The 71676-nt window shown below is 46.6% G+C and overlaps 1 protein-coding gene across 1 annotated transcript; it reads left to right on the top strand.

The window, feature by feature from the left end:
* The first annotated feature begins 15836 nt into the window (after nucleotides 1–15836).
* LZTS1 (leucine zipper tumor suppressor 1) lies at nucleotides 15837–67719 on the top strand. The gene is made up of 4 exons (XM_026006366.2): nucleotides 15837–16030; nucleotides 58338–58815; nucleotides 60096–60896; nucleotides 63276–67719. Exons 2-4 carry the CDS (start codon nucleotides 58471–58473, stop codon nucleotides 63945–63947), a joined length of 1818 nt encoding a protein of 605 aa, XP_025862151.1. The 5' UTR covers nucleotides 15837–16030; nucleotides 58338–58470; the 3' UTR covers nucleotides 63948–67719.
* The last annotated feature ends 3957 nt before the right edge of the window (nucleotides 67720–71676 follow it).

Genomic DNA, 71676 nt, shown 5'->3' with positions numbered 1-71676 from the left:
TAAATTCCCTCTGGGAATTTGATAATAAGGGATATTTATATTCAAATCTGAGACATTCCTGAATAGCTGACATTTTATTATTGAATTGTCTTTATACAGTTTGTAATTGGAAGATCTTAGTGAGTCATTTAATTTCATTGAAAAACCTGATATACTATGTTGGAAAACGTGGTTAGATATAATTTGGAATAGGAAAAGGAGTCAGTTTTCATCTGTGAGTACCAAGTAGTCTTGGCTTTATTTAACAAGGAGGCTGTTTTCACCCATTTCAGAGCCTTCAGGGATCAACTAAACTAACCTGAAGAGGTTCCCAGGAAGATCCTCAAAGAAGCCTTAGCTGGTCCCTGGGAAGTGGGGATTGAGAGGACACACAACTGCCCTGATTTAGTGCTGATCTCCAGACTCAAAGAGGGCCATATTCTTCGTTGACTCGACTTAACGGCTGAACATCTAGAGTTGTTGGGGAGAAATGCTTCATCCTCATTCTTGGTGTTTCTTTTAATGTGAAGGGTGGCATTCCTGATTTTCATGTCCCCACAGAAGGGTTTCTTTGTATATTAAGAATTACATTTGACCACTGACCCAATCCACATTCTCCAATCTGGTCTTCGTTAGTAATATAGGTGGTGTGTCAATTTTCAGCCACAGCTACTCTTTCTTTGTCTTATTGACAACTGGGTATGATGCAGAGTAGAAAAGAATGGTGTTATTCAAACCCTCAAAGAATATCATCTTCAAATTGCAAGGTAGTTTACAAAGCTTATTTCACATATCCATATATCACATGTGTGTGTGATATACAAAATATAATTTTATAAATATTATAAGGGAAAATACATTTTATATTTTATAATATATTTCCACATATTATGAAAAATAATTTCATAATGAAATGTATACAGTTGTCCCTTGAATAAAGCGGGTTTGAATTACCTGGGTCCACTTATACACAATTTTTTTTCAATAAGCATAGTAGAAAAATTTGGGGGGGATTTGCAACAATTTGAAAAAAACCTGCAGATAAACTGCATAACCTAGAAATACTGGAAAAAAATTAAAGTTAGGTATTATTGTAAGAATACAGTATATAATTAATATTGTATAACATACAAAATATATGTTATTTGACTGTTTATGTTATCAGTAAGACTTCTGGTCAACAGTTGTCTATTAGTAGTTAAGTTCTGGGGAGTCAAAGTTACACATGGATTTTCAACTGCACAGGGGTTGGCACCTCTAACTCTCATGTTGTTCAAGGTCAACTGTATATGAAATATACATAAGAATTATATATGAAATATAGGGACATCTGGATGGCTCAGTGGTTGAGTGCCTACTTCAGCTCAGGGCATGATCCCAGGGTCCCAGGATCGAGTCCCACATCGGGATCCCTGCATGGGGCCTGCTTTTCCCTCTGCCTATGTCTCTGCCTCTCTCTGTGTGTCTCTCATGAATAAATAAAAATAAATCTTAAAAAAAAGAATTATATGTGAAATATATACATATAAATATACTGTATTAACATATATATACACATACCATAGATATATACACACACACACAGTTTTGTCATTTGCCATTGTAAACATCTCGAATGTACATCTATTTGACTTTTGCCCTGATTAGCAATATTTGCAAAAATAAAAGGGGCCCTGATTCTCAAATTAAAAGCAGTGATTCTCAGACCAAGCATGCATGAAAACCACCTGTTAAAACATAAATTGGGGGGATCCCTGAGTGGCTCAGCTGTTGGGCACCTGCCTTCCGCCCAGGGCAAGATCCTGGAGACCCAGGATCGAATCCCACGTCGGGCTCCCTGTGTGGAGCCTGCTTCTCCCTCTGCCTGTGTCTTTGCCTCTCTCTCTCTTTCTCTATGTGTGTCTCTCATGAATAAATAAATAAAATCTTTAAAAATAAATAAATAAATTGGTGGCCTCCAGAGCAGAGTTTCTGATTCAGTAGGTGGGACCTCCTTCAATAGATGGCACTAGCCTAGGAATTTGCATTCCTAGGAAATTCTCACATGTTGAAGATAATAGGACACACAATAGGAGTATATTGATACTCCGCAGACACACTTATATTTGGATATTTTAATTTCATATCTGAAGGACTTTTCTTGCCCTATTGACCTTAACATATATCATAATGTATGTAATCACATTCAGATTTTATGAAGAACTTCATTCTTTCCTTGCTAGCACCTGGAAGAGTAATTGTATGCCACATTCAAAGTAGGCAGCCAATGAACACTTGGCCAACTACCATTTTTAATGGCAGTCTTCAAGTTTTGCAGAAACTATAAAGCTCTCCCAGAGTGTTGGAATAGCTAACCACAGGGATGAAAGTTGTACGTGTCTCCATCTCTTCAGAGAGCCAGCCTCTGAGTATCCCTTCCCAGTTGTCCATCAAAGGTTGGATTTAGTGACAAGAAGAGAAACCAAATGCCTGCCAGCTCTCCCATAAGTTCGGATGGTATCTTTGTTGATGCATAAGACATTCCTGTTATAACAGGCATCATTTAGATTAAAAATAATAAATCTCTTCTGGTTCAAGTGACAGGTGATTGGGGTCATGATTCTTGCTTTCAGCACACACGTGAAGAGGAAAAGTTAAATTGCTCATTTTGTAAAGGAGGTACCAGGTCTGAAATTGAGACATGAATGGATAAAACTCAGAAAACAGAAAACAAATATTTTAGAGAATTAATTCCTTGTATAGGTAAGGAAATAATTGTGAAGCACTCAGACACCTTTAGTGCCTTTAAGAAACTGTGCTCTGGGGTCTGCATATCTACATCCCTCTTCTGAGAGATTGCTTATGTGTAGCTAAGAGTGCTTGTTCCTACACAATGCCACAATCCTGCCTATAGATGATTAGGTCAGGGACAGAACCTGATCCAAATAACCGGGGGCATATGGACACTTGATTCTTGAGAGGGATGACTGCCTCAATCAGATCTTCTGGGTGTCCAAAAGCAGCAAATGTAGTTGACAAATAGGGTAGAAGTGGAAAGACAGAGAGAAAAGGCAACAGGAAGAAATCAAAAATAAGAAGAAACCACAGGCAGAAATAAGAAGGAAAAGAATAGAGAGTAGAATAGGAAGAAGAGGTAGGGGAGTGCGAATACTTATGTGGCAGATGGGTCCCCAGGGTTGTTCTCCGTCTGTGGCTGCTCTGGTCACCTCCTCTTCCCTCCTCTGAAAGCCCTTGCTGGGAGTCTGCAGAAGCTATTCTTATCCTTACAGTAAACTCTCATAAACGAGGATAACCTGAACAAGTTTCTAGCTCTTGCAAACATATCTTTGTTAATAGAAATAGGGACAAGAAGAGACTATTATAGATTATGATCCTGGACTCAAACTAGGAAGATGAAATGTAATACAAGTAAATTGTGAATTGCTTTGCTTCAATTTAAAAAATTAACCAGATCTGACTAGACAGTGGATCATATAGACTTGAAGAGACCTCAATTCAGTGCATCTGGTAAAAGCAAACTCAATCTTACCTTCTTTAACAGATGTTTAGTACATTCACACACACACACACACACACACACACACACACACACACAGAGAGAGAGGAGAATTGCTGCATTCTGCCTGGAATAAATTCTTGGATTAGTGTGGCTCTCCAGGGCTCTGCAGTTTATAGAGATCTTACCTAGACATGTGGGCACACAGCAACAAGCATGGCTAGCAGCAGCACAGGTTAGGTGTCCTTCTCAACATAGTTCCTAGACATCCATGTACCTCCTATAGCACCTTGCTACATCTTATTTTATTTGTTCAAGGACCATAGTTCCCATTGAACTTGAAGCTTTAGAGGACAAGAACATATCTGTCTTGTCCAATGCTCTGTCCCTAGTACCTAGCACAGTGATGAGAATGGTTGAAATACTTAAAGGGCACCTGGGTGGCTCAGTCAGTTCATAATCTCATGGCTCATGAGACCCATGTGTGGAGCTCCATGCTCTGTGGGGAGTCTACTTGAGATTCTTTCCCTCTGGCCCTCCCCCAACACCCTCTCTCCTTTAAGAAATAACTCTTTAAAAAAAAGAAATACTTGTAATATTTTTGAAATGTTTCTTGAATAAATCAGAAAATCACATCGTATGAGCAATGGTAAAGTAAAATGGGAACCTTAAATTTGGAAAGGAGGAAACTCCTTTCCATTAGATTGTGGACTCCTTACACTAGATTGTGGTTTTCAAATACCTGCAAGATTTTCATGTGGAAGAGGGAATAGGATTATTAAGGCCTCAAGTGAGCAGAATTAGCATGGTGTTGGTGATAAGAAAACCAGACTAGCAATCAGAGCCAGAGCTCACTCTCCAACTCATGGTAGACTTGTTGCTTACACTGGAGCCATCTTTCCATCATTTTTTCTTCTTCTTCTTTTTAAAGAAATATTTTTATTTACTTAGATAGAGAACATGAGTGGAGGGTGGGTAGAGGGCAGAGGGCAAAGGAGAGAATCTCAAGTAGACTCTGTGCTGAGCATGGAGTCCTATGTGAAGCTTGATCTCACAACCCTATGATCACTACCTGAGCTGAAATCAGGAGTGGGATGCTCAATCGACTGAGCCACCCAGGCATCCCTCATTTCATCATTTCTAAGCTCTATTCAAGTTTCAACATTTAATGAACCATTAAATGATAGGCAGAAATTCCGGGAGAGAGATTTTTATTTTAATTTCACCAAGTTCCCCCAACATTTACAGGTGTCAAAAATAGAATGGCTTATCAAAAATAGAATGATCTGTGAGCTTTCTGATAAAATAAATCAACAAGCAGATTTCATTAACTATGTACTTTGTGTGTTGTAGTTATGAGTCTTACGTTGGGTGAGAAGTTGGACAGGATAATTTTTATCCCCATCAAATTCTATGAAATTCTAATTACAGGGTGTTTTTCAGTTTTGATGTCAAGAATGTGAACCAAAGAAAGAAGTGGCTTCTGTTTTTATTCTGTGGTTTGTTAAGTATACAACTTAGTCTTGCCAAGCCTCAGTTTTCTCATCTGTTAAGTGGGGTTAATAATACCTGCTCTTCCTACTTTAACAGATTGGTAAAGATCAAATGAGATAATGTTTGCACTTCAAAAGTATAAAGTGCTCTACAAATATATTAAATCTCTTCTCTGGAGGAAGAAAAAGAAATCATGAAGGACCATGTCTTCTGATGTCCAGGCCAAGATTCTGTCGTTCTAAAGCAAGACTGTTTTTCCTCAAATCCCCCTAGACATCTTAGAGATAGTTTTCATCTCTCTCTCTCTCTCTCTCTCTCTCTCTCTCGTTCTCTCCCTCTCTCTCTCCCTGCCTGGGAATAATAGGGCTGCTAACTTGTTTTTTAGTTGTGGTGAGTTCACTTGCTACTTAAATGTCAAGTTCCACTTGACTAGAAGTTAATATATAATGTCTTCCCTTTCCTCATGAGTACAATTCTGTTAAATTATCTCTTTATGCTCACATTGATTTTTTTTTTTTGCTTTTCAGTTTTAAGTCCTAAAATAGCATATTCAACCCTACTGCTTTACTGCTTTCAAGGCAATAATGATGGTGCCTGGCATTGTGGGAGTTTAACGCAAATCATAGTTAAGTTGGCTGTGCTTCAAGATAACAAGAGCACTGCCAAATGGGCGTTTATCAAGGATGCCTGACAGCCCCAGGAGTCTAAATTACCTCACATTTGCAGCCTTTCCTTCACAATCCCCCATCACCTTCATGCAAGCCAAAGGGAAATACAAGATGGGTTTTATTATCCCCATTTTACTGAGAGGAAAAACGAAAATACAAAACAATTAAGTGCTTTTATAAAGTCATGTGGCTGATGCTAGACCTGAGCTTAAAAATTTGGCTTCCTATTGGTGCATTACTCTTACTACCAAGCCTTTAGAAACCATTAGACATTAGATGATCCTGCCTTTCCCTTGGGTTGATTGTACTTCCAATTCACTCTTATGGCATGGCATGAAGATCTTTCAACCATTGGCTGGTCTTGCTAGGAAAGGCTCTGACTTTTATCATGGCATGTTTCTAGACAACCTAAGAGAGGCCCAGGCTAAGAAAGGATCCTCAGGACAAGAGGAAATAACTAGGAGAGAAAACTTGTCCTTGTGAAATTTTAGTGTTTGGCCCTTAAAGTTTGTCAGAATTTTGAGGAACAAGTAAATACTAGAGGCTTAAAGACTACATTAGTGGGAGGGGCTGAATAAAAGGTATGCATCTGCCATATGTATACAGTGACGTGAGGTTTTTTTTTTTTAAGATTTTATTTATTTATTCATGAGAGACACACACACACATACACACACACACACACACAGAGAGGCAAAGACACAGGCAGAGGGAGAAGCAGGCTCCATGCAGGGAGCCCGATGTGGGACTCGATTCCGGGTCTCCAGGATCAGGCCCTGGGCCGAAGGTGGCACTAAACTGCTGAGCCACCCGGGCTGCCCAACATAAGGTTTAAAATAACTTTGATATTGTCACCTGATTTGGTTTTGGTGACAATCCAGTGAGATATATATGACAGATGTGCGTGGGGTGGGAGGGTGCTCTCTGCACCTCACAAATAATCAACTTAAATGACATCCATGATCATGTAGCTAGTAAACATTAGAGCTACCTATGAATTCTGATCTTCAGACAACACTAGAAGATTTTGTCTCACCTGTAAGTGAATCTCGAGTATTGATTTTCACTTACATGAATATATTTAGGAAAAGAAGTCTCTTTTGGTCTCCCAGAAATAATACTATAGAGGAAAGCACTGTCCACTCCCTCTGCATAAGGCTGACCTTACATTATTAAGGGTAAGTTCATTCACACCTTCCCTCGTCAAGACCAAGGAGGCCCCCTTTTCCCTAGACCTGGCTTTTTTATAAGAACCCCAAAGACAGAATGTGTTTTTAAACCAGCTAGAGATCTCCCCATGCCCAGAGGGAGAGGCACTTTCCCAGAAAACACTCTTGCACAAGAGCCCCTTCTTTTTTGTTACTCCCTCCCCCACCTACACCTCAATGGAGAGTTCCTCACCTTTCTCCCAACACTCCTTCATTACCAGAACAGCCGGCCAGCCAGCCTGCCAGCCTATACCTTCCGCCTTCTCACCAAGCATCCTCTTCCTCAACACAGATTAGGGCCAGGGGCTGGCCAGTAAAATCAGGTCTACGGGTGGGGGGAATCTAAGAAACTCTTTAAGAAGCTGTGAGCCAGCCGAGGTGTCCCCAGGAAGACCCTTCCCCCTCCCAGCACTGGGCTTTAGCCCTGCAGCAGTGGCAGCAGGGAACCTCACCACTGCAAGTTGAAACAGGACTCCCGCCTCCCCTCTCAGCTTTAAATAGGATTAATGAGAGAGAACATTCTAAACACTGCTCTGAGAGGTTCCAGAACAGGCTGCCGGCTACTTCCTCTCAAGCTGCCATTCTGGACAGGGTCCTCTGGCTGCCTCCCCCTTAACCTCCAGCTAGCTCTTTCGTTCTCAACTTTCCAGCTTTGCTGGGAACCTGACCTTGGAAACTCAAGGATAGATGAAGTCTTATTGCCCTCCCAAGTGCCTCCTCTATCCACTGATAGTGCTAGAAAGTTTACTCTTGCCTCATTCATTAGATTATATTCTTTGATAGAATTCAAAGATTTTTGGAAAGAGAGTGGGAAGTGGAGCTGGGAAGGAAGCAATAGAAAGCTGTTAGTGTCCGTGTTCCATTTTATACCAATTACAGTATCCCCCAAAACTTTAGTAAACGCATTTGAATCTGCTCTATATTTGTGTATGTGTGTGTCCCTCCCTGTGGAATTATATTGTCAATACCACTCACAAGTGCCAGAAACTGAGGATATGGGCAAAAGACTTGGCCAAGGTCACCTAGCTGGGTTTCTGATTGAGGGGGGGCAAAGAAAATAATAATTAAAGGGGTTTCCTGTATGACAGGTGCTGTGATAAGCATAGTGGCGTAGGCACTAGTACTAGAAAACATCCAGGAAACTGATGCTATTTGGCATTTTGCAATGATTATTTCATGAAGGCAAAACCCCTCAAAGTTTACCAAAAGCCTCTTCTGGATGGAATGCTCACCCGACTGCTGCAACAGTTCTTCTTTGTTGTTTCCAGTAAACTTAGTTAAAAAGAGTCAGAGAATGCTGAAATGAACCTCAGAGAATACCTGGGACAGCCATCCACCATTCCACTCCTCTGTCCCTTTCTCTAGCTCCTCTCTTTTTGGAGGCAATAAGATTGAAGCTTTCTCATGGTGACTAGAGTCAGTATGGGAATAAAGCAAAATATGTAGTCAACACGTAGACACTTTGACGCACAAAGTACAGAGAGTGAGGTTAACTCCAGAAGACCTCAGGGGAGAATGGCAATGCTTGTTGAGACATGTAGTGACCTGGAAGATTCAAATAGAAATTCAGGCAGGTCAGTAGGAGTCCAAGTCCAGGGTAACCTCTCACCCCAGAAGACCAGTTCTTGATCCTACCAATTCTTAGGGCATAGCATCGGCCTTTCTGTCTAGGATCCCTTTCACCCAGCAGCTTCCTGAGAAATGACTGAGTAAATGCATAAATTAAATTTCAGCACACAGGATCTCAAAAGCCTCTGATATTTTTTTTCTCCACCCTGGAGGAAAGGAAATGATCATGCCAGCATTCCCCATAGGGGAACTAAATGATTTCCCAGAAGTCATGGTCTCATATGTTCTATTTGTTTAAATGAGTTCAGGGCTACAAGTAAATGTGAGCTTGACAGGGTCCATTTGCCAAAGACCTCCTTCAGAACTGACAAAGGTCATGTCAACTTCTTCATCTGTATGCCATTCCTCAGCCCTGTGGAGAAATTAGCCCAAAGTCAATCAGTCTATTAGTTACCACCTATGTGCTCAGCAGCAGGCTGAATGTTATTAGAGATATAGAAAAATAAGAGGTGGTCCCTGCCATCATTTAGTCACTAAATATTTGTTGAGTGCCTATCATGTGCCAAGCATTGGGCTGAGCACTGAAACATGTACTAGGAAAATGAGATGCATTCACCTGAAAAAATAGAACACAAGTTACAAAGTGCACAAGGAATCAAAGAATAGCAGGATATGGATGCTCTATTTGATAGGACTTCAGTGGAGTGTGAAGGGGGGATTCAGGAGGACTAGGTCAGGGCTTAGGGAGATCCTTGAAAGACTTCTATTATGGTTTGAAGAAGACAAAGAGCTGAGAGGTGAATGTGGCCTTGGTGAAGGTGAAGAGGCAGTATAGAACTGAGGGAAGAAGGAGAAACTGAGGTGAATAAGCTATGGAGGTGCTGGAGACACTACAAAGCTATTTATCTCTTGTGCATACAGTGGTTCCTGGAAGGTTTCAATTCATTTGGGGCATCTCTAGCTTTGGGTAGACCTGAGAAGAGTCAATTCTAATAAGACAGCTTGGAACAGTAGAGAGAGAAAAGGCTTTGGATGAACCTGCATTCCAGTCCTTTATCCTCCCCTTACTAGTGGTGGATTTGGGGTACATTACTTAATCACGTTGAGCTGAGATTTCTTTATCTCCGCTCAGATAATGATTTCTATGGTTATTAAGTAAAATACTCTAGATAAAATGTCCAGCAAAGATGAGGTACGTAATAGGCAAGCAATGACTGTTTTTCTCCATGGCTTCCCTATTCACCCTTGAAGAAAAAGGTGAAATGTATGGGTATGTCCCACTATCCAACCAATCGGTCAAAGCCAGTGATGATAGTCTCCTTCAGTTTGCCAATGATTGTTAGATGATGCCTCTAGTCCTGTCTAGTGTCAACTGAGAGCCTTTCAGGAAAAGTTTCCTTGATCTTAAGAAAGAGATGCAGGAACAAAGGTCTTTTATTTCTTAGCCCATCCCTGGTTCTGGGTGTGACAACTCGACTGGCAGATCCAACCAAAGTCATGGAGCAAGCACCATGAGGGCAAAGCCCATAGTTCAAGAATGGCAGAAAGAGAGATGCAAAGGCTTGATCTGTGATGACATTATGAGGCCATGGTATGAACTAACCTGGAGGCTGATTTATTAATGTATTAATTCATGAGATTTTTGTTACCTATTGTTTAAGCCAATTTAATTCAGGTTTTTTGTTGTTGTTGTTGTTTCTTGTAAGTAGAAACATCCTCCTAATTCACAGTTTGATGCAAACTAGTTAAAACAACAGAAGAGATAGATTCCAGAACAGATGAAAGGCCAGGCCCATTCACAGCTAGGATGTTGAATTAGAAATAGCCTATTGTATGCTACTGAAAATGGTATTTGGGGTGGAGCAAGACATGTCAAATCACAATACTTCCTCCTTATTTCTCTGTAATCTAGTTCAACCCTGCATTTACATTGAAGAGTTTGCTAAACGGTTATCACATGACCCTTGTCAGCTGATGGCTGAACAAAGCCTATTCAGACTAGAAGCCAATGAGTGCCATTTGAGCCCTGGTTTTGTATTGCCAAGGTGGCTGCTTCACTGCTCTCTGCTCAGAGGAAGGCCGCCTGCCAGTGGTCTACACTAAACCACATTTAAGCACTGTATCAGTCTCAAGGTTTCTGAGGCAGTTAGAGGGTACATGCCTCAAAACCCTGGGGTGCCAACTCCAGTAAAGCTGGGCAAATTTCTCACCTCGCTCTTTGACTCAGTTTTCCTTTAAACGAAAGAGTGGAGTGGATATACTTCTTAAGGCAACTTGAGCATGTTAGTGTGAATGAGTAGTCATTGAATAGGAATTCTGATGTCAGCAAGTTCTCTCTAGAGCTCCTAAAGGTGTTTTGTTTCCTCTACAACTGCCCTCTCCTTTCCTGAATATAGATTAAGTACTCTAAACGAAGTTCCGGATGATAATCCTCCTGATGATAATGATTAACAATTCCTTGGAGTCAGTTAGTACTTTCTAGGAAAGAAAAACATTACTTGCATTTTATCCTATTTGTCTTCCTAGTGCTCAGAGAAGTCAAAGAAGAGATGTTCCTCCCAATGTAAAGAAGAGTTTAGTAAACTTCAGGGATAAGAGCTGCATTCAGGTAAGCAATGTAAATTCTGGTTATAAAAACTGCACATCCGGGGAAACTCCAGGAGAACTGTTTTTTTTTGTTGTTGTTGTTGTTTGTTTGATTGTTTTTGTTTTTGTTTATCCTGGAGGGAGACAGGACACTGGTGGGGCATTCTTTAAGGTCAAGAGGCATTAGGTTGACCTTCAGGAAAATCAGCCTTTTTATACTTTCCTAGGGTAGCTTGGAGACAGATGGAGTAGCAGTTAAGTGATCTATCCACTATATTTTCTTACCTGCTTTTGGAGATTACACAGCCTCAGGTTTTTTTTTTTTATTTTTTTTTAAATTTTTTAAATTTATTTATGATAGGCACACAGTGAGAGAGAGGCAGAGACACAGGCAGAGGGAGAAGCAGGCTCCATGCACCGGGAGCCCGACATGGGATTCGATCCCGGGTCTCCAGGATCGGGCCCTGGGCCAAAGGCAGGCGCCAAACTGCTGTGCCACCCAGGGATCCCTTTTATTTTTTTAAAAAAATTTTTTTTATTTATTTATACACAGCCTCAGTTAAATATAGTCAGCTTTTTTATTTTTTTAAGATTTTTAATTTTTTTAAAGTAATCTCCACACCCAACATGGGCTTGAATTCATAACCTTGAGATCAAGAGTCACATGTTTCACCAATGAGCCAGCCAGGCACGCCCCTATAGTCAAGTTTTATTATCATCTAACAAAAGTATCTGCATTTTTTTAGACTTGAAATAATGTTAAACAATTATTTGACATTTTTTACTTTTCTTACCATCTTCAACTTGATTAATTTTCTTCATCTTTGCATCATTGCCATAAGACAGGTAGAGCAAATGTTAATAGGCCCATTTTACAATGAGCAAATGGAGTCTCAGAAATATTGTGACAAGACCACAAATTTGAAGTGAGAAGAAATGTGAATCTTCTGTATTTGAGTTCATATCTCTCTCTAAAACATCATCTTTCTCTTCTCAATATAATTCTTTCAAATATTGTTTGAGTACTTTCTGTATATCAACTGTGCTGGGCGTTCAGTGTTGAACAAGAAAGATGTGGTCTCTGAGTAAGAAGCTTACAGAAAAGTTGAACACACAAACAAGAAGATGGGCAATTATTTACATTGTAATAGGTGAAAGCACACTGAGAAAGGCAGAGGCGCTTCTAATCCAGAGAAAGTGTTAACTGGTCCATGGGCCTAGTCCTATGTGGCCAATCTAAGGCCCTAGAGATGAAGGACAAAGTGATAAGCCAGAATGGTTAACTACTTGAATCTTTGTTGGTGAACAGATGAGGAAGGCAGGGAATTTTTTTACAAAAACATGCTTTTTGACCCAGCTTTCCAGACTCAGCTCAGGCAAAGGAAAGTCTGGCAGAGATTCCTATGGGATACCCAGGGCCCAGTCAGGGCAGCACTCCTTGAACAGACAAAGGAAGAGGAGCCACATTGAGAACCCCACCAGGGGTGTTAGGAGCAGACACACCCAGTCATTGCATTACCATACTCAACAGCTGAATCAGGGAGCTAATTATGGCTTTCTACTTCTGGAGTCCACATTCCTGAGGATTTCATGCACACACACGCACACACACACACACACACACACACACACCACGCTGTACCATGGCAGCTCTTCTCCCCTTATTCTGCTTCCTTACTTCCACCCCCACTTTCAATGCACCCCACTTTATCTCTGAAGCATCCCTTGCACAGGGTGCTTCTGTTGTTTCATACTCTATCTTGGTTCCACCCCTTGCATACACCCCAATGCATTGCCTGCATCCTTTGCCTAACTCAGTCATTATAAGAGAGCTACATGTCATGCTTTATATGCTACCTAGAATGCTTCTGACAGAGAACCGTAATATGTCAGTGCTGGATGCGGACCCTTAAAGAGTCTCACTCAAACTACCCACTTTGCAGATATAGAAACTGAGGCCTAGCCAGGGACATGGCTTATCCAAGAGCATTTAAGTAGTAGTGGTAGGGCCAAAATGAGGAACAGGTTTTCAGGATTAGTATTCTTCTCCGTCCATGGAATTCCACATCTAAAAACAGAAAAATGAGTTTGACTGAAATCAGAAGTCCACCTGATTATTTTTTTTAAGATTTTATTTGTTTATTCATGAGAGACATAGAGAGAGAGAGGCGGAGACATAAGCAGAAGGAGAAGCAAGCTCCCCACGAGGATCCTGATACGGGACTCAATCCCCGGATCCCAGGATCACGTCCTGAGCTGAAGGCAGATGCTCAACCACGGAGCCACCCAGCATCCCATAATCCTTTATTCTACCTTCCAAGATTCTACTTTTTTTTTTTTTAAAGTGCTGAGATGTTAGATTTATATTAATCCATTCTGCAAGTGTTTCTGAGACATTCCCACCTGTGAGGTACCACATCTGTCTCTGGAGATGTAGAGTCCAGTGTCTGACTGTAGATAGCTCATAGTCTAGGGAAAGACAGACCTGCAGTCACAGTCACCACGCAAGCAAGCATACATATGAATGGGACAAGAGACGTGGAGCTCTAGAAAAAGGAATTGTCATTTTGGCTGAGATGATCAAAGATGGTGTGAATAAGGAAAGCATTTTAGGTCTCAAATTTTGACAGGTAGAGAAAAGCCTTTGAAACTGAGGGACAAATATATGCAAAGGTGGAAAAGAAGAGGTGATCTTCAGAGAAGGCTGAAATGGCCTTTGGAGTTGATACAGAGAAGTTGTAATGTTCCTTGTAATAGCTACCATGTGTATGTACTTACCACATGCCAAGGATTCTTATTTAATCCTCATAGCGAACCTATAAAGTAGGGATTGCTTCATTTACAAGTGGTTATAGAATGACTATGATATACCAGCCAAGTTCTAGGTGCTGAGGGTACATCTGTGAACAGAACAGATCAGGTCCCTCAGCTATGAACCATAACTGAACAAGTCCTTGCCCTCAGGAAGTTTACATTCCAGGAATTGTTTCCCCATTTCATAAAGGGGAAAAATATATATAAATGACAATATCACCACCAAAAAAAAAAAACAAAAACCAACAAAAAACAAAAACCCTGAGATATAAGGAAGTTATGGCCTTGGCTCAGGGTCACACAGATGATAATTAGCAGAGCCTGTCTCTGCTCTGGAAGTCTGTTGTGTTTCCTTCCAGAAAGCTTAGAATTGAGAGTTGAAGTTTTCAGAGTCCAGATCTGGAAATGGTAAGGATATTTTACAAGATTGAGAGCAACAGGGTGGCTGAAACAACATGGTGTTGCTTCTGTTTGGGCTGTCTTCCCTCATTCCACTTTTTTTTTTTTTTAATTTTTATTTATTTATGATAGTCACAGAGAGAGAGAGAGAGAGAGGCAGAGACATAGGCAGAGGGAGAAGCAGGCTCTATGCGCCGGGAGCCCGATGTGGGATTCGATCCCGGGTCTCCAGGATCGCGCCCTGGGCCAAAGGCAGGCGCCAAACCGCTGTGCCACCCAGGGATCCCTCATTCTACTTTTAGTCAGAGATCAGCCACCTCAGTGTTCCCTCCTCCACTTGGCTGAGGCTGGCATTCCCTGGGTAGAGCCGTGCCCGGTTTTAGTGAATTAATTAACCTGGGTGAACCCAGGACCAGAGCCTCATGCCACACCCAGCACCCCATTTAACTGGCCTTTTGTCCTCCCAAAGCCTGTAAACTTGGTTTCCTTCCTAGCCCAACTGCTAGAAGTTAAAAATGAGGGTGGTGGAGACAATGATGGCATTAAAAAGGCACTGGGTGAGATTTATAGCTATCAACTTGGAACACGACTCAGCTTTCCTTTTTTTTTATACATAAACTTATTTTTTATTGGTGTTCAATTTGCCAACATATAGCATAACACCCAGTGCTCATCCCATCAAGTGCCCCCGTCAGTGCCCGTCCCCCAGTCACCCCCCCACCCCACCCCCGCCCTCCTCCCCTTCCCCCACCCCTAGTTCCTTTCCCAGAGTTAGGAGTCTCTCATGTTCTGTCTCCCTTTCTGATATTTCCCACTCATTCTTTCACCCGAAACCTAGTCCCCCCCCCCGAGGGAGCTGGAAAAGTTTGCCTTTGAAATGTCTTGGAACGCTTGGGTGGCTCAGCAGTTAAGCGTCTGCCTTGGGCCCAGGGCGTGATCCTGGAGACCCGGGGTCGAGTCCCAACATCGGGCTCCCTGCCTATGTCTCTGCCTCGCTTTCTCCGTGTTTCTCATGAATGAGTAAATAAAATTTTAAAAAAGAAAAAGCACAAGAAATGTCTTGGGAGTGGGGGTGCCAGTGTTCCGGGCTCCAGCACGTGAGGCAATGCCCATCCCTAGGCTGCTGGTCCCGTCTTTCACCTGGAAATCCAGACCTAGGGGCTGCAGGGATGGGGTTGGGGAAAGCAAACTGGTGAGTAAGAAGATGGGGCGGGGAGCAGGGGGGATGAAGGAAGAGAAGGATCCAGGGGAAAAGGAGAAAGCCAAGGGATGAACCTGGGAAACGCGAAGGAGGAAGGACGGAGCGCGCGTTCCTGGGAAGGCAGGGACAGGACCACGACGGGAAGAGTCGCAGGAGGGGGAGGGCCGGCGGGCAGGGAGAGAAGCTCAGGGCCGCCCGAGGTGGGAGCGGAGAGACGGGGCCCGGCGGCCGCCGACCCCAAGTGCGGGGCAGCCCCAGCTGTCAGCCGGGAACAAAGGCCGCCGAGCAGCAAGCGAGAGGCTGCGAGCCGCGCCCGGCCAATGAGCGGCGCCGGCGCTCGCCCCGCCCCGCCCCGCCCCGCCCCGCCCGCCCCGCCCCGCCCCGCCCGCCCCGCCCCGCCCCGCCCTCGGCTCCCGGACCCCGCGCGGAGGCCGGCGCGCCGGGAGCGGGCGGGCGGGCTGCGGACGCGCGCGGAGGCCGAAACTTTCTCCCGCCGCCCGGTCCGGCGAGCCGGCGCCGCGAGCCCGCAGCCCTGCGGAGACGGCCGGGACCTCACTGCAGCCCCCCGGCCCCCCCAGGAAGCGATGCCCGAGTCAGCCGGAGGCGCAGGGGGCAGGTAAGGTGCGCTGCACGCGGGTCCTCCTCCGCCGCGCCCCGGGCGCTCGGGCTCGGGGGCACCCGCGCTCCCCGCCGCGTCCCGGGCGTCCGGGCGTCCGTCGGTCTTTGTCTGTGTCGGCGTCCGTCTGGGTGTCTTTGTCTCTGCACGTAACTGTCAGGGTCTTTCTTTGCCCCCTTCGCCGGGGTGGGTGCTGCTGCTCGGGACCCAGCCTGGAGAAAGGGATGCTGCGCCCGTCCTCGCGGCTTTGTCTCCGTCTCCTGCACCCTGGCTGCATCTGCTTCCAGCCCCGAATCTGATCTTGCTGGACACGAAGTGTTGGGTGACACTGATGTCTGAGATGAGCAAAAGGGGAAGTGTGCGTGAGCCCAGAGGGTCCCTGGCCCCAGACGGAGGGTGTGACAGCTGGGGTCTGGACACTGCGCTTGGCCGTCTGAACCCTGGAGATGGGCCGTGTCCGTGCTCACGGGGTGGCAGGGACACTGGTGCAGTTAGAGGTTTGGGACGTCTCACTGAAGGAATGTGTCACGGGGGCTGAGTTGGATAGAGAGGGGCTCCTTGAACGTGGAAAGTGGCCCCCTGGAGTTGTGGGTCAACAAGGATCAGTCGTAGACTTGCCATTCAGCCAGATTAACACACACACACACAGCCCCACACCTACACACACACCACGTCCACTTCTTTCTCCCACCGGCCAAAGGCAGCCAGCCCCTGACTCCCTCCCCACCCCTACACACACACACACACACACACACACACACACACACACACTTCAACATGCTGAACTCCAGCTTTCAGAGCATAAAACTCAGCAGCAACAGGCATCAAAACACCACAGGCCAGGTGATCTTTCTCCTTCTGCTCGAAATGGAAAGGAGTGAACTCTGGAGCAAATGAATGCTCTGCTTGCCCACAAGAATGTCAGGCCTAGGAAAGTGCTTGGGACTTGTTAGCTTCAGAGCCCTTGGTTCCCTAAGAACAAAAAGAGTGCTTAGGGATCTGAGCATCTAGATTTCCTGGATCCCCCCCCCCTCTCCCATTCCATCCACACCCTCCTGCAACCATCAACCCTGGTCTTCAGTCTTAGGTGCTGGGCAGACTAGCATGGAGGGACTGAGTTCTGGAGAGCTCTTGGCAGGAGCTGTGCCAGATAAAGGGTCTCCTGCTCTGCTGGAAGTGCAGCCTAGTGGCAACCAGAGGAGCAGAGAAGTCTAGCCAGAGAGAGATGAGCTGTGTGTGTGCTTGGCAAGTCTTCCAGAACCAACGACCCTGAGAAGACTCTGTGGGTAGGGACTAGACAGTGCTTGTAACCTGAGCTTCCTCTAAGTCCAAACACAATTTTCTGTGGGTATACTGGGGAACATATAGGTGCTAAAGCATACACACACACACACACGAAAATGGGTATTAGAGACAGCTTTTACAGGTGGGAAGGGTGTTTGTGTTCAAGGGTGAGAAGAGCAGAGTGTGTGGGTGGAAATCTGTGGGCAGGGGCATACACACTAATCAGGTCTGGCATTTACACCTTATATTTATCCAGTGCCTTTCTTCTGAGGTGCTTTCTCCACATCACAGACGTTATCTCATTTGTTATCTCCTTTATCCTCACAATGTAACTACCAGGTTGGCATGAAGCATGGTTCATTCTCTGTGTTCTACCAGTGAAGAACGGGGGCCGGGCTTTCCCTAAGGTCCACAGCTAATAGGAGCAGAGTTAAGTTTAGCAAGTGGAAGTTCAAGTACGAGGTCTCAGCATCTGAGCAGATGGGTGTGTGGACATTCACTCTTCATGAAGTGAGAAAAAAAAAAAACAGGTGGAGAAAAAGGATAGTCTTTCAGGAGTGTGTATGTGTAAGCAAGAAGGAGGATGGGATGTTCGAGATGGTTGTTACTTAACATTTATGGCAGCCTCTGTGCACCTACCTCACAAAGTAAAACCTGCTTTAACAATTCAGCTTGTGCATTTGTGTGTCTGTCGAGGAGCCTCCTGTCTTGCCATGTGCATCCCAGTAGATGTGTGTTGAGGTGGCTGCCGTCTAAAGTGTGCCGCTGTGCAGTGTGTTGTCCGGGAGAGCCAATGCTTTGGGAGTGCATGAGGGAAAGATCCGCCGTGCAGTTTTGAGAAGCCACGTTTGTGCCTGTATGGGCAAGGAGGTAGATGGATTCCAACCATATAAAAATGGCTTCCTAATTCTAAAAAGTTATGTATATGCCTTTGCACTTATTCAACATTCACTTAATAAATATTCATTGGGTACCTACAAAATGCAAAGCTCTGGGCCAGGCGTAGCCTCATTAGACTATGAAGATGCATAAGGTAATGAGGGCAAACCTGTGGTTGATCAGCTTATAGACTGGTGTCATGGGTAATACTTAGCAACACCTAATACTGTTCACTAAGTACACTATGTGCCCAGTACTTGTTATTCATTATCTCATTTAATTCTCAGCGCAGCCCTGCAGGGTGTGTATGATTATTAGATGAGGAGAGTTAAATAATGTAGTTAGGGTAGAGGATGGAGGAGCAGGGGTTTGAACTCCACTCAGCTCAGCTCTGGCTCTTTCCATGTTCTTCTACTAACTTTGAAAAGAGAAATACACGTTTCCTCTCTGTCAAATATTCTTACCCTGTCTCTCTACCATCACCAAACAAGCTCCCACTTGCGCTTCTGGTCTTAACCATGAGAATCAACCCATCCAAGAAATCTTCCCCTCTTCTTTCCCTATGTCTGGGTTACATGCCTTTCTCTGAGTTCCTACCATCATTCCACACTATGCTGACATTTACCCACTGATCCTGAAGAGCCCAAATGGTTCTTAGAGGCAGAGATGATGTCATGAATGCCCAGCTCATAGTATACTATTTGGCTACTATGAGTAGGCCCTTAGTAAATGGTTGCTTAATAAAGCAATGGGAAGAAGAGATATCGGGGACTGTTGGCAAGGAACATTTTCCCAGCACAGATTCCTGCATGGCCTCTGGCTTTCCTGCCCCTGTTATTGGGTCATCTCTTTCAGGGCCTCTGCCTAGACAGGGTTCCTTCGTCTCAGTTCCTAACTCCAGTTTGGGAACACAAGGAAAACCTAGCTCCTACCCACCCTGCCAACCTAGGCACTCTATCTCGGGGTCAGTCAACCAATGGATATACACTAGTGGGAAGTGGTAGGTATGATCTAGAATTAAGGTTTTAAAAATTGTGCAGTTGGAACCCCAGGAAGGCACAGGTTCCAAGGCAGTGATGAGGTGTTTCTAGGGGTTTGCTAACAAAAAAGTAGCCAGCTGTCTGGGGGTTCTTTAGGCACTTTAAGTGGTAGTTCTTTGAGTTTCCTTTTGAATAGATCTTCATGCTGCTGCAGTCTGAAAATTGCTGATCTAAAATAGACACTTACGCTGTTGTTGGGAGTGTGAATTGCTACCATGATAGGGAGGCAATCTGGCCATGATTCCCCCAAGGTCACATGGTTACAGTTTGGTGACTCCCGTCTCGTGCCGTTTACACCACCCCATTATTTCTCATAGCAGGGTTGCCACGTGCCTTCTCAGGGGTTTGTGATTATTTTAGTTTCCCTAGAACTGTACATCACTATTTATTGAAGGTTTTCAAGGTGCCACAGAGATGGGGGATTTAAAAAAAATGGTTCAATAATGGCTTGAGACTAAAATTTGTGATGAGAATTGAGAAGAGGAACCAGCATATACATAAATCAATGACAAGTACATTGAAAATTGGATTGTACTAACTTTGAACACAGCAGCTGCTCAGCATGAGGGAGGGGAGCTCAAAGACACCAGGGAAGAAGTGGTCATGAACTAAACCTTGAAGTCAAACCTCAGGAAAGTATAAAAAGTAGACATAGCAGCAGCGAAGTCATAGTTCCAAGATGCAAGCTGAGACCTGAGGAAATGGAGCTTTTTCTTCCAAAGGGAACCCAGGTAGGAAATGTTTCCTCCTTCCATGTAGCTCAGCAAGGCACCCAGACCAGACAGAGCTGGGAAATGAAGGATGTGAAGTAACTCACCTCTAACAACTGCCTCCAGCAAAATGAGTGTGCAGATTGGCTCTGGATCCCCTTCTCCAAGGATTTAGAGAAGTGGGTGGAGATGTGTCAAAATCAGGCATGGTTGCGTTGGGCTTCGGGCTAGCTGCCGATTGGCAATGCTGCCTCTGTATCTGCAATCTCCATCCTGCTTCCTGCCAGACATCGACTTCCACCTGACAGTCTACCACCATCTCTAGGCTGCCTGTAATAATAATTTTAATAGCCTTTTTTATTTGTACAGGACTTTACATGTTAAAAAGGATATTATTATTGTTGCTGCTATTGTTGTTATTGTTAGTATCACTATCAACCCTGTGAGAAAGTATCTTCCACAATTTGGCATATGAGAAAACTGAAGGAACCTATTGGGGGTGAAGAGGTTCACCCCAGATTTTTTTTTTAACTTTCTTTTTTTTCTTTTTTTTATGATAGTCACACACAGAGAGAGAGGCAGAGACATAGGCAGAGGGAGAAGCAGGCTCCATGCACCGGGAGCCCGACGTGGGATTCGATCTCGGGTCTCCAGGATCGCGCCCTGGGCCAAAGGCAGGCGCTAGACCGCTGCGCCACCCAGGGATCCCTCACCCCAGATTTTTAGTGGAATGCTGGGATTTGAACCCAGCTGTCCTGACTCCCAATTCATTGCTATTATCACCCAATTGGCAGGCCTCATTAATTAGCAAATAGAATATGAGCGTGTGTATGTGTTAGCTAAAAGCTAAAATTAATTGTTCTAATCAATCCAGTAGACTGGTGATTTTTCTTGCTAAGTGATAGGCCAAATTGGTGTCTAAATAGATGTGATATGGGTTTTGTCCAGTACCTGGAACAAAGGCAGTAAAAAGTTGCCCTATCCAGATCACCCATAGATTAGCTTCCATGTCAGTTAATCACTGTGGGAGAGGATAAATGCCTTCAGAATGACAGCCAGCAGACACACACACACACACACACACACACACGTGCACACCCGAATTCATCCATTCATCTCTTTCACTGAGGCATGCTCTCCTCTGATATCCACACTCGCAGTCATATCCCATAACGTGAATCCTCAGACATTCCCAGATGGCAGGACCTGGAAGATCCACACCCTATGCCTACTTGGGTTGGTCTTTCTGTGGCATGATCTAAAGTGTGCTTGGATTGCCCCCCTCCTCGATGGCACAGAACCTCAATTTCTGCCATGCCCAGAGCAGTCTTTTGAATTACCATTAGTTCTTCAGAGCTTCAGAAGCTCCCAGGCCACAGCATCTACTAGAAGGAAAGCCCAATCTAGGTAAGACTCTCAGGCTAAGGCATACCCAAGGACACAGGCCCTCAAAAGTGCCAAAGTAGAGCTGAGATCAGGGGTGAGGGTAGGCATTGCTTTGAAAATCAGTTGCTGTTTAGGGATGAACCCTGCCCTGTGCATGAATATAACTGCAATGCATAGACTGCCAGGTGGCTGAGGCAATCCCCGCCTGAGGCACCAGGGCAGGGCTGTGCACTCGGCTCACTGGCCTGTTGGCTTTGGGGGCATCTTCACCCTCCTTGCTGTTGCAAAGCCATTTGCTGCTAAATCACCCTCCTCCTGGCACCCTGGACTGCTAAATTGGTCTCAACTTGCTGTACTTCCACCCACTACCTTAGTCATTATTCGCTGGCAGCATTCACAGAGTGGGTGTAAAGCAGCTGAACATTATATTCCTGCTGAAGAGAGAATTGAGTATAGGCATGCAAGGGAAGGAGGTAAGGGAAAGCTAAGCAGGCAGGGAAACAAAGCTTGGATCTGCCAGCACCTTTCCCTACTAACTCCAATAATTCTGGACAGTTGGGTGGTGTCCCATGGGTGAGTGTCCTGGCTCAATAGGAGGAGACACAGAATTCTAGGGTGAGAGAGGTACACTCACTACAGAGGGGTTGCACCTACCTGGAAGGAAGAAAGGACATCCTCTGTGAGGAGAGAAAGACACCCCCCCCCCATCAGCTCCCTGTTGCTTAAATTCTGCAACATGTACTGTCACACCCATTGAGCATCTATTCCCATGTATTAGCATTTAGCTTCTCTGTCCTTCCTCCCTGTCTAGATTATAAATCTCTTGAAAGGAAAATGTGTCATGTTTCAGGTGACACAGGCTCTGGACACAGGGCTCAGCCCCAAAGTGCTGAAGGTAATGGTGATCAGGCCTATGGTGGCCCTTCCTTCTCAGCCATTTCAGATCTCCCTGGGCTGTCCAAGGGCCACAGGGTCTGGGAACACAGGCAGGCAAGAAGAAAAGGAATAACAGGGGAATATTCGAGGCTGGGTCTATTATCTCAGTGAGGAAGCTTTAGGGAGGGAAGCTTTATGCCACACAGGAACAGGCCAGCTAGGGAGGTAGAAACTTAGAGACTTTCTGTTGTGGCATAGAGGCTGCAAGTGATCTCCAGCCAACAGATGGGGTACTCTTTCCTAGCTCATCTAGCACCCAGGATTGCACTGGGGCTGGTAGGAGGTGAAGAACACATTTGGTTCTCATGTCAGACAGCATCAGATGGAACAGGGTGACCTTGACAGGAGGTTCTCTGAACCACTGATAACTTTTGTTTGGTCTCCCAAGAAAGGGTTGGAAGGGGAAAACAGTACCAACACAACCTGGCCTGGAACCCAATGGACCTCCCAACCCAGGTTCCTGTCCTCTGACCCTCTTCTCAAGGAAGATAATGAGAAAACCCTGAGAATAGAAACCACCACACAACTAGGGACAATGGGGAATTCGCAGAGCATGGCAAGGGATAGAAGTCTAGGGGAATGAGCCCTGAGGTTGCTAACTGTTAAGAGGCAGTCTGACCAGTCTGGAGGATGCCTGTGCTGAGTCTGCCCTCGTCACCTCAGCAGCCAGGCCAGGGATGGCAGGGTTTCAGAAGGACACTTTAAGCACTCAGAGCACCTCCCTTATTTATTGCAACCTTCAGACACTCCAGCTTTGGCTCTCTCCTCCTTCCCATTGAAGGGTATCTCAACCGTGCACACGCAGAGGAGGCTAGGAAGGATTAGAATGTGCTCACATCTTGAGAAGACAACCCTCCCCAGCCCCAGTGCCTCAGTGGTGGCACCGCAGGGAAACTGAACTGCAGGCAGGTGGGGAAAGCAAGAGCCAGGAGGCAGAGCCCCAGCCTCCACCTGCACTAAAAAGGCAGCGCTGCACGGAAGGAGTGCTCACAGCCGCCCGCTCCTCCCCTCCGTGGGCCTGCAGCAGCCCTGCTCAGAGACACGCACTAGCAGGGAGTGACCATGGGCAGGATGTTTGGTCTTTCCTGAGACATTTCCTCATTTACCAGGACCACCAGGCATTCAGCCTCCCCCAGGATTTAAAAACTCCTCTTGACTGGAGTCACTTCTATGCTGGAGCTACACATAGGACCTCCAAGTCCAGGGTTCCAAGGCTTATCAGGAAACTAAGGAGCCTGTGTTGAAGAAATGTCCAGTACTCAGCATAGAAACACAAAATCTCAGAGTTGAAAGGGCCCTTAAATTCTATTTTCTGCATTCCTCCCACATCCCCCAAAACTCTTCTTCTCCAACTTGTTGTCTTTACTCACTTCCAAGTACTCTTGCTCTGGACCCCTGGTACCTAGTTCTTTCTATCTTAGTTACATTCTTTTTTTTTTTTTTTTTAAATTTATGATAGTCACAGAGAGAGAGAGAGAGAGGCAGAGACACAGGCAGAGGGAGAAGCAGGCTCCATGCACCGGGAGCCCTACGTGGGATTCGATCCAGGGTCTCCCAGATCGCGCCCTGGGCCAAAGGCAGGCGCCAAACCGCTGTGCCACCCAGGGATCCCTCTTAGTTACATTCTTTTTCAAGTCAGGGAATGCCAGGTCCATATCAAGCACTCTACCAGAACCTGAGAGGAGCAAAAAAAAAAGAGAGAGAGAGAGAGACAGACACTGTTCCAGACAGGCTTGGAATTGGGGGAGACAGCAGATGCATTAGAAAATATCACTCTACAAAGCTGAATTGGTCGAAAAAGTCTTCATGGGAGATATAGAACATGATAAGCACCCTGTGGTCTGGGTGCGACTTTTAAGAGTTAGAGGGAGGGGTGGCAAAGATAGGGCACAATCAGTGGTGGAAACAAAAGCAAGGTGAATCAGATTGAGAAGGGCTTAGTACATCCCTTGGGACTTTGCTTGTTATTTGGCAGGCAGTGGGAAGTGACCAATGTGATAGGTCGAGGAGTGGTTTATAGTAGACCTTGGTTTTAGGAAGTTAATCTAGCAATGGTGAATAGAATAGATTTGAGGCTGGAGAGACTCCTTTCTCCAAATCAGATTATTTATTAGAATGACTTTCTATCCCCCTTCCTGTCTCCTGGTTGATAGCACATGGTCCGGGAGATCTCACACAGCCTGGAAACATAGGGTAGCCAAAGCTTCAAGGAGAGGAAAGTTCCTAGTCTATCATCCAAGGTCAGGTGTCAATGTGTGGGGTTTAGAGACTTATTTATAATAGGATACACGGGTAACACCTTGCTTTGCACCACTTTGGACCTGGATGGAATCACAGGGGGCTTTTTTTTTTTTTTTTTTTAAACAGATGAAGACACAGAAGCTCACACTGGGGAGGAACTTGCTCAGTGTCTCCCCTCCACAGCTGATTAGTGGCAGTACCAGGACTGGTGTTACCACTTCAGACCCTTACTAGCCCACTGCTATTTGTGGACAAAGACAGCAGGGCCAGTAGAACTCATCAGATCCTCTCACCTTTAGTGTCAGACAGATTTGCCTGAGAGGACATAGGAGAACTAGTCAATAATGGAAAGTTCGCAGTCTTTGTGGCTTTCTCCCCCCAGGGCAAGGGAGGCCCTGGACTTTGGTGACAGGTGATACTCACAGCCTCCATTTTTCTGTCCTGCCTTCCTTCTTGTTTCTCTGGAATCTTCAGATGTTTGATTTCCTTCCTTTCCTCTGCCCTCTGCTTTGTTCTAAGAGTTCTGAGAAGCTCCCATCTAATGTGATAGTGAAGGTTTACTATCACAGTCACAGTTGTGACCAATTATCACCTTTCCAAAATGAAAATCAAGTTTACTGCCTCTGTCCCATATGTGCTCAATTTAAACCAAACCTGAACAAAATGGAAAGTTGTAGGTGCCAGTGAGCTATGCTAACCACTTAGAGAGCTGATGCCACATTGGGAAAGATTCCCAGCCAGGAGGCAAGTGTGCATCCCAGGAGAGGCAGGTCCGGTCAAATAGGGACCTCCTTCGATCTCGGAAGAACAGGGTGCCAGGGGTCCTCCTGCCCACAGAATCTAAAAAGATCTTACAACATCATCTTCCTCTACCTGCCTCGGAACTTCCCTTGTGTTTGCTAAAAACCTGAGTAGCCGAGGGCAAGGCCATGGCAGTGTCCTGTGACATCTCCAGTGGGGTGACCCCTGGAGACAAGGCTTTGCTCAGGAAACATTTCAGCTCAGGCCATGCTCCCTCAGTCTCCCAGAGAAGTTCATCCTCACCTGGACAGCAGCCTACAGCCCTGGTAGAGAGAACAGGTGAGCCATAAAGGTGAGGCGTGGGCTCTTTCATGCTTGTCAACCCTTCCAGGCAAGTTTGGGAGTGGAGAACAGAAAGAATATGATTTTTGGCATCAGATAGATCGGTGTGTGGCTCTGCTACCTAATAGCTGTACGGCAAGTCACTTAGCATCTCTGAGCCTGTTTTCTCATCTATAAAATGCATTGTGTCCCAGGGAGAATTTTTATGAACATTACATGACCCAATATAAGTAAAGGCGTGTGAAATGTAATAGGAGCTCTATTTTCATGTTACCCTCATCCCCTCCCCATCAGCTCCAATGGAAGGAAAGCAGGCATGAGACTAAGATGTCTGTGTAGGAAGGTCATGAGCCCTTGGTGTAGGACATGTCCAGAGTATCAGGGAAGGGAAATTTTGGGGTCAGGCATTATTGCCTGACAACTACTCTCTTATCTGCTTACTCTGGCAGAGGGAAACAGTTGTAACTGAAAACAATATGGGAGGAAACACTTCCACCTTTGTCACTCTGGATCTCCATCTACATTGTCAATTTGACTAAATTAAAATGGACTGATAAAATTACGTAGGACAGATGAGTGTGGCATCGTTGAATGTCCATCAGTGAAGGACAGATGAGGTGGAGACTCGGTGTTGAAAGTAGATCTCTTGCTCACATTGTCTTTCACCAAATGTGTGGAGGACAGAATGCAGGAGAGGGGAGGGCTCAGAGACCCTGAAGGTCTAGCCTCAGGAAAACCCCACAAGGCCATCTGGAACATGTGTGGAACGGAGTAAGGGGAGGAAGATTTCTCCCCAAGGTGAACACCTGGATACAAGGTGTTTCACACTGCACCCCTTTCTTTTTTTTTTTTTCCCCTCCTGCCAATGCCTTTCTCATCTGCATCATTTTCTGGATTATGTAACACATAAGGTTAGGAAAAGGGGAGAAATAAAAACAAATAAAATGAAACTTCTCTCTGCACTTAGCTTATGAGAGATGCATAGACGCAAGGAGGCCCACATCTGGTCGAGTCTCACGGAGGAGAATGAAGAAGGCTGAAGAGTCGACTTCTGCCTTGGGAAATTAGGGGAATATTATTCTGCCTAAATGGCATTAAACAAGATGGGGCCAGGCAGCCTGGGTGGACCGAGGAGAAGTTGCTCCTGTTTTGATGCACATTCTATACCAGGGACACATACACGAATTCTCCCACGTGAAATGAGCAGTCTGGCATCAGTCATGCACCGTCCACCAGCCTTCTCACCTCCCTCTGTGCTTTTTTTTTTTTTTTTTTTTTTTTTGTGAAGGAAACTTTTCCACTAGGCATGGCCTAGACAGCTGAGGTGGTGTCTTCCATGGCACACAGCACACAGCTGTTAGTCTCTGATGTGACATTAGAACCTGCATCTTCAGAGTCTGGCAGTTTCTCGATTCTAGCATGTTGGTATCTGTCGGGGAGAAGACAGTGCCTCCAGCAACACGAGGCCCTCATGGCTTTTAGGGACATCTGTGAGAGGGGATGTTAGTTCAGTTTCAGGGCTGATTTTAGAGCCAGGACAGCTTGCAGAGATCTTAAAGAGCTGTGGGGGAACAGAGGCAGCCATGGGACTTCCCTGCAGCAGCCTCTGCCCTCCCCCATTAGGTAATGGTGGGAACCTCCCACCAGCAGAGGAAGACAGAGTTCAAAGGACTGCCCTCTGCACAGTCCCTGGGACAGCAGCTATAAACTCCCATTTGACTGCACTTCATGGATTCAGAGGCTGATGGGAGATGTGGAACCTGTGAGAGAAACACAAGGCAGCCCAGAATTAGGCCTTACTTTCATCAGCATAAAGTGGTTTCAGGGAAGCCTGCCAAGGGTCAGAAACTACGGTGCTATGTTGAGGCCCTTGCTTAAGATGCCTCCAACCCCGTAAGGCTCTAGAGAGGTGTGTCCCAGGACAGGAAAACAGGATGAAGGGACTGAACACAAACCAAGAGCTCGTCTCTTCTTTCTTCCCTCCTCACACCTTTTCTGTCAGCGACTGAGAACCCTGCCCCATTGCCTGGCCCTGGAGCAGCTCAGGCACGGGGACAGGGAGGCAGGTGGGGTTTCTGGGATCTGGTCTAATTGCAGCAGTGTCTCCCGGCCTTGCCCAGACTTGTGCTGGCTGCACAGCACTCCTAAGGCAGCCAGGATGTGTCTGCAGGGGCACGGTGGTGGGAGGACCTCAGGGATCCGCCACTTCTCCTGTGGACCAGAAGAGGCTTTTAGGATCTCATTCTTTGCAGACAAATATGTTTCCACATTGAAGCACAGGAGGGTGCCAGCAGAAGGAAGAGTCTGGTTTCTAAGACTGGTGACTGTGAAGGTTTCTCTTGCCAGAACACCACGGGGTGTTCAGCATGTACCAGATCCGGTGCAAGACCTGGCATTGCTTGGTGCAAACCAGCCCCTGGGCTGCTTCCCTCTGCTCCAAGCCACTGAAGTGACATGATCTCTTGGGTTCCCTCACTCTATCCAACCCTGCCCTCCGTGGACTCAGGTGAAAAGGACTTTTTACTTATGCTCCTGCTTAGTTTTCCTCAAGGAGGTGGTGGCAGAGAGTGTGGGCTGAACATTAGCAGCAAGAGACAGGAGTAGTCCAACATCGCCTGCCTCAGCCCAAGGGGACTATAGGGCCAGAGACCCACAGAAATGCCTCTGGGGAAGACAGAGGTGTCTGATCTCATCTACACCCTGGGGCTGACCTGTTATTAGCTGGCCATGACTCAGAGCACATGCAGGGGGAATGAGGAGATGTCTCTAGCTAAAAACACCCATCCTCTAGCCCTCTAAAGGATGGGGACTACTAGCTTAAGAGGCCAGGACTGTTCCCCACTATTCAAACTTGTGCTGCTGACTGTCTGTTCCTTTGAATGTACTGAGTTCTGCTGGGCCCAGCTCTGTGCTAGACCCCAAGGGTATTTGGCATCCTCAGGGAGTTTACTATTTGTTAGACTAGTGATTTCTAAATACTTGAAGAGCAATTTCTACCAAAAAAATGGATAGATGATTACTGATATTTTTTAGAAATCTAATCTCTAAAGCCCCCAAATGGAAATGTCCCCAATTCTTTAGATAATGAAAGGAAAGTAGAGCCCAGAGACCAGCAAAGTTGAAGAAAAATATATCAGGATTAGAGCCCAGAGATGCTTTGAGTCACCAAGTTCCATATGTTAAAAAACAAAGATAAAACCTAACTGCCATTCACTAAGCTCTTAATTATATCGCAGTTCCTTTACAAATAAAACTTCACTCAATACATACAGAAACCTGCGAGGTAGGTACTACTGTTAGCTCCACTTTATAGACACGATTGGAGGTTTGGAGAGGCTGCAGTGGTGGCCCAAGACTAGAGGTGCAAAGGACTAAAAAGGATTATGGACTGGAGCCGGAGTGCAGGGTGGGGGTCATGGGAAAGAGTTAGGGGGAGTACTAGAGGAGCAGCCAAGCCTGTGGGGAGAGGGTTGGGCATTGGGTGGGTGGGGGAGGCACTGGCTGGTGTGAGGTCTGCAGAGCACCTGATACCACTAGAGGTAAACAGGTGGTGTGTATGGCTAAAGCACTGTTGACTACAGCCTAGATTCAAAGCTCGGCATTGCCCCTTGTTAGATGTAAAACCTGGGACCTCATTTTCTGCATCTGTTGTATGAGAATAATGATGGTGTTCCCCCTCAGTGTTGGGGTATAGCTTGCTCCATATCAGGTATGTATAGTCCTTCATCCAAACCTAAGGAAACATTCAGCAGATGGGAGCTTAAGAGGGACTGTGTCCCCCAGATTGACATCCAAGGGGACTGGATTCTGCTATTTCAGCTTGGGCATATACTTCTGGCCAGAGGCAATGAGAAAGTTGGTAAACTCTCTCCACAGCCTTTCCTGGGCAGTGGTGACCTCCTTATTTAGCCATGGGAGGCTGGCCCTCAGCCTTCCAGAGGAGGCTTCTGACAGCATCCAGATCCTATTCTTCAATGATGTAGAGACTGAAGAGTCCCCCATTGTGTTGGGGAGGAAGCTCTGGTCAGGGATCTGCCAACAGGGACCATTTCATTCACTCCTCTGCAGGAGGAGAAAAGAACTTCAAGGCTGACGTGGAAGTGGAGTCAAGACCAAGCCCTGGTGGCAGAGAGAGTTAGGAGCTGAGCCATACCAGTCTGGTTCCACACAAGTCTGGTTCCCCCCTCACCCCTGAGGATCTTTCTAGGAGTAGCTGAGTTGAAGTAACCCCACTGTTCTGGGTGGTGGCCCAGTGCACGTAGCCTAAGGGAGAGGAGGCATCAGGACACCTCTCCTGTTCCACCTCTGCACCACATTCTGGGAGCACCGCTGAAGCCACTTTGCTGAAACCACCCTGTTATCCCCATCCTAAAGGTAGCAGCACTCTGCCAAGTAGGGGGACAGAGTCAAGAGCCAGGCAAGCTCAGGAACACTCTTTAGAGCTAGGAAGGAAAAGACAGTAGAAGGTAGGCAGGGAGAGGAAAAGGGTAGGTGGGCGAGTTTGTAGATTTAGCTTCTGGCCTTCTTCTTCCTACTGAATGTCTTAGCTTGAGCTACTATAACAAAGTACCTGGTAGCTTGAATTAATAACCATTCATTTCTCACAGTTCTGAGGGCTGGGAAATCTAAGACTGAGGTGCTGGAAGATTTGGTGTCTGGTGGAGGCCACTTCCTGGCTTGCAGACAGCTACCTTCTTGCTGTGTCTTCATGTGGTAGAGGAAGGGTTCTGGTCTGTTACTCTTCTTACAAGGATACTAGGGACACCTGAGTGGCTCAGTGGTTGAGCGTCTGCCTTTGGCCCAGGGCATGATCCTGGGGTCTGGGATCGAGTCCCACATCAGGCTCCTTACAGGGACCCCGATCTTTATCTCTCTCTCTCTCTCTCTCTCTCTGTCTCTCATGAATAAACAAATAAAATCTTTAGAAAAAAAAAAAAAGGATACTAATCACATTATGACCGCATCTAAACTTAGTTGTCTCCCAAAGACCCTACCTCCAAATACCATCACATTGGGGGTTGGGGCTTCAATATGTAGATTTTGGGGGACAAAAACTTTCAATCCGTAACTGAACATCTGTTGGGTTGCCGTGTCCAGCCATGGGCAGGCAGCAAAGGGAATACAAGGTAGGACTCAGAGTCTCTGCTTCTGAAGGCACAAAGGCCCAGTGAGGAACCCACACAGGGTGGGTTTGAATACCTCATCCCCATCTGACATCTGACCACTTCTTTGTTCCCACTGAGCCTCTTAGCCATTGGAAAATTGGGAGAAAGAATTACTTCCTGGGTCATTGTGAGAACTTTTTTAAGTGAAAATTGTATTCAAGTATATAATATACATACAGAAATGTGCACAAAGCATGAATGACCAAACTGATGAATTTTCAAAATGTTTTAATAAATAGAACCCAAGGCAAAAGACAGAGCATTAAAAGTACCCCCTGAAACCCCTCTGGTTCCCCTATCCTCTATAATTCTGTCCCTCATCCTGACACTATAACTTTGCCCTCTTTATCAACATCTTATTAATAGGACCATATAGCATGCATCCTTTTGTGAGAGACTGGGCTATGCTGCTCTGTGTAACAGTAGCTCCATGGATCTCTTTACCCCATAATCTTCTACTATATAAATATACCGTGGCTCGTTCTACTGTGGATAGGACTTAGGTTTCCAGGCATTTCCACTTTGGGACTCTTACGCATAATGCTGCTAGGTCTTTTAGTAAATACATGGTAACATTTCTAGTGGGTGTGCATCTAGGAGTGAATTGCTGGGTCAAATGGTGTGTATATGTCCAACTTGAGTAGATAACTGCCATTTTCCTAGTGTGGCTGAGCATATCTTCACATCCTCACCAGCACTTGGTTATCTGGCTTTTTCATTTTGTCATTGTTGTGGTTGTGTTATGTTTTTTTGTTGTTGTTTTTAAAGATTTTATTTATTTATTCATGAGAGACCCAGAGAGGCAGAGACACAGGCAGAGGGAGAAGCAGGCTCCCTCTGAGGACCCTGGTGCAGGACTGGATCCCAGGACCCCAGGACCATGCACAACCTGACCCAAAGATAGACACTCAACCACTGAGCCACCCAAGTGTCCCTAATTATGGTTTTAATATGCATTTCCCTGATGACCAATCATCATGAACACCTGTTTATACATTTTGGCCATTTGCATATTTTATTTTATGAAGTGACTAATTAAAATCTTTTGTTCATTTTTAATTTGGTTTCTGTCTATTAGAGATTTACAAAAGTTCTTTTATGTATTCTGTTGAGCGTCTTTTGTCAGATATGTAAAATATCTTCTTCCACTCTCTGGCTTGTCTTTTTACTCTCAGTGGAGACATTTGATGAAGAGAAATTCTTAACTTTTCAGTATTTTTCCTTTATGATTAGTGCTTTTTAATGTCCTGATTGAGAAATTTCTGCCTATTCAAAGACCAAGAAGTTGTTTTCCTTTGTTTTCTTCTAGATAGAAGCTTTAGTGTTTAACCTTTTGCATTTATAGCTGCAACTCATCAGAAATTATTTGTATGTGGTGTGAAGTTGGAGTCAAGATAACTTTTTTATAAATGGATACCAGTGGACCCAGCAGCAATTAATAAAAATAGCTCTTATTTTCTTATAGCTCTGCACTGTTCCCTTTGTCACAAATCGAGTGATTATGTATGTGTGGGACTCTATTCTGGGCTCTATTCTCTTCCACTGGTCAGTCTGTCTACCTTTATGTCAATAGCACATTGTCTTGATTATTGCCACTTCTTCTGTTTTTAAATCTAGTAACATATGCCTTCCAGCTTTGTTTTTCTCAAGGTGGTTTTGTTTATTCTTGGACGTTTGCATTTCAATGTATAAGCTGCTGGGATTTTGACTGATAGCATATTGACTATATCGATTGATTTGAAGACGATTCAAATCCTTAGAATATTGAGTCTTCTAATGCATAAATCTGCTATATGTCTGCATTTGTTTAGATTGTCTTTATCACCATACTTTAAATAATAATTTAATGTAATATATAATTTAATAAAATAACAATTTAAATAATACTTTCCAGTTTTCAATGTACTTTCAATGCATTTCATGCGTAATATGACTTCAGTTATTTTTAAAATGCACATTTTTAAAATGGTATGTTTTTAACATTTCTTTTTCTATTTATTTGTTGCTACTATGGAGAAGTGCAATTGGTTTTTGTATACTGACATTGTATCCAGAGACTTTGCTAAATTTATTGCAAGGATTAAATGAGTAACCCTATGTACTTTTGTTGGTGGGGGCTCACTAACTCTGATCTGTGTGCAGAAGAACTGAGGCAGGTCAGCAACTCAGTACTAAGGATGTTCATAGTGAAGGAAAACATCAGAATAGGAAGGTTATTGAGCTCTGGAGAAAGGATTTACCTGGCCAATTAAAGGAGGGAAGATCCCTACGGAGAGAAACAACAGGAGAACAAGAAAACCATCTTGAATGAACTTTGAGAGATATTCAAGAGCTCTGAATGGATTCTAATGTTAGTGCTGCACTTTTTAGTTTGTAAAGCCTTTCTATATCCACTGTGTCATTGACTATCATTTCACTCCTATGAAATCACCACATGTCAGGTCTTTATGCCATTTTCAGAGATAAGGAAGGGGGCTCAAAGAGTTAAGGGCTTGACCAAGTTCCCTCCCTGAGGAAGTCCAGGTAAGATAGGTTTCAAGCACATGCCTTTTTTGACATTATTACTTAGTGTGGAGGTTTCTAACACTATCACATGGTAGCCTTGGTCCTGTTGAGTTAGGCCTTGGGAGCAGGAAAAGGTTATCAGGAAGATAAGCGAGGCAAGTGTTGAAATCTGTGTTTAGAAGACCTTTGTGCAGGATGGCTTAATGGGAAGAGGAGGCAGGCCATCTTGAAGTTTGTCACCACATGTTAGGCATGAGATGATATAGGCCCTCAGGGAGGGAAGGGAGAGCAAATGCAGAGGAAATAACCACAGTGTGCCATGGGCCCACTATGTCAGGTCACAGCTCCCCATGAACAACACATGCAGCTGAGGAATGCTCCTTTGGGGCTTTTGGATCTCAACTCCCCACTTAAAAAAGAGTGACACATGGGCATGTGTTTACCCTTTCTTGGCTAATCTCATGATTAAAACCGAAATCAAATCAAAACAAACAATGAATTATTTCTTCCTCACCTGTTCTGCTAGACCACCTTTGCCAGCTCCTATTACACACTGACCTTAGTAACCTCCAGGGGATAGCTCCACCCTGGCCCCCCAGAGGTGGTCTACCTTGGTTTGTCCTCATGCTGGGAGCTCAGTCCTTTCAGCCAGTGACTCCCTTTGAAATGGCTTTGGTGCAGCCTGCTCTCTCTCAGACTGAGGCTGAAGTTGGTGGTGGGCGTGCACCAATAATTCTTTCTCTCTTCTCAAAGCATGTTTAGTTGCTGACCTCACCAGAGCCTCTTAAAGTGTCTGCGCTGGAACAGTTGCAGTGCTGCCCAAAAGCAGATGATGAAGGGGAGCCCAGAGAGAATGACTCACTCAAGACCACACAACCAGCCAGTGGCCCAGAGGAGCAATTCAAGGCCCTAGTCCATTGTCCTTTCTTTTCTATCATTTAAAAAAAAAAAAATTAGTCGAGGTGTCTATAGCTTGGACAACTCTGAAATTCCTTATAGTGGGTCAGTTTTGCCTCTCACAGAAGCCAGTTGTGGACTTGGAAGATTTCCATATATCCTAGGCCTGAATGAAATACTACCTCTGGAGACTTCTCTCCTTCCTCTGTCTTCCCACCCCAGTAGAGAAGCCTAGATCTGGGCAGCAGAGTGTGGCAGCTGCAAAGATCAGATGCACAAGGGCAAGGTGGGCAGGAAGGCTATCCTCTGGGGTCTACAGTTATAGCCGGCTTCCTCTGAGTCCATCCTTCCTGTGCCCCAGCCCAGCTAGTGTCTCAGCAATATCTCCCACATCCTCTCTTTGCTGATACAAACTGCTTCTCTACAGAAGCACTATCCCTCATCTGGAATGGGCCATGTATCTCCCCAGAACAACCAGATAGGGAGGTGGAATTGAAGCACAAATGGGCAACATGCTTACAAAAGGCTCTCTGTGGAGACTATTGAACCATGTCTCTCTGGGCCTCCAACTACATCACCCCTTTACCCTGAGACACTTCTAAGACATACATGAATATCCAAGAAATGTCTCCTCTGAGGCCACTGAACATACTGGAGAGATCACCTTCTATCGAACTTCCTTTCTAGAGTCATCCCCACACCACCCACCTTTTGAGGCCCCAGGGACGCTTCATGGTGGGTGAAGATAGAAAGGTAACTGCCGGGATCCCTGGGTGGCGCAGCGGTTTAGCGCCTGTCTTTGGCCCAGGGCGCGATCCTGGAGTCCAGGGATCGAGTCCCACGTCAGGCTCCCGGCATGGAGCCTGCTTCTCCCTCTGCCTGTGTCTCTGCCTCTCTCTCTCTCTCTATGTCTATCATAAATAAATAAATAAATCTTTAAAAAAAAAAGGAAAAGAAAGGTAACTGCCAAATTCTACCTAAAATATTTGATGAAACTAACATTTATTGAGTCCTTATTATATGCTAGATGCTGTCAGATGCTTTACATATGCTATCACATTAATCTTTAGAATAATCCCAAGGTATTTTTCAGTGGTTTTCAACTGGGAATGATTTTACCCACCCCCTTACATACCTCTGTAACCCCCCCCACCCCGATTTTAACATTCAGCAATGTCTATGACATTTTTAATTGTCACAGTTGGGCAGAGGAGGGGGGCAGAGAGTGTGTTTAATTGGTATCTGGTATCTATCTATCTATCTGTCAATCGATCTATCCACCCCCCACACACACACACATACATATCTGGTATATATCCATATGTATATATACCTTCTTACAATACAGAATTATCTAGTCCAATCTATCAATAACACTAAGGATGAAAAGCCCAACCTAAATTTTCAAATGCAAAAAGAAAATCTGGGGTCAAAGTAGCGATGTAGCATCCCCACAGCTCTCACGGGTAGTCAGTGGCTGAACTCTGCTGTAGTCCACATCTGTCCTTTTAGTTACAAAATGCCCCCTTTCTAAAGCAACTGCCCACCAGATCCTTTCTGTCCTGGGAAAGAACAAATCACTGTCTCTGACTAGGCAAGCAATTTGCATCTGCCTGCCTAGAAGCCCAGTGAGCTTAGGGAGAAGTTGTTAAAGTGCAGACTCCCCGCCTCCCAGATTGATCTGGGGGGTTACAGGTATGAGACCAGAAATCTGGGATCTCATTTGAGTAGGTATGGCATATGCAGATGCAGAAGCCTTTCGGGTGCCAGTTCACGGTATTACCAAGAAGCTCATGGGCATCAGAAGAACTGTGGGCCCTGGTGGGGATCAAGGAATATCTCCCTCATAGAAGGGCAGGGCTAGAGTAGGTCTTGGAAGGCCTGGTAGTTGGGTATCAGTACTAAGGGGAGAACTGGGATCCTAACACCAGGGAGAAATGAGCCTGCTCTGAGGCCAGGCTGGACGGGGCGCTGTGTTTTGGTGGGTAGGCTGTAGACCATAACAACAGACCACCATTCCACTGACTCGCTTCTTTTGTGTCTCTTACTTCATAGTCTTACTTTTGCTCTGCTTCCTCTACGGCTTTCTTCATAGTCCTAATAACCATCTTATTAACCATTAGCTTAAAAAATGTTGAAAAGACCCTGTTTTTGCTGAGTTTCTGAGGTAGAATAATGGACTCTCCATGCCATTGAAAGCAGCTGGCCCCTAAGCAGTGATGAGAATATATAAGCAAAGCATGAGCTAAAGATCATGGGAGCAGACCTGGTTGATAGATGTAGAATTCAATTCTAGGACATAGCACATAAGCCAGGTGGAAGGTGCTTGTCTTCTGGAGAGCCTTGAAGGACAGACTAATGCCTAAGAGGAAGGCAGAGACTGGATCTCTGGAACTAGCTGGCTCTGGGAAGAATGAAAGCAGGGGGAGAGGGGTGGGGAGCAGTATCTGTCTGGAGTGATGTAGCTGATGGTGTTTAATGACAGGAGCTGCCAGGAACACCCCCACCCCTTCCTCCCTTCCTGCTCTGCAGAGGTCGTCAGTTCTCCTGATACTTCTTAAAACAACATTAGCGCGGTAGACTCCCCAGCTATTAGAGGGGGAGGGCAGGCCCACATTCAGGCAGTGCTGCTCTTTATTTCAAGTGCCCTCACCGTTAATGGGATGTGGGGTCTGAACACATGTGCACGCGTCTCTGTGCATGTGGCAGCAGGAGGAATTATCCCAGTGAATGTCAATGAATGAACAGGGACAATGAGGTACAGTGAATGAGTGAGTTGTAAGGGGCCTTTCATGAGGCCCGAGTGACAATTGAACTCCAAAGGAAGGGTGCCAACGGGAATGGTATCCACATCCAGAAAATTAGAGAGGACTTTTATGCCTGACAAAACAAGGCTGCAGAAGGAGCTGAAGTCCCTTCAATTAGCACTATTACCGGGCAGATTAAAGCAGGAGGGAGGGCACACCCTTAGTGTGAGATGCCCTAAGAAGATCATAGAAGGAAAGGACTGAGAAAAGTAGGGGACTTCAGCCTATCTTTACTGTGACAACATTTGGTGGGGTATGGTGTGCCTAAGGGAACGAGAACATCTTCCCTGGCCAAAGGGCCTTTCCTTCTCCTCCTGTGGTCAATAGAAGTTCTACTACTCCTTGGGCTGGAAGCTGGGAAACAGGAAGCTCAGGGCTGATTACACAGTTTCTGAGGCAAACAGCTAGGTATCTGCAATTTTATATTTTCCCAGTATTATCTCACTAATATTTCTTCTTCCAACCTCTTTGAGTCTCTCTGGCTTCCCTCACTCCTTCATTTAACAGTCATTTAGCTGAATATGTGGAGACAAATCAAAGTGTGAGTCTTTGAGAAGCCCAGAGCCTAGTGGAGTGGTAGACAGGTAAAGAACAAGTGACTTAAGAGATAACATGAAATCAGTGCTGCCATAGCTTCAGGGCTTCTCTTGTGAAACCACAGGCAAAGAAGCAAGAAAGACAGGAAGGCTTCATGGAGGAAGTGATATTTGTGTGGGGCCCTGAAAAGTGGGTTATCAACAGGCTGAAGGCTTGGGTCATAGGTGCAAGTTGTCAAGGAAATTCTAAATGGAGCCAAGCAAGGCTCTGAGGGCATTATGTATTTAGAGATATTTGGAGGAAATGGTGAGGAACCAGTGGAGGAGAAGTGGGGAATAGAACTGGAAATGGGGGCTGGGGCTCAGGTCATATAGTCATTAATGGGAGTATATTTCTCTGAGGGAATTTTCCCAAGGGCAGAAGCTGAAAAGGACTTCAACGTGAACTGATCAGGTCTATATTTTAAGGTAATGTCTAGCTGCTGCAGTGTGGAAGACCAATTTGAGCTAGAGGAATACCTAAGGCAGGAAGTTCACTCATTCATTCATTCATTCAGCAAGCAAGCATTTACTGAGTCCCAACTGTGTACCAGGTACCGTGTCAACTGATAGAGTGGCAAGTAAGACATTTCAAGGGATGCACAATTGATGATACTATTTCTACACTTCTTCCAAAGGCACACCAGGTCAGTCCTGGTTGCATGGAGGGGTTTTCACACATATTCTCCTGTTGCCAGCTTCCCTCTGGTCCCAGAAGTCCCAGAATTCCCCAACTTTTCATCAAGCCAGAATTGGCAATAGACTGCAAACCTCCTGGGAAATTTCCAGGATGCTGACAAGTCCTGTTGTTTTGGATCTTGCACAAGATTCTAACCTCTGTGGTGGGTAGAAATGGAGAAAGGGGTGCTTTTTGGACAGTTTTCCCTTCTGGGGTTGCTGGAGTTTTCTATCACTCTCCCTCCATCCTTCAGCTCTCTGAGTGAAAATCCTCCAGAGTGGGACCTTCAGAGTGAAAATCCCCAGATAAAAGCCCAGCTTTTAAAACACTTTTTGTTTTGTTTTGTTCTGTTAAAATAAATACCAGCCTTAAAATCACCTTCAGTCCTCGTACCTGATTCTGGGGACACCTTCATTGTGTGTTAAAATGTATAAAACAAAGCAAATCTATCCCAGGATTATATTAATTCTTGATAGCCGGCAGGCATCTTACGCTGTTTTGTTTTGTTTTGTTTTGGATCATGGTCATGGGGTAAGGTATAGGTGGCTAGTAGCTGTAAAAACTATTCTTCCCTTAAAATGTGCTCCAGTCCATGATTTCTTCTACCATGCTAGAATGCACTCAACCACAAACCTCCTTGCTACTAAGCACTGACTTCTTTTAGTTAATAACAGCTCACTCGGCATGTGACGCCTGCACAAAAGAAATCAGATCTCCATGACCAACAGCTATGATATAATCTTTGCCTTCATCTCCACTTGAGTTTCTACACAGTACCCTCCTCCTCCCTCACGCTGTTCCCGCCCCACTTCCCAATCACTGCATTTTTATCACAATGAAAGCCCTTTCCCCTCCTCTGGCAGCAATCCACTCTCCATCTTTCCTCCTTCTTCCTCACTCGTCCATTCTCTTCCCTTCCCTCCAGGTTTCTTTTCACCCCCATGGACCCCTCCCCTCCCACGTCCTCTTAGACCTCCTCCCCCTGCTAAGGCCCTTGCCTCACTCCCTGCTCACCTCTTTTTTGGGGTCTGCAGGAGAGCAGGGAATTGAGGAGTAAAGATAGGAGCTAACTGATATTCTCAATTCTTTCATTCCTTCCCCACCTCCACCCCACAAATTAACTCACCATCTCCTCTACACATGTTCTTTGCACTCCACTGTAGCCCACCAAACACTTCCCTCCACAAGCCCAAGATCACACCCCTGAGTGGCAAACCATTTGAGACCCACACATGCAGCCATTCTTTGTTTTCTGTCAATGTCAGCCCAGGGAGCTGCCCAGTGAGGAGCCAAAGGCCAAGTCAAGGTGTTACTAAGGACTAATTCAATTTTCTTTTGTGCTAATCCCAATTTCCTGACTAGATAAGGCCACTGAGCCATCTGGGTTTTACTGAGACTCCCTGTTATTATATTAAGTCTGCTGTCCCAGGAATTTCCACAGCCCCAGTCAAATTAGCACAATTGGTCTCTTCGCAGAATTCTCTTCACAGAATGGAACTCAGAGTGCAGATGACTTAGAAAAACACAGCACCAATAAAGATGTTGAATCCAGTGCGTATTCTTGGCCCCAGCAGGTTTTGTCATTCAGCTGTACTCTATACCCGGTGAGGAAGGTCTAACACAAGCTTACTAATTCCAACACACCCAGAGCCCTGGACCAAATTAGGGGAACACCGAGGCACAAGTGCCACACAGAGAAGCCTTCTCTAAAGCATGATGGAGCCAAAATTGTCACAGCTGTGTTTCAGGCTACCTTGTGTGCTCTATGAAGCCTCCTGGGGGATAGATTGGGGATGAAAAACTTTACCACTGTGTAGTGTTTTATGGTGTCCCAGCTAGAAAAGGGTAGCTCATGGAACTCATGAATCATAAAATAGAATACAATTTTTATTTTCTTTTTTTAGGATATGATTTTTAAACACGTGCTTATCCATTTATTCAACAAGCATTTATTGAGCTCTGGGCCGAGAGAACAGTATATAAAATAGTCTTGTAAACTGTTGAGAAAGGGGTATGAATACAGAGGACTTGTACTACAGTGTGATTAACTCTGTTTTAAGAATAAGGAGAGGATGTATTAAAGACATAGGAAGGCCTCCTAGTGGAAGCCCTGTCTGAGGAAAGTCTCAGGGACTTAGGCCTAGGGAGCAGTACGTGGAAAAATATTACACATTTACAGATCTCAAGTCAGTCGAAAGGGAGAGGGGAAGGGGAAGGGGAAAGAAGGCAGCAGTGCTATATAATATGGAGATACAAAGATAAATGATTATTTAAAAAAAAAAAAAAGACTTTTATTTATTTGACAGAGTGAGCAAACAAGCTAGCATGCCTAAGAGGTGGGACAAAGGGAGAGAGAAGCAGGCTCTCCACTGAGCAGGGAGCCAGCCCCACCCAGGGCTTGATTCTGGAATCATGACCAGAGCTGAAGGCAGACGCTTAACTGACTGAGCCACCCAGGTGTCCCAAAGATAGACCATTCTCATGAAGGCCTTCTCTGCCATTTGAGAAATTCTGATTTTATTCTTTGGGCAATATAGAAGCCTTGGGAAAGGTTGGAAAAGAGCAAATAACAGGCCTATTAGTATCCCAAGGGAACTATGACAGAAACTTAGACTAAGACAAGAGCAGTGGAATTGGAGGGAAATGGTGGTTTTAAGCAAAATCAATAATAAGACAGGACCTGGTGATTGGTCAGGTATAGGGGTGAGAAGAAGGAATAAAGGGTTCCAGACTTGATCAAATTTCTTGGGGTCAGATTTCTGGCTTGGTCACAGTTGCACTATTCTCCAAGACTAGGAACCTAGAAGGAGGGACATGACATGCTAGGGGAAGGTGGGTAAAGACAAGGAAGAGAGAATGGTGAACTCCGTTTTGAATATATTGATTTTGAGATGTGTTGGCCCATCCCAGTGAAGATGGCCAGCAGGCAGTTGGATTTTGAGGTTAAGAGCTCAGGAAAGAGGTTTGGCTATGGACACAAATCCAAAAATCATTACCATGTGGATACAGCTATAGCCATGAGAAAGGATGGGCCAACCAGGAACAGAGCATAGGGTCCAGGATGGAACCTGAAGAACACCAGTATTTCAGGTTGAAAGAGGAAAAGGTGATGGAGGGAAAGGCCAAGGGGATAGGAGGAAAGCTAGGAGATCATAGTATCACGTAAGCTGAGGAAAAAGTGTTTCAAAAAGAATGGAGTGGAGAAAAATGAACAAACAAATATGGAGAGACTGAGAGGTCAAGTTTGAAACTGTTAAAAAGTGTGGGTTGGATTTACCAACATCCCTGGAGAGCATCTCTAGTGTATTATCAGGGGCAGTTGCCAGGCTTCTGTAGACCGAGGACAAGTGGGAAATGAGCACGTGGCAAGAGTGAGTATGGCTTTCTCTTTCAAGAAGCTATTTGTGAACTGGGGAAAAGGCAGTAATTCCTAGAGAGAAAATGGAGTTCAGGGGCTGCTGTGTGTATTGCTTTTGAGTTGGCAGACTTGTGTGTGTTTAAATGCTCATGAGAGGGAATTATGGAAAATCAAAACTTGGAGAAATAGAAGGAATAGAACATAATTCTTAGTGAGAAACCAATTCTGGAATCGGAACCGGAGAAGGTTGGAGTTGATGGAATCATGCCATGGCTAGAAGGATTAGCCTGATGTGAAAATATTCCATTGTGACAGGCTCAAAAGAGGCAAAAATCACTTCACTTGCAGGTAAGCTTATGAGTTCAGGGAATTGAGGGAGTTTGCTCCCAGTGCTTCTACTTTTCTCTCTATTATAGAGATGAAGTTGCCTTCAGGGAGTAAGATGCAGAGGTGGTACAGGGCTTACACATTGGAGAAGGTTTAACAGATGAGACTTGAGAAAAACAAAAGACACCAATAAAAGCCCCAGTTTGCTGGGAGATCTTGATTCTTTAGTGTGGACATTAGAATCCAGGCTCAGAAGGAGTTTGTCATCCATTTAGTTGACAAAAATCACTACTCAGCAATACACAGTAGTAAACAGAAGAAGACGGGGAGGACCGGATCCAGGAAAGGGAGAGAGGAAGCAGCACAAGCAAAGGCATGGGGAAGGGGAAGAACTAGATGGGCCCCTAAGAGCTGGCAGGGGTGCTAGCAAGGAGGTCACTCTAGATGTCAGATGCAACCCCGAGTGTCCATGACGCTGGGTACTGGGGCCAGTTGGGAAGAGTGCTTAGCTGGTGAAGCTTGTGATAGTGGGAGGTGAGGTGAGAGGCACATTGAGGTTACATTGCACAGGACCTTGAATGCAAGCCAGACCTGTCATTTTCTGTATTGCATGTCCTCTGTATTTCTGCATTACATGTCTGTTCTGCTCACTGCTGTGTCCAGAGAGCCCTGATAGTGACTGCACATAGTAAATGCTCACCAAATACTTGTGAATGTCAGACAGGGGCACAGGTACTTCCAGCAGCTCACCTCCACAGTGGCAGATCTCTCTACCTGTCAAAGATACTGTTGACACGTGTACTGGGAGGTAACAGTTAGCCGAGCCTGCCCCATCAGGCATTTCAATCCTGCTTTCACTATGCCGGCCCATGACTAAGCTGTATGAGGCAATAGATGAGCTCTGACCTTTAAACCCGAGTCTTGGGTTCAAGAATCATTTTTTCTGGCTGTAACTCCCCAAAACTCTGCTTATAATACCTGTCCAGGGTTTTGGTAAGCACAGATGAGATAAGAATCCAGTGCAAAGGGGATGGACATGTAAGGTCTCATAGCACCCATGTATCACTGTAGGTAAAGCACCTGGTATGTGGTCCATTTAGCTGGACTTAGTACTTCCTAGTCGCTTCCTGTTCCTTGTTGCTTATAGTTAATGAATACTAAGTGGCTGGAAGGAGGGGATGGGGGCCAAGAGATACCAAAACTTCCTTTCTGACATCCTCATCCACAACCTGGCCCTCGTGGGAAGAAATAATGACTGATACATAGGGTGACCATATGCCTCAGTGTATGTCTCCTGTTCTGGTATTATTGATACTAGCACCTCCTTTCACTTTCAAAAGTGTCCAAGTTATATGGTCACCCTACTATAACCTATACTATGTTCACAGTTTCTGTGTTCCCTGGAAAGCTTATGTGGCTTTAGCTGGATACAGACAGAACCAAATCTGTGTGGCAGGTTGGCTAAATAACATGTTTATGCAACATATGTATCTTACTGGCCACAATCATTCCATCTTCTAGTTATACTACCCACAGGGCAGAGAAAAGGAGCCCTATAGCCAGTATGGCAGGATGAGTAAGTATCAAAGGGAGTTCTAATACATTCTGCTCTCTTCCATGGGCTCTAATGTGATGTTTTATAGTAAGCAGGCTGCTCAGGAGTGTCCTTGAAGGATGCTGTGTATAAGGGGGTTGGGGCTAGTCCTCTTTGCTCTGGTTTTGCATTTTGAGAGATCAGCTCAACCTGAGAAGCACCTAAAAGGTTTTTGATGTCTTTGCAACATTACTGGGACAGAGACAACATTTTATACTCTGGACCCAAACCTTTTAATATCTGGCACTTTCTGACACTCCAGAAGTGCCCTCTACCCTTGCTCTACACTCACCATTAATTTCATAAGCCCTAAGCTGAGAAGATGGAAGTCGAGGAGGAAGCAAAAGAAGGAGCATGAATGAAGGCAGGAAGATAGTTTTCTCTTACTGAAGGCAGGTAAGATTTTCCTAAGGGCCTTGGGTAGATAGGAAGATTGATGGGATCAGGAGACAGGGTTTGGGAGAAATGGGAGATTAGAAATTATTCAGATGAAATATAATTAAAATGCTCACCTACTCAAATTCACAAGGACTTATCCAGCATTTCAGAATATAAAACAATGTTCCTACCCTCAAGGAGCTTACAGTGATAATTCAGGTCAGGCTATGATTAATACAATGATAGAATACAAAGAAAATACCACAACAGCAGTTCTCAAACTTCAGTTTCCTCTGGAAGGCCGTTAAAACACAGATCTTTGGTCCTCAGACATCAAGGTTGCAATGGCCTGAGAATGTGCATTTCTGACAAGGTTCCTGATAAAGCTGTTGTTAGTGATATGGGGGCCACACTTTGAGAACCATTGCCAAAGAAGGTGTAGAGATTTGTATACCTCCAATTTATGTGGGAAGCTCTACAGAGGAGGCAACATTTGAGGTGGGCTTTGAAAGATAAATAGGGTTTAAGACATTAAATGATGATAGCTGACAGTTATTGAGTGCTTATGATAAGCTGGGTGCTGAGTCTAAGTGCTCTACTTGCATTTTTCTCTTAATCCTCAGAGATAGTAGATGAGGACAGTAATGAGGGACTTAGGGGAAGCCATGGGCCAACCCTATAGAATCCCTAGGCTTTGGAGAGAGGTTAATTATCTTACTTTCAGGATCCGAGGGGACAGCAGGCGCCAGGAGGGCAGAGAGATTGCCTGATGCTCACCAGAGCCTTCTTTGCAAGATGTGAGGCTTCAAGTTCACTGACAGGAACACACCCTGGAACGGGAAGTGGGGAGGGTGAGAAGTCAGGGCAGAGGTGACACAGAAGTCAAAATTCCCCAGCCAGACATATCCGATGGTGCTGGGAGAACATTAACTTGGGAATGGTTACAGGATTCCCATGTTGTGCACACAGATCCTAACAGGCAGACAGTTGAGCACACACAAACACATTCAAGTGCACATGGGCAACTCCAAATCCCCAAAGCCACAGTTGTTAAAGGACCAGGTTGAACTCATCAAGCCACTCAAGGTCATTTCTAGCATCCAGAGTCAGGAATCTGAGCTTGACCCTCTGCCAGGGCTTCCCCAATTCCGATCCCTTTCTGAGTACCAAAACCTTCCAGGTATCTTCCCTGCCCCCTACTACACACTCTTATATACATATATGATATACTCATTGGGTATAAAAGCCACTCTGTGGTGGGGATGAGGGGAAAGGGGAGGAGGAAAGGGGAGCTTCTTTAGGACAAGCACTCACCACGTGCTCCCCCCACCTTATCCACCCTCTATCCTTCTCTCATACTTCCCTACCTTCTGGAAGAGTCATTGCCTTCTGTTATAAAATCTTCCTGTTCTATTCCCCAAATGGTGCTCTCTCCCAGGGGTCTTGTATATGAAACAGGCTTCCTACTTACTGCTTCTTTCTACTCTGTCTTGCTACCCACTGTTTCTTGTCACACCCTCACACCAACCAAACTCATGAAGTCCAATTTTCTACTGATTTTCTGTGGAAAGATACTGCTTATCACCTGACCTCAGTTCCTGTTTATGGCTGGTGATGCTACATGAAGTCACAGCTTGCTGGTATATGGGGTGGAGGATTTGATTTCATCTTTGGTCTGACTCTTTTGATCTGAGCATTTTGAAGGAGTTTCTCTCACCATAGAATAATTCCACTCCAACCCTTTCTTTTCTCCTGTTTAACAAAGATATAAGTGGGAAAAATACCAGTTAGGGAGCCAGGAAGCCAAGTGTCTAGCCCCAGCCTTACTGTGTGGCTTTGAACAAATAACCCAACCTCTTTGGGCATCCGTAGCCTCTTACTGTGGAACAATGATGCAGCACCCCAGGGCTTTAACATTTTTTTCCCTTCTGCTCTTCCACCTATGATCTGATACCAACTTGTTTCTCATCCTGATTGCTCTGGAACTCCTGCCCCCTTAGGATGGGTTTCATGAATAGGTAGAGTAATTAGAACCTTGTCTCTGTGACCCTTAAAGCCCTCTCATTGTTCAGGTGGCCCTTTCCCTCCCCCTGGCTCCTGGGATGAAATAGAGGTAGCTCGCCTTGTATTATTTTCCTCTGACCAAGGAACTTGATCTGGAGAATGAAGAGAACCACAGTAAGGAGCTGAGGATAGGAAGAGTCAGATATTTGGTGAGGTGGAGCCACAAAGGCATTCCACAGAGTCAAAATCCTGAGGGAACTTGAAACCTCTCCTATTCAATTCAAGATGCAAGATTGTCTGATTTGCCAAAGGCTAACCAGGTGCCAACTTTGGTACCTGGACCAGGGAAGTCATGTAGCTAACAGTGTTGCCACACACCCCCTTTCTTAAACCATGGCCCGCATTGCTAATTTATTACAGATTCTTCCCTATTGAACCTGAACTTGACCTTTAGACAACCATAAAGGTGACAAATAGGCAAAACCTGTTTAAATCACTGTCCAAGGCCCTATTGGTTCTGCCCATCAGTCCCTTAGATGCAGACCTATCTTCATTTTTTTTCTCAGTGCTTTATTTTTTTTTAAGCATTTTATTTATTTATGAGAGACAGAGAGAGGCAGAGACACAGGCAGAGAGAGAGGCAGGCTCCATGCAGGGAGCCCGATGTGGGACTCGATCCCGGGTCTCCAGGATCACGCCCTGGGCCGAAGGCAGGGCTAAACCATGGACCCACCAGGGCTGCTCCAGACCTATCTTCAAATCCACCTTTCTGGGAGGTGCCCAGCTCAAGTGTACATTCTAGGGTGGTAAGGGTTTGGCAGGAAGGGGTGCTGCCTGACTCCTGCTTTCTAGTCTCCAAAGTCCTAAGTGGTCCTGGGTTCCTTCTGTCTGACCAGGTGAGTTGGGAAAGAGCCTAGGAAGTCTCCCAGACCTCCTCTGGATATCCCACCCACTCTCTCCTTTAAGATCTGAGTCACTGTCCTTTGGATGCTGCCCCCTTCACCAGGAGGAGAAGTGGCTCTCCTCCCTGGGTGCTGCCCAGCTCACAAAAGCCCTTGGGCCTAGTGGCACCTGAGTCATGAATGTGGATGAGGCCTGCCTTCTGCTTTCTCACGGAGGAGCAGCTGCTGCACTGAAAGCAGTGGGGTTACATTTGCATGAGCTTTGCATGTAACTGTGGCTTTATTTTTGGAAGAGAGAAGGGCAGGTTGGGATCCGTGGGTAATCGTGTTCCTGAGGAGAAACGTCAATCATCAGCGCTAAGACACAAGCTGCCCACCGGGATGGAGGATGGCTCCGCCACAGCTGAAAGCTGACGACCTGCACACAAAAGGCTGCCAGGGAGAAAGGCTTTTGATTCCTCCAGAGCAGTGGGAAGCAGAATTGCTTCCGATTGTTCACCCCGGTGGAATGACTCAGCCCGCCAGTGATTTCCCTTTCACTTTCTGCCTTTTTCACAGACCCAAGTGCACTTAATTGAGAGCTGCGTGGGCTTCGGCTCCCAACCCTCGGGCCACATGCTCCCCCTCAGACCTCAGCTCCTCACTGCCCACACTCCCCCACCCTCTTCCTCCTCCATTCTCGCCTCCTTTTCATTCACCCCTTCACTCAGAAAATATGTACTGAGCTTTGCACATGGAGCCCTCCAGGCATCAGCCAACCAAACTTGGGGGGGTGGGTTGCAGGCTGAGCTGAGCTGATTAACCTGCCCCAGCACCGGCCCCAGCCCCAGCCCCTGCCCCTGCCCCTCACCTGGAGCAGCAAATGGGAGGAGAGGTCAAGGACAGGAACACAAACACTGGAATTCTAGATAAGAAAGGCTGAATCAGGCAGTGTACTAGGGGGAGGAACAGAGGGTCAGGGGGAGAGTCATCTTGAAAGGGGAGTCAATTAACTCTGGGCACGTGGCCCATTTAGCCCCAGAGAGACCTCTGCCTGGATGCTGGCTAGGGGCCCACCCACCAGCCCGGTGGAGCCCCCGCCCCCCTCCGCCCCCTCCAGCCCCAGCTGGCAGATGCCACAGGGCTGCTCTCACATCTCTGCAAGGCCCAGCTGCCTTCCTGGAGGCAGGAGGCAGGTCTGGCTGCTGCAAGTCCCTGTGAAGCCAGCCGTGCCTGCCACAGGGTGATGCGGGTGGGAGTGGGGGTGGTAATCTTTCCCTAAAGACCTGCTTTTTAATTTTTTTTTTATTTGAATGTAGCTCACACACAATATTACATTAGTTTCAGGTGTGCAATATAGCGACTTGACAAGTTTATCTGTCCTCGCCACAAGTATAGCTACCATCTGTCACCAAACACTGCGATTATAATATCATTGACTATATTCCTTCTGATGTGCCTTTTATTCCCACGACTTAATTCATTCCATAACTGGAAGCCCGTGTCTTCGCCCATTTTGCCCATCCCCCTCTCCCCTCTGGCAACCCTTAGTTTGTTCTCTGTATTTATAGGTAAAGACTTGTTCTTTTTTTTTTTCTAAGACTTGCTCTTTTAACTTCAAGACATGTGAGCTCTAGTTCTAGCATCTTTCTATACTGACTTATAATTTCACAAGCACTTGCTTTAAAAATCCATATATACCATATATACCATTTTTCTTACTGGGGCCAAGCATTATCAAATATGTAATTTCATTTATCCTGTGAATACCTGCTCTGTGAGTTAGGTATCAACTGTGCTCATCTGACACCTAAGGAAATAGAGATGCCAAAAGGTTAAGTCTCCTGCTGGATGATGGAACAGACCCATTGATCTGTGATCCTTTGTTGAGGGCCTAATGCAATAATGCCAGTAGAACATACACCATGTAGGGGGCCTAATGAGGGCTATCTGATGGTTTCTCCTATGAACCCATGACTGTGAAGGCACAGGTCCTGTCTTTGAGGACTTTGCTTAAAGGAGCAAGGAAGTCCTAGCAGGTAAGTCCAGAAAGTGAACTGTATCTCAGAGCTGGGGTGAGGGAGAACTAGAAGTAGAAAGCTTTCCTGGCTTCCCACCAAGCATCTTTCCATTATAGGACTCTCCCCGAGAACAGCAGTTCTGTACACTTGGGGACTGTCAACACCATGCAGACAGAGAAGACTATGCAGACAATGCCAGTAACAGGGTAACCTGACAGCCCAGTCAGCATCTTCGGCCAAGGTGTCTGGTGTGTGCGTGTGTAGAGGGGGTGTCTTAGCTCAGGCTGCTCTAACGAAACACCACACACTGGGAGGCTACAACAGATGTTTATTTCCCACAGTTCTGGAGACTGGGAAGTCCAGGATCCAGGTGCTGGCAGATTAGGTCTCTGGTGAGAGCTCTCTTTCTGGCTCGCCGATGGCTGCCTTCTTGTTGTATCCTCACTTGGCAGGGGGAGAGAGAGAGAGAATGGGAACAAATGCACAGAGCAAGCTCTCTGGTCTTTTCTTGTGAGGGCACCAATCCCATCATACAGGCCCTAGCCTCATGCTCATCAAAACCTAATTACCTCCTAATACCATCAGTCACATCGAGGGTTAGGGCTTCAACATGATTTTTATGGGGGACACAAAGCTTCAGTCTGTAACAGGCAGACGATAGAGTTGAGAACCTTTACCTCACTTCTATACAAAAGAAAAACGAAAAAAAAGAAAAAGCACTCATGTGCTTTTTGGGTAGAGAGAGCTGGTTCCAATTCAGCAAACTCCTGCCAGTCCCTCCTGTGTTTTCAGTTAAACCGGTGCTGCTTTTTATATTCTTTTTATTTAGGTGGACCTGTCTTGTCTCTCAACTGGATCCATAAAAACAGGCACTGCCTTATAGTTCTTTGTCTTGGCCAGAAACTTTGAACAGGACGGGAACGTGAAGGATAGGGTAAATTTGCTTTGCCCCAAGTGACTGGTTGACTTAAAGTCCAAGAGGTGGAAATTTGGATCGAAACCAGATTCGGATTCTGTTTTTATAGACTTGGCTTCCTACTACCTGTTGTGGGACCCCAGATTAAGTCACATACCTTCCCCGTGCTTCACCTTCCCCTCCACAAGCTCGCTCAGCAAATCCTTGTGTTCCCTGTGAGCTGATTTTAATTAAAATCATGTATTGAGCACCTACTGTATTCTTAGCACTCTGCTCAATACCGTGTGGGATACAAAGAAGCTTCAGTTCATCCTGCCTTCAAGCAAGTTTAAAGATAACTGTTCATCTCTGAAAGATTAAATAATGCAGGAGCTCTCACTGGCCCTTGAAGGCCGAGTGCCTAGTGAGCTAAGCACTGAGTAGCAACCGTGGGCCCAGTAGAGAGGCTGCTTGTGGTCTGCAGGTCTTCCTGTGGGGCCATACCAGTCAGGCCTGAAAGAGGGCCATCGTGTCCCTTTGAAAGGCAGCTGTGGTTTTACTACCAGGTCAGTTTCCTTGTGAGAGGCCTTGTCTCTCCTCTTCTCAGCACCCAACACGATGCTTGGCATGTGGTCCACCTTGAGGGACAATGTAGTAGTGTGAAGTTCTGCAACTTCCACAGATGGAACTGAACATGAGGATGCAGACCATGGTTCAAACTTATCCTAGACTGGTGACACCCCACCAAAAGGAAGGAAGCAGGTACAAGCAGAGCTCAGGCCCCAGATCATCAGCCAGCAGCCATTCCTGGAGGTAGGTCAGCTCTCTCATGTGTGGCTGGGGCCCAGGCGGAGCCTAGAGTGGTTTCCTCTGCCTTCTCAGTCACTGTACCCACTAAATGATTATCTCTGAATGGTGCACCACTGCCAACCTGTGGAATTCCATCCTGTGGGAATCCCATTTGATCCAGGCAGCCTTGCACACACACATACACTCCCCACAGTCCCTCTTTACACATGTGGACCCAACAGAGCCCCATCCCCAATCTGGAAAATGGAACCCAGTTGGCCCTATTCAATTGGTAAAATGGAAAGGATACTAGTTTTGAGTCCAGGACTCGTGATGTGACCTGGGCAAGTCCCTTTCCTGCTCTAGGCTATGTAGTAAAAGAATTGGGGTAGAGGATCTCGAGGTTCTGCTATCTCCAGCATTATGGAATTTTGACCAAGGAAGATGCTGCCCTCATTGATCAAACTGCCTCAGAGCAGGGAGGCCCTTTATCACCTGCAGCAGGATGATCTCTCTGTTTGGTCAAAACTCCTTTACCCCACCCTGCCACAGGGTTGCTGCCTCTCACCTCTGCTCTGCCAGTGACACCCTCATATTAATAGCAGCAGTACGTGAGACACCTGGGTGGCTCAGTCAGTTAAGCATCTGCCTTCAGCTCAGGTCACCATCCCAGGGTCCTGGGATTGGGCCCTGCATGGGGCTCCCTGCTCAATGGGGAGCCTGCTTCTCCCTCTCCTTCTGCCCTCTGCCCTCCGCCCCACGCCCACTCATGCACGAGTGTGCACACACACTCTCTCTCACAAACAAATAAATAAAATCTTTAAAAAATAGTAACAGCAATGCACCCCCACCCAAGGGTAATATGGTGAGGTGTGATTTAGGGTCTCTGTGTCTCGCTTACTACCCTCTTGTGATGTATTGGCCAATAAGTGTCTCAGATGTCAGCTCTCCTAAAAACAAGACATCTAAGAGAAAAGAAATCCTAGAAAAATTCCCACCCATGTGGAGAAGTAGTTTTATACAAGAGGATTTATCAACAAAATGGGAACATCTGAGTAGGGAGCAATGAATGAAATACAGTGAGAGTCTTCCGCACAGCAGGTAAAAGAAGGAACATGAACTGGTCCCAAATATAACATGTTAAATAAAATAATCAAGCTCGCAGAATGATACATACAGCAGGATGCCATTTGTATAAAGTGAAAAAGCAAAGCAGTACATATATAGTATTATTATATGTTAAGAATGTTTAATGATTAAAAAATGTACACATGAAATCCATGCTAGGGAATCCCCCTGGGGAGAGAGAGAGGAGAAAGGAAGAGGTCATGGGGATTTTAACTTTGAGATGTTTTATTAAAGCAAGTAGCATTTTAACAATTGTCAGTTCTGAACACGTTACTTAGATTATTTTTATAGTATTTCAGTATTTTACAAAAGAATTGAAATTAAAGTTAGATAGATGAAGAAGACTCTAAGAGCAGCATGTCAGGTCCCCAAGCAAGCATTGGTGAGAGACCTTGCAGGGGGGGACCTTGTTCATCACAATCCAGGTGGCTGCCCTCTCCAGTGCCTGCTGCCCTTCACCTTATGACCTTCTTTGAAGCAGTTCCAAAGAAGGAACTGTTCAAGTTTTAGGAAACAGGGTTGCAGGACCCTGGAGTCTGAGCGTGGGAGGGTAGGTGGAGGAGGGTGGGTACACTGAGGTGATATAACAGAATTTCTATAGTTTCACTTCCTTTCCTTGCTCCCATCTCCCCAGACCCTAAAGGGAAGCAAGGAGTCATTAGTTAAGTCAGGAATTTAAGACCAAACTATTTGTTCCTTCCCAGTCTTCAGTGAGCTCTGGGCTTTGGCATCTCAGCAGGGGGTGCCAGGCAGCATGCGGAGATGCCCCAGAGCCGGGCAGTGGGTTCCTGCTGGGCCTTCCTGCAGGACCACTCCCTGGACAGTGACTGGGAGGGGAGGAGAGACAGGCAGGGGTGAAGGAGGGAGAGAAGGTGGGAGAAGGAGGGAAAATAACCCTTCTGGAGGCTGAGCACACTGATCTTGTGAGTGACTTCTCCAGACAGGGTGAGGGGAGAGGGATAGGAGGGTGTAGATCCTCTTTCTTCCCAGGCCAGAAGTCTGGATTTGTGTAGGCAACGCCAGAGATGTTTTTCCTCGGGGTTTGGGATAGGAGGGTGAGTAGTGTTCCTTGTCACCAGAGAGACCGCTTTACAACTCCATGTCTCAACCTCCATATTCCATAAAGGGGATCGGAGAGATTTGTCACTCTGGCATGAGCCCTGGTTTCCTTTGGGAAGGAGAGTGCAAAATGGAGTGAGGGAGGGGCAACTGTTTGGGGAGTAGAAGTAGTTCAAAAGGGAGAGCTTCCCAGGATTCTAAGGTCTTTCTAAGATCTAAGATTTCTAAGATCTAAGAGCTTCTAAGGTCTTTCTGGTCCTGTTGTACATAGCAGCTAGATTGAGGGCAGGCAGGGGGTGGGGCCAAGTAGAGGATGGAGAGATCTGGTCTGGTACTGGCGGGGAGTCTCCTGAATTCTCTAGGGCCACATTTTGAGACATATAGGCTAGGGTGTCCTTTTCTACCAGATGTTTTTAGTTATTCTTTTCTTTTCTTTCCTTCTCTTAAGCCTGGAGTCTAATTCTCGCTTGACTCTTTCTGGAAAGTCAGTAGGAGAACATGCAGGAGAAGGTCATTATGACACAGTGAGAGATTCTGTGGCTCTTTCATTTTTCCTCTCTTGTCCTCTTCTCTCTTTTTTTTTCCCTTCTTGAATCTCCAGGATCTGCGTGATTACTTATTTTCACCCCAAGTATGTATAATAGTCTGGGCCAGTAGGGATTTGTTCCCAGGAATATAAATGTGCCCCTTTACTTTGTCCTTCCTGAGTGTGTAGATAGCAAGCCTGGCAGGGGTGGGTGGATGGGAAGACCTAGGGTTTGGGAACTCAGTGGGATCATAGCCACATTTTCTGTGATGCTCTCTCCAAGTTGAAAGCAGAACAAGTCTAGACACTTAAAGGTAATTAATTCAGCTTTAAGTGGATCTGGGGATAATCTCAAACTTCAAAGCTCCTCTGTGTGTCAGGATCTAGGAAGCAGAGAACAGAGGATCTGGGGCTATAGGACAGGAATGCACTCAGAGGCTCAGAGGCCCTATCCTGCACCCACTCCTCTCCTGTGCTCCCTGGCATCATTTGTCTTCCTCCTCTCAATCCTCTAGAGCCTAACACAGTGTTCATGTGTCACAGGTCATCCAGGCTGCTGCTCAGGTGAACCAAGAAGCTTACCTGTCCCTAAAACCCTGTCATCTGCCCAAAAGGGAAATGAAGCTATGGCTTGAAGCCATGGACCCTACTTTTCCTCCAGGGTTTCTCTTCCCCATCCCTGGAAACATAACTTGGCTATTCAGGACATGAGCCTCGTTAAGGCTCTGAGCCTTACCTATAGTCCCCAGCCTTGTGCTATAGCATGGAGGCCCTAGAATATGGTTCTAAGTTCAAGTCCCAGCTTAGCCACTGGCCAGTTAAATGACAGAGACCACGTCATGTAACCTCATGCCTTACTTCTTCATTTTTGTTCTAGGAGCTATAGATTCGAAGCCTTTGCTTCCATAGAACTTATATTCTGGTAGAGATGCACACAATAAACAAATTAAAAAATAAGATTGTTTCAGGTTAAGAAATTGTTATAAAGGAAATAAATAGGTCGGTATAATAGAGGGTAATGGGAGACATGGATTTTTTTTTCAAGAGTAACCCTAGAAAGTCATTTTGCAGAGGTAATATTTGAGTCGAGAACTAAAGGATAAGAAAGATAGGTGAAGAACTGAGGAAAGACCATTGTCAGCAGAGGCAGCAGCAGGTATGAAAGCTCCTCAGTGGGTAAAACCTTGGTGTATTCACCAACAAAGGAGAGAGGAGTCTGGCTCTACTTGTGGATGTGAGCAAGGAAAGAATGGGGTGAGAAAGATTGGAGCGGTAGGCAGAAACCAAGGCCTGTCCAGGGTCTTATTCTAGAACAGAAGCTTTGAAGGAGTGCCTGAAATGACACTGACACTTTAGGTGCTTAGGAAGAACAGACTGGGGAAAGACATATCTGGAGGTGGTCTCAGGGACCACGTGAGGAGAGATGGTACTGGAACTGGAGAGCCATGAACGGATTCATGTAGCCTGTCTGCCAGATACTACAGTTATACTCCAATTATATGCTGTGCTTCTTGAGGGCAATACCCCCATATTGGCCTTCTGTTGATCACACACACACACACACACACACACACACACACACACATCTGTAGAACACTTAACCATGTGCCCAGCACAGCCCTTGACTTGTTAGTTTGCTTCATACTCATATTGGTCCTGTGAAATAGCTATTATTTCCATTTCATAAGCAAAGGAACATCAGTCAGGTTAATTCTGAAATATCTGTCTGATGCCAGAGCCAACTGTCTTACCTCTACATCATTGTATATATAAATGTTCATAAATGTGTAGCGGATAGGCAAAAAGTAAGTCACCCGTTGCCCAAGTGGTGCAATGTGCAGAGTGCAGGAAGAGGCTTCTGGCCAAAAATAACTTCCCTGCATATGGAGAACAGTAGGATTTTTGCTTCTTAGGATCTGAAGGCCCAGCTAAGCAAGAAATGGATAATGTGGGGAGGGAGTGAAAAACACATCTTTTGTCATCATCAACTGGTAAATTAACAGAAGAACTCTGTACTTCTAAGTAACTTCGTTGGGGATCGGGATGCAGGAAAGTTGCATGCCAATGGAATGGAGAGCAGTAGTTCTGGAAAATGAGGCAAGGCATTGAAGATAGCATAGGGATGATGAATGCTACAGAAGAACAATGATGGATACCCAAGAAAATACTTGGCAATTTTGGGGTGTCAACTAGGTACTTGGCCTTCAGTAAACGTACCAGAACTGTTAGCTTATTTTGGTGTCTCACAAAGTTCTCTTAACAATCTTATGAGGTAGACATAACTGTGTTTTCTTGAGTCTAAGAGGCCACCAATATAATAATAGCTTTTCAAAGAAACCATACATTACACTTACACCCTGATGTTTTGTTGTGTTGCGTCTCTATGAGTGGAATATAGAATGTGTTTATTCGTAACATAACTACTTCATAGTTCAGGCCAGCAATGCAAGTTTGAACTCCAGCCTTCATATTCAGAGTCTGAAGAGTCTTCTCTGCCACTATGCATGTACATGCTCTATAACCCACCTGGGACTTCTTTCACACCTGTAGGATTGACAGTGTAATTTAGAGCAGAATAAAGAATACAGGATTTCTTCTGCATTTCCTATTTTATTAAACTCAGAGTTTTCTATCATCTATCTTTTGACTAAGCAATACTCCTTCACAGTGCATGACAACCACGTAGTTTTTTCCAGCTTTGAAAGTCATGTGACCTACGCTTAGAGATTTATCCGAATTTGCAAATGTGCCAGTGTTGACATCCCAATGTATTCCTCTGTGTGGTGACTGGCAAGGTTGTTGTTATTTTCAGCATGGGTTACAAAATGCATTCCTATTACTGTTTTTTTTTTTTTAAGTTTTGTATTTTAATTCCAGTATAGTTAACATACAGTAGTGATTCAACACTTCCATACATCACCCGGTGCTCATCACTGAGAAGTTCCCTCCTTAATCCCATCACCTATTTTACCCATCCCTGTACCCACCTCCCTCTGGTGACCATCATTTTGTTATCTATAGTTAAGAGTCTGGTTTTTGTTTTGCCTTTTTCTCTCATATATATGTGTGTGTGTGTGTGTGTGTGTGTGTGTGTATCACATCTTCTTTATCCATCCATAAAGATGGATCCATCCATCCCACTTGGGCTGCTTCCATAGTTTGGCTATTGTAGATAATGCTGCATTAAACTTTGGGTGCATGTATCCCTTTAAACTAGTATTGTTGTATTTTGTATTTTTACTTTTTAATTTTTAAATTTTTTTTAGAGATTTTATTTATTTATTCATGAGAGACACAGAGAGAGAAAGAGAGAGAGAGAGAAGCAGAGACACAGACAGAGGGAGAAGCAGGCTCCCTGCAGGGAGCCTGATGTGGGACTCGATCCTGAGACTCCAGGATCACATCCTGGGCCAAAGGCAGGTGCTAAACTCCTGAGCCACCCAGGAATCCCTATTGTTGTATTTTTAGTGTAAATACCCAGTCGTGCAATTCTTGGATTGTGCATTCCTATTACTTTTAAACACAATTTAAGTGTATTTTAGAATTACTTTGTGAAACTGAAGGTACTTCTCAACATTCGAGGATACAATTATTTGCCTCTTCTTACTCTCCTGAACCCTCTCCAGCCAGGCCTTTGTTTCCATCCCTCTATCCAAACTGCTCTCCTCAAGGTCAGTGACAATCCACCTCCACACAACCAGATCCATTGATCACCTCTCAGCAGCAGCAGCAGCAGCACTTGACACCATCCTTATGAAGCATTTTCTTTCTTAGGTCTTCTCTGTCAGAGCCTTCTCAGTTTCTCTTCCTCGTTCCTCCTCACCTTCTGACCTCCACGAACCAGTCCTCGAACTTTTCTTATCTTCTTGCCTTCACTTCTGTAGTTACGTCACCTAGTCGAATAGCTGGCTTCTATAATAAACAGCTTTTACATGCAGCTCCCCACCCATCCTGCTGCCTACCTTACAGCACTCCTTGGATGTCTAATAAGCTCTGCAAACAATGTCTTAAACCAAACTCCTATTTTCTACCCCTACCTCATCCTAAACTGGTTCTTTCTGTGGTTTCTTTATATCTTTCTTTATATCTCAATAAATGGCAACTTATGTCCTCTGCTTGCTTGGATAAAAATATTGGAGTCATCCTTGACTCCTCTCTTCCTCTCATTCCCTGCATCCAGTCCTATAGCAAATTCTATGAGCTTGACTTTAAAATTACATCTAAAATATAATTTACTGCTACCACCCTGGCCCAGTCATGTTAGTCATTCACCTAATGCAATTGGCCCACCGTTTCCAGGCCCATCAGCGCCACTTTTCCACCCTGCAGCCAGAGTGACTCTCTGCAGCCTAAGTCAGATCAAGTAATCAGCTGGGTAAAGCCATGTAGGGGCTCCTCATCTCAATCAGAGTTAAATTCCAGCCCTATGGCCAATCAGGCTCTATGTTTCCTGGTACCTGTTAGATTGATTTCTGCCTATCCTGATTTCTGCCCCCCCCCCCCCCCGCCCCCCGCCAATCCCCATTGCTAACTATTCTCCAGCCAGGCTGGTCTCTTGGCTGGTCTTACATATGCCAGGCACACTCCACCACAGAGACTTAGGGCTTTTGCTCTTGGGACTTAGGGTTTTTGCTCAGGGGCTTCTGAGCTTCTTCTCTCTCCCCCCGAGATCTCCTCATGGCTTGCTCGCTCATTTTCTTGAGGCTTCTTCAAATGATACCACAACAGAGAGGCCTCTCTTGTGCTGCGTGTATAAAATAGCCACCTCCCAGAATTCTATGCTACTCACTCTGCTTTATTTTCCTCCATAGCACATCTATCACTAAGGATAGTAGACATTGATTTGTTGATGGCCTGTCCACACTACACTGAACACAAACCCCACAAGGGCAGGGACTGGCATTATTAGTACTACTGTAACCCAAGACTCAGAAGAGGGCCCTTCTAAAGGAGAGTCTCAGTGAATGTTTGTTGAATTCACAGACAAAGGAAGAATGAACAAAGAGTCCAGTAACAGGGCAAAGCTTTCGTGAGGAGAAGCATATATTTCTCTACTGCTCAGATCTAGCAGTCAGAACCAACTCGTCTCCAAGTCACCATCGAGGACTATGCAGTGATTGGCCCATCTCAGGCTGACTTCTTCCTTCTGTCCCCTTCCAGGTGTACAGCTCTCCCAGGCTCTGTGAGGCTTCTGCTATGACAGCAGTTTCCTCGTGGTACCAGGACTGCCCCTTGCTGCCACAGCCACATCAGGTCCTTCCTCTGCCCTGTCTGTCCTTGGCCCCAAGTCAGCATGGGTAGCGTCAGTAGCCTCATCTCTGGCCACAGCTTCCACGGCAAGCACTGCCGGGCTTCGCGGTACAAGTTGGGCAAGTCCTCCCATCTCAAGAAACTCAATCGGTATTCAGATGGGCTGCTGAGATTTGGCTTCTCCCAGGACTCGGGCCATGGCAAGTCCAGCTCCAAAATGGGAAAGAGTGAAGACTTCTTCTACATCAAGGTCAGCCAGAAAGCCCGGGGCTCCCACCACCCAGATTATACTGCACTGTCTAGTGGGGACATAGGCGGCCAGGCTGGGGTGGACTTTGGCCCGTCCACCCCGCCCACGCTTATGCCCTTCTCCAATCAGCTAGAAATGGTAAGCAAAGGGTCTCTGGTAGGGGTGGGTGGGTTGGAAAATCAAGGAAGAGCAAAATGGGGGTGAAGAGAATGGAGGGAGGGAGGGGAATAGAGGCAATGATATTAAAATGCAAACCTTCAAGAAGCCAGAGCAGTGGTGGTGAGGGCACTACCCTACACTACTGTAGTTACACTACAGAGATCTAAGGCTGGATGAGGAAATTGAAGTGTTGGTCAGTCCCCTAATCTGGAAGCCTTGGGTGAGCCCCAAGCAAAGAGCAAAGGGGCAATGAAAGCCTTTCTGAGCTCTACTGGAATGTAACTCTGAATTGTCAAAACGGGACCAAGAGCAGCATTTTCACGTGCATGGCAAGGGGAAGGAGCTCTGTTATCTCTGGATAAGCCAGAGATGGAGGGTCCACTTGGAGAGAGCGAGCAGCTTCTCTGCTAGCCGTCTCCTAGAGGTGGGCTTTTCCCTCACTCACAAGCCAGGCCTTGGAAATGTCTTTGGCTGGATAAGAACTGAGTTTGTTGTAATCAATTTAGCAGGGATGAGGTTAAAAGAGCCCGACAGACTCAGAAATCCAGCCCTTGTGCCACCTCAGGCTCTCAGGGGTCCCACGAGTGGACCTGAAAACAATTTTCCTAGTTAATCCTCTCCCCCCAGATGGGGGGATGAATCCATGGCTTTTGATACTAGGAACTGACTCCCTTAGTTTGCATAGAACTTTAAGTTTTTCAAATTAAAGGGCTTGTAGACTGTAGTGTACTCTCCCTGTGAAATGACAGTTTTCAGAAAAGGATTGTTATTTCAAGGGATCCTTACAACCCTTCGATACTAGTCACAGCCAGTTTTCTTGCTCGTGGCCTACCAGAAGGGACAGTGAAAGTGAAGAAGGGATTGACCTCTCTGAGGACATCATGCTCTTCCAGTCTAATGTCCTTACCCTACAGCACACAGAGACCCAGAGTCAGAGCCCTGGCCCAGCCATGGTTCATCTCAGCCACTGAACCTAAAAATGCTGTTCATCATCTCAGGAGGGCCAGGACAAGCTCATGACTGGTTGGTAGTTTATAAAACAAAGTGCCTCAGAGATCCTTTAGGATATGCCCTAGCCACAAAGGAATGTTTCCTTCTTAAGAGGGACTCCTAATATTTGGCTGCTTCAGGTGAGGCTGCTTATCACTATGGCCAGGAACGATGCCCCTTGGCAGGCACAAATACCCAGACAAGGGAAGGGAAGGTGAAAGGGGAGTTGAAGGGAGATATGGGATCAATATGGCTGTTTTCTTCACCAGGGCTCAGAGAAGGGTGCAGTGAGGCCCACGGCATTCAAGCCTGTGCTGCCACGGTCAGGAGCCATCCTCCACTCATCCCCTGAGAGCGCCAGCCACCAGCTGCACCCTGCCCCTCCAGACAAGTCCAAGGAACAGGAGCCAAAGCCCAGCCTGTGCTCTGGAGCACTGTCTGACTCTGGCCGGAACTCCATGTCCAGCCTGCCCACACACAGCACCAGCAGCAGCTACCAGCTGGACCCACTGGTTACACCGGTGGGGCCCACCAGCCGTTTTGGGGGCTCAGCCCACAACATCACCCAGGGCATCATCCTCCAGGACAGCAACATGATGAGCCTGAAGGCTCTGTCTTTCTCTGATGGGGGTAGCAAGCTGGCCCACCCAAGCAAGGCAGACAAGGGTTCCTCATGTGTCCGTTCCCCCATCTCCACAGACGAGTGCACCATCCAGGAGCTTGAGCAGAAGCTGCTGGAGAGAGAAGGTGAGCTCCAGAAGCTGCAGCGCAGCCTTGAGGAGAAGGAGCTGGCGTCCAGCCAGGCCTATGAAGAGCGGCCGTGGCGCTGCAAGGAGGAGCTGGAGGGCCTGGAGCAGAAGTGCAGCAAGTTGAAGCAAACCTCACAGAAGAGCCAGCGCACACAGCAGGTGCTGCACCTCCAGGTGCTCCAGCTCCAGCAGGAAAAGCGGCAGCTCCGGCAGGAACTTGAGAGCCTCATGAAGGAGCAGGACCTGCTGGAGACCAAGCTCAGGTCCTATGAGAAGGAGAAGACTAGCTTCGCCCCCGCGCTGGAAGAGACGCAGTGGGAGGTGAGGCTTTACAGGGTGGGCTTGGGGTGATCAGGCATCTGATGCCAGTCCCTGGTTCTCTAGGTCCTAGCCCATGGTGTGCGAACACAAATTGCCCAAGCAAAGTGAGCCAAAGCACCAGCCTTGAAACCCAAAGAAGGAGCTCCATGGTAAACCATGTTGGGGATACAATTAGTGTGAGTTTCCTACTCTCTCCTACCTCTGGGCCTCTTGGCTTCCAGAATTGAATTTACTGACTAAGTCATTGACTGAGAAGCTGGTACCAGGAAAACAGAGGCCTCACTGGGCAATCCGAGTGCCAACCCACTTCATCTGTTTGCAGGAGGCTCAAAAGAAGACTCCCACCCTGGAAAGGAACTGAGGAGGCATTGTATCTGGTTAGACCCTCGCCAGCCCCAGGTCCGAGTGACCCATCCTCAGTAGCACCGCTGCCTATTTGCACTGGAGTGTTCTGTATTTACTCTAGAAATTAGAGTGACAAGCGTTATCAGGAGTAGAGGGAAAGGATCCTCTCTATGACAGGGATGAATGGGGGGACTGCACACGTGAGAGGAGAGAGTCCCTTGTGTATGTCAAGTCTCCCAAAGAGGAGGGGATGCTGGCCATGGAGCAGTGCCTTTCTTCTTTCCCACTGATGTTGGCACAGCAGACCCCACCCCAGCCATAGTTTCTCAGCCAGGGCTCAGAGACACAGGCTAGTCCCAGCACTAAGCATCCATCCTTACTGCCTAATCCCCAACTAAGCCGGGCATTGCTGTGACCTCATCCCGGATTGTCCAGTCAGGCTATATAGCAAAACAATAAATAAAAATAAATATTTATAGTAGCACGTAAATGCATTATAAACATTTAGAATAATAACTTTAAAAAAATTTTTTTTTTTTTAATTTATGATAGCCACAGAGAGAGAAAGAGGCAGAGACACAGGCAGAGGGAGAAGCAGGCTCCATGCACTGGGAGCCCGATGTGGGATTCGATCCCGGGTCTCCAGGATCGCGCCCTGGGCCAAAGGCAGGCGCCAAACTGCTGCGCCACCCAGGGATCCCCTAGAATAATAATTTATCGAGTGTTTATTTATTTATCTTTTTAATAATAAATTTATTTTTCAAGCCCTAAGTTCTCCCATTTAATCCTTATAATAACCCTATGAAGTAGGTGCTATTACTAATCTTTAATTTAGTAAAGGAAACTGAGGCATAGAAAGGTTATAGTAGCAAGTAGCTACTTAAATGAAGTCACCACATAATAGGCATCAGAGCCAGGATTTGATCCTAACAGTTTGGCTCCAGAGTTCACGTGTTTAATTACTACTCCCTATTGCCACAAGACTAATGTAGTGTATCACCAGGATTCAGCCCAGCCGATCGTATCATACATTGTCCAGCTAGGATTCAAAGGCAGGCCCATGCGTAACCAGAAGTCTATGTTGCTCCCTCCATGAAACAAATATAGGCTTGGTCTTAGGAAGGCATTTCTTGGTCCCACTCAAGCATTTAAGTGGGGCTCTACATTGCTTCATAAGTGGTTCATGAGAACAAGGGGTTCGGATTAGTACTGTGAGTGGAGAAGTGAGGAGAAATTAGGTGGCTTCTGGTCTTGATCCAAGAATCCATTCTATAGAGGCCCAGGCCCTGACCTTCATTCTGTCCAGCTTTCCCACAGGCTGGCAGGAAACACCCTTGTGACACAGTCGGCCAGACTAGTCTTGATCTTCTTTTGAGCCACCCATGACCCCAAATGGTCAAGACCCTGAAGACACGGGATCTGAATCACATGGATCTGAATCAGTGCCTTTGGTTTTGTCTGGCCAACTTTTGAAGAGAAATGAGGATAGAGAGGGTGGAGGGGTGAGGCAGGGGGAGAACATAGCTCTCCATTTGGCAGATCTGAATTGGACACTCTGAATGTGTTACTAGTCATCGGAGTGCGGCAGTTAATGACCGAAAATAGTCTTTATCCCGGTAGGGAGGGAGAGGAGCTGGGTGTGTGCAGGGATGAGGTCAGAGGATGTGGGCACAAACATGAATGGTGGAAGTCTGGCAGACATGGAAATAGTATCATTTACGTTAAGTATGGACGATGGATCTACCAGTAATGATCACTGATTGACATATAACCGTGGGTTTGGGTCCAGACTGAGATTTAGACTCTGATTTGAGACTGAGGCAGGCCTATGGATGGACCGAGTCAGGCTGCAGAATGAAAGGAACCCCGGAGAGGGGCTGTGCCTTCATGGGTCAGACCCAGACCATCATGCTCTTGAGATACTGGGTCAAGACCAGCCTAGTTCTTTGGGCGGTTAAGATGGGACTTGGCCCAGGTAAGGACCTCTTCTTACCTCTTAGCACTCTGTCTTCTCCCCTCCCCAACCCTTGGCAGGTGTGCCAGAAGTCAGGTGAAATCTCTCTCCTGAAGCAGCAGTTGAAGGAGTCCCAGACAGAGATCAATACCAAGGCTAGTGAGATCCTCAGTCTGAAGGCGCAGCTGAAGGACACCCGGGGCAAACTGGAGGGCATGGAGCTGAAGACGCAGGATTTGGAGAGTGCTCTGCGCACCAAGGGCCTAGAGCTGGAAGTCTGCGAGAACGAGCTACAGCGCAAGAAAAACGAGTCTGAGCTTCTCCGAGAGAAGGTGAACCTGCTGGAGCAGGAGCTGCTGGAGCTGCGGGCCCAGGCGGCCCTACAGCGAGAGGCCGTGTCTCTGGGGCCGGGGCTGGGGCCTGGGCCTGGGCCTGCCTTCTCTGAGGACATCCCCGCCCTGCAGCGGGAGCTGGAGCGGCTGCGTGCAGAGCTGAAGGAGGAGCGGCAAGGCCATGACCAGATGTCTTCGGGCTTCCAGCACGAGCGGCTGGTGTGGAAGGAGGAGAAGGAGAAGGTGATCCAGTACCAGAAGCAGTTACAGCAGAGCTACCTGGCCATGTACCAGCGGAACCAGCGCCTGGAGAAGGCTCTGCAGCACCTGGCCCGCGAGGACGGTGCAGGGGAGGCCTTTGAAATTGACCTTGAAGGGGCCGACATCCCCTATGAGGACATCATAGCCACGGAGATCTGAGGGGCTCCCTGGGGGGGGGGGGGTGAGGGATCTGGCGTTGGGAGGCAGAGGTACCGAGCCTGTCAAGGAGGGCTCCTCTCCCCACTCCCCTGCTCAGTAACTCAGGCCTCTGAGAGGCCTTCTCCGAGGCACAGGCCTGAGACTCTCCAGGGGAGGGGAGAGGAGAAGAAAGACTGCTACAGGATCTTGCCAGCCCTTGCCCACATTCCAGCACTTACCATCCCTGCAGCCCGCCAGGCCTCTAGCTGTCCTAAGAGATGGGTCCAGGGATCTCCGTCATTTGGTGAAGAGATCTCTACACCCTGCCCTTTGTTTAAAAAAAAAAAAAAAAATCCCTAGACCCTCTCCCAGGAATGGTGGTAACTGCTGTATTGGCCGATGGCCACCCCAGGACAGAAGCTTCCCTTCTGCTTCTTCCCACAACCGCTTTTTTATTTTTTTGCCCCTGGACACACTGGGATGCCTTGAGAGTCGAAAGAAGCCATCTATGATCAAAAACCTTGGAACCTGACGGGGTCATAACCTGAGCTATTTTTCTCTGGCCTCAGAGCTGTAGGGGTTCGGTTCTGGTGTGGAGAAATCTGGGGCAGCCCAGGCATGTCTGGGTTCAGCAAAGCCCAGAGGGAGTCAGAGTCAGGTGGTAATGGCCAGACCCTGCGGGGCCCTGCTAACTGGAGGCAGGCCACCCCTTGGACAGCTGGTAGCCCTTGACCTCAGTGACCACTCTTCTTAAAGCCATAGACACTGAGGCCCCGGGGAGGGGAAGATTGAAGGTGCTGTGACACAGGGAGGGGCTTTACAAATGTCCCTAGGGGAGCCTCCGGATCTTTCCGCCTAGGGCTAGAGATAGGGGTTTCTCCACCTGGTTTAAATTGGCCAGTGGCTACCCTGAACTCTCTTTCTTCTCAAGAATCCAGCCTTTTCTGGATCCAGAATAATTTATATACAACTAAAATGTTCAGGGATGATCTGACATTTCCCTCCTTTGCCCGTGGCTCAGTTTCGTGGCACACCCTTTCCCCTTGGGGTTGCCAGTACTGAGCTCACACAAGACTCCTTACGGGTCAGGAGTGTGGTGGGCCAGAGCCCCAGGCAAGGACAAGAGACACAGAGCAGCCTTAGGAACCATCCCATGGCCCCTGGCTAGCCTCCCTCTGCCTGGGCCCCACAGGAGTCCCCAGCTGTAAAGAATCCAGAGAGCTTCAGTTTGCAGGGGGCTGGGCCAGTGCTTGGGAGAGGCTGGGGTTTCTCTTCTGAAGATGTGCGAGCTGGAGGAAGAGAGAATGGTGGAGTTTCTTAGTTGCTTGGTTCAGAGGGAAAAAAAAAAAAAAATTTTTTTTTTTTTTTTTGGTCTTCTTTCTTTTTTTCTTTCTTGTCTTTTCAGAAGCAAGCCAGATCTAGCAGGCAGCCAGAACTGTTCCATGTTCTATTTTTGACTCAAGCTACAGCTGTTGTTCTTTCTTAGGACAGCCAAGCCTTGCTGGATTCCTGAGCTTCATGCCTGCTTGCTGAGAGGGGTTCACTGAGGTAGGAGGGATGAGAGAGTCTGGGTGTTGAGCAGTCTGAGGCCAAACCCCCTGGTTCTGCCTCCCTGACCACAGTCCTTACAGGACCCAGAGCTGGAGTGGGAGCTGCTGCTTGTCACCCTCCACCCCCTGCCACTGCCCTGCTCCCACCCCCGTATTCCTCGAGGGCCACCACAGTCTCTCTCCCTGAGTCGGGGCTAAGGGCAGGGCCATCTTCCCTGCAGTTGGCTCTGCCTTCTGCTCCCTGGGGTCAAGCTGTGTCCATGACAGAGGAGTTTTTCTGGAATTTCAAGCCATTGGTCTTAGACATAGGCTAGATTTAGACCTGAAATGGATAGGCTAAAGCCCCCTTCCTGCTTGGAGGGCAGCACCCTCCACTGGGCACAGTGCAGACCCTCAAGTCAAAGACGTCCCATTCCCTGTGCCACGCTGTTAGAAGGCGGCAGAGGGGATGGTAAATGAGCCTTCCACTGGGAAGGCACTTTGAGACCAGAACAAAGCAGGTGACTCCATACAGCTTACACAGAGTTTTATTCCGGATAACTTACTGACAGGGAGAATCAGGTGGAGGGTGATCCAGATGCTACATGCTCCACAAAATCTAGGCCCTTAGTCTACAGATTCTATAAGGCTAGGGGACACACAGACGGGCATTATAGTGAGATCAGAGGATTTGCGTGCACCTCAAAGGGCTTGCTTGCACCTAATTGACAGCTAACCTTTAATTAGATCCGTGGCACCACCTGTGTGTCAGGAAAGGAAAGACTATGTTCTAACAGATTCATGAGGGGCCAAAACAAGCCTCCCTTAATCCCAGCCTGCGAAGGCCTTTCTGAGGTATGCACGTTAACCTCCAAGGGACCCAGAACACATAGCGCCAGGGGAGGTCATCGAGTGAACACGAGCAAGATGGAGAGCCAAAGATAGAGTCCGCATTGTCAGCACTCCTACACACAGCCCTCACTCCCTCTATTTCCACCAGCCTGTGCCTTGTTGGAGTCCTTTCTCCCAGTGAGACTGCCATGAGATAAAGGGGTTGCTGTTCCCTCCGCAGGCTGGAGATGCCCCACTACTCCCACCCCTGAAGAGCAGCCAAAAGCCCAGTGCCCTGCCCTTAAGACCTTGGGGTGCTAAGCCCAAGGGAAGACACTCAGGGGCAAGGTCTGTGCTCCACCATGGTGTGACCATACCAAGGACTCTGACTCCTTGCCTAAGGCCAACCCATGGATGCCCCCCACCCCGGGAGGGGGCAACTGAAGGCCCCACGGTGACCCACGGTGGCACCAGAGTGCAACAGGATCCTGTAACCTAGTGATCTTACCGCCATGTGACTTTTGTTCCCTTCCCTATGGAAAAACATCCTCACTATTCCTGGACCATGCCAAACTCAGCCTTTCCGGAAGGAGGCTCTGAACAACAGAGGCTGAGCGGGGACTGGGAAGTCAGATGTCAGGGGCTTCAGAGCATATGGCCTGGCCCAGGGCCAGCCAGCATGAGCCTGCTGCCCCTCGCTCTGAATGCTCCTGCTGGCATGCTTGCTCACTCACTCAGATGAACCTGCTCTGCTCTTCCAAAGGCTGCCTGGCCTGAAAATGCTTGGGCTGCCTACGAAGACAGAGCAGCATCCAGGACCACCTCACCGAGAAGGGGACTCTGCCTCCTGGCCTTGCAAGGACCAGACTCTCAGGGCTCCCCCTGGGGATATGTCTGCTGGCTGCTGTGTCATTCAGGTTAACTCCTGCTGGGTGCACTCTGGCCTCCATAGGCACTGAGCTCTATAGGGCCTGGGGAGGGTTAGCTGCCCCCTGAGAAACACTAGCTGACCCTCTGTTCCTTGCCCTGCTCTTGTCCCAGCCAAGCCTGGGCCACCTCTTGCTGATGGAGCAGCAGCTTTGGGAGAGGGCTTTCCCTGTGGGTCCTGAGTTCTCCTGAGCCAGAGCTGCCATGGCAGGAGGCTGTGCACCCCGTACAGTGGATGCTTCTAATGGGGTCGCTCTTGTGCTGAGAGTGCAGGCAAAGCTGGAACCTCCAGCCAAGGCTGGCTTTGGATAGACTGGCATTTGGAAGACTATGTACATAGTTATTTTTCTCTGGGTTGTTTCTTGGTTTGGTTTGGTTTGGTTTGGTTTGATTTGCTTTTGACAGCTTCATTTTATTTTTGATGCCCCTTTTTGGCCATGTAAACTATTTCTGATAATTTTATGTTTCTATTTATGAATAAAGAATGCCATTTCTCATGCCCTCCAGAACTACCTTTGTCTATTCAAGCTACCCCGCTTCTCTAGGCTATGGCATGGCAGTTCCTTGGGGCGCCTCCATCTGGAACGGGAAAGGTGATGTCTCTTCCTGCCAGTGAAGGAGGTGCAGACAGCCTTGATGAAGGCAGTGCTGGCTGGGGGAAAGCATGGGCCTTGGCATCAGGTGGACTTCCAGCCGGTCTGTGCCACTCTCCAACCCTGTGGTTTTATCTGTGAAGGGACCTGAACTGACCTCGAGGAAGGAGAAAAGGAGACCAAGGGACATGGTTGTCTGCAAGGCACAGGGTCCAAGAGAACCCCTCCCCCGGCCCCTCCCTCACTCTCTAGCTTCTTGCCTCACCAAACAACTCCTTGGCCTATTGAAGCCTCTTTGGCAGGAGACCTAAGTGGCTATTGTTACCACTACCTCAGGGCCTCCCAGCTGGGAAGGTGCGGTCTCCACAGTGGCCATCTGTCCGGTTTTGTCCATGCCAACCTGCCTCGTTCACCTCAACAGGCATTCCCAACTGCTCTGGGCTCAGATCCTACACTCAAACGGCTTCTACTCAGGTGGCAGGAGACAGAAGGGACATGTAAAAAAGGAAATGGAACACATGAGGTGTAAACGGCAATGCCTCTGAGGTGGAGCAGATCTGGGTGTCTGGGGAAGGTGGCAGGCAGGAGGGCTGGGGTGGGGGGCAAGCCTGGGACAGAGGAAGAGTGAGCAGGAAGAGAAACACAGGAAGCTCATTCCCGAGCAGGCATCCACCCCAGCCTAGGGCTCCCTGCCTGTCTATACAGGTGACAAGAGCAGAACTGGAGGTCGGAGAGGCAAGAGGCCAGGGTGAGGGGGACCTCCAAAGCTCAAGGAAAATCAGGCAGCTGAGAAGTGACCAAGCCAGGACAAGAGCCTGCATCTGTCTAATTCCGGGGTCCAGCACTCAAATGAGTCCTATCAGGCCTGGAATACCCCTTCTTGTTCTTTTCCTAGACCTGGCTCGTGGCGGATAGGCTGCTGCATCGGTGGCACCCACTGGAGTACGCCTCCCACTAATCACGCCCCTGTGCTTCTGGCAGGCCCTGGGACCCACTTTAACCAGTTAAAGCCAGCAGAAGTGGTCCTCTACCAGCTCCAGCCTAAGCTTGGAAGCTTCCAATTTTATATCCCTGGGGGCCCTGAGCTGCCATGTAGAAAGCCCCTCCAGTCTGCTGGAGAGACCCCATGGAGTAGGGGGGCTCCTGTTGTCTCAGCCGGGCTCCCGCGAAGTGCAGCTGATCCAGCAGACCCATGGAGTAGGGATTTGCTTCCCCCACTGGGCCCTTCCAGAATCCTGACCCCAGAACCACGAGCACATTCGATGGCAGGGTTTTTAAGCCACCAAATTCAAGGTGCTTTCTTACATGGCACAGGAATAGGTAACCACTCCCTGGCAACCCCCTTCCTTGCCACTTCAACAAGCCTCTCTCTCTATTGGGTTGGAGTAATGGAAAGGCAGGACTTCTGGAAAGGGATAGGGCCATGGAAAAGACTGCTTTAGTGGCAGGAAGGGCAGCAAAGTAGGGAGCGAAGCCTTCTCCCTGCCCATCTTCCCCAGGAGTGCTGTTGAGGACATAAGCTTTCCTTAAGCCCCCAAACCTACTTACTATTTTAGAAGAAAAAAGAAAGAAAGAAAAGAACAAAAGAGAAATGAGGGTGGGAGAGAAAGAAAAAGAAAAAGAAAAAGAAAAAAAAGAAAAAGAAAAAGGGAGAGAGAGGGCTCCTCCTCCCCTGACAACAAGCTGCTGAGCCTCAGCCTGGCCAGCACCGGGAGGGCCCCGGGGTTCTCATCAAGCCACGTACAGAGTGTGCACACTTTGTGCCTGAGGCAGGGGGCGGAGTGGCCACCGTCCCCAAGCTGCCTCCGTGGCAGGTGCTTTCTGAGTTACATGAAGGAGGTCATGCTGCCCCCAACTTCCTCTCCAACCCAAGGCCTTGAAATATCACCGTTTCGTTCATTCGTGTGTTCATTCAATAAATATTTATTGAGCCTCTACTTTATGCCAAGCCCTGTTCCAGATACCAGGAATACAGAGATGAACAAAAATAGTCAAGAGCCTTTCTCCTTCCTTATGGAGCTTACCTTCTGGAAGTAAACAAGTAAATCAGATGATTTTAATTCAGTCAGATAGATGCCATGAAGGAAATAAGCAGGACGATATAAGCCAACTGGCCCAGGTGGTGCATGTAGATGGGTGGCCGGAGGGGGGGGGTGGGGGGGGATTGGTTACAGGGAAAGGAAGACTGGAGAACCAAAATGTCCTCTTATTTCAACATTTTGGAAGACTGTGCCAGTCATTATCCCTTCCTAACTTGGACCTCCCAAGTTTCCTCTCTTGGAAATCTCACCTTTTCTGGGGGCCTCAGCAGACACCTTCTTAACAGAGAATTGGCAGTGCCTCTCCATCCTCAGTTTCTCTTTTGCTGTCCCAAACCTCCCCCACAGCAGCCCTGAGCAGCCTATAACCTCACCTTCCTCTCCCTCGGAAACAATTGCTCTCATCCCTTTCATTGAAGAACACTAAAAGCTTGATTTCAACGCCAAACATTGTCCTTCCAAACATGAAAATTAAAAACAAAATTTTGTGAAATGACACAATCCTTATATGGATGCTAAAAGTTAAAATAGCGTCTTTCCACGTGACGTGATTGTTAAATGTTCAGTTTCAATTAACTTACCCATATATGTATTTTCTTAATGTCTGTTTGTTTTGATGGAAGAGCTCTGCTTTGCTGGGGCCCCAAACAGGAATGTATTCAACCTACTATATAATCCAGACTGTTCCAGACTGTTCTCCCAGGATCTCTTTCTTCTACCAATCTCTCCTTGCAGTTTGGAGCCATCCTTGACCCATCATTGCCTTTGCATCATTCTCGCTATCCAATCAGATCCTAGATCCTGTCGATCTCCTTAGAGCCCTCCCCTCCATCCTTTTTTCTTCATCTTCTGGCCAGCTAAGGTCACCAAAAGACTCCCCGAGTGCCCAAGACATCTTAGACATCGAATTCCAACCACCTCACTTTTATAGATGACAAAAGAGAGACCCAAAGAGGAGAGAGGACTTCTCCGATGTCACCCAGTTAGTGAATCATAAGGTAGTCGCCTTGACAATCTAAACCCTACTGGGTTCTTTGCCCCCATTCTGGTCCATTAAATCTGTTGACATACAAGGTGCAGGTTTATCACCATCATTACCCGCCCCCCAAACCCAGTGCTTCTCCCACCATGTCTCCCCTTTGTTCAAAACCTTTAGGGACTCCCCCTTGACCTCCAAATAAAGTGAAATCCCCTTAGCTGGCTTCAAGTCTCTCCACTTCGTGGTTCCAGCACCTACCTCAGCAAACCTAAAGCACATTCCTGAAACATCACATCTACCATCAATATAAGTTCAATAAATGTCAAAACATTCCTCTCATCTGTTACGATCTTTGTGAGAAAAACCTGTTCTGCTGCCCAGCCCTCTGTTCAACCCTGAGACCTGGCTAGAGATACCTCAGTGGGATTCAGTGTGGCAAGGGGTCAAGTGCTCAATCTGCAGAATCAGAGCTGAGTTCATGTCCAGACTCCACCACTGCTGAGCTCATGACAGTGGATGAGTTACTTAACCTGTGCTTCAGAGGATTTTTTTGACCATTTAATGACCTATACTGCCCACTGAAAGTTAGCTAACGTATTGCTATTATTTTTATTACTACTATCATAATTTATTGCTACCATTATTATTTGTTAATATAATGTCACTGCTTCCAGCTGTGCTAAACTACACTGGGGCCCAAGACCGCAGCAGCCTCAGGAAAAACCCACCCCTTGGGGAACAGCTGGCTTTATTCTGGTCAACTGGCCCCCCGCCCAAGCTTTCCTCCCTACCTCTCACCTCCAGAAGGCTGACTTGTCAGACAAAACCCCTGGGAGAGAGGGAGGGCACAGC

The sequence above is a fragment of the Vulpes vulpes genome, chromosome 9 (genome assembly GCF_048418805.1).
Source record: "Vulpes vulpes isolate BD-2025 chromosome 9, VulVul3, whole genome shotgun sequence".
NCBI classification, from domain to species: Eukaryota; Metazoa; Chordata; class Mammalia; order Carnivora; family Canidae; genus Vulpes; species Vulpes vulpes.
Note: the sequence above shows the minus strand (reverse complement) of the source record. Positions and strands in the feature narration are given on the sequence as shown.

Bases quoted from the DNA above. Each gene is read 5' to 3' on its own strand.
- LZTS1 (XM_026006366.2), top strand. From the start codon at position 58,471: ATGGGTAGCGTCAGTAGCCTCATCTCTGGCCACAGCTTCCACGGCAAG. The intron at 58,816-60,095 runs GTAAGCAAAGGG...TTTCTTCACCAG, and splicing joins TCTCCAATCAGCTAGAAATG to GGCTCAGAGAAGGGTGCAGT. The intron at 60,897-63,275 runs GTGAGGCTTTAC...AACCCTTGGCAG, and splicing joins TGGAAGAGACGCAGTGGGAG to GTGTGCCAGAAGTCAGGTGA.